Here is a 72,089-nt window from a genome sequence, read left to right on the forward strand (position 1 = left end):
GGACAAAACGGCCGTCCTTATCCAGGACTACGGAATCCTTAATATCTACGGGAAGTTCTTGATGGACTGGATGTCAATAGTCGACGATCTACTGAAGGGCCTCAAGAAACGGAAGATGAAGAATAAGGGGGGACAGCGTAAGAAGTCAAGGGGGAGAAAAATGGTCTCCTCGTCTCAGGAAAAGCAGAGTGGCCGCCAGGGTGCAGAGAGAGGGGTCGACGAGAACGGCGAGGCGACCCCGAGGGCGTCTTCTGGCGAGGTCCAGGGTAGAGTGAGGGGTGGGAGCGGCAGGAATAATAACCTTCCCAGGAGAAAGAATAGGAGGCTGAAAGCGGCGAGGGCTGCTACGTCTGAGGTGAGGGAGGGTCAGTAGGTGAGCGAAGGGGGAGGGTTGCAAAGAACTCACGAAGACTGCGAATTAAGTGATGGAAGACGACAGAGATATGATGAACCCCAGTTGACTTATTTAATTGAATGTTATGGTGATAGAGGGATAAGAATGGTATCTATTATAACATGGACTCTTCTCCCAAGGAGAAAGGATATATAGATATAAATACAAATATAGGGCATTAGAACAGGGCTTTTAAGGCTGAAATAGATGCGGTATACGGGAAGATGTTAACTGTATCGAGAAACCTCCAAAAACAAATGAGACTTAAGGGTAGGTTCAAGGGTTCGATGCTGATTATTCCCAAAGTTCCTTTTTTCGATGTATAATTATATCGGAAACGATTACTGAAAATCTGAGGAACTAACTAGAAATGCTGTCGAGTCGATACTTTCAGAGGCTGTACAAAGTTACGAGATGAGTGTACAACACGAGCTATCAACGTAGGGGTCCTGGATTCTATGTAAAAAATTCCAGAATTCCATTTGTTTGTATGTGAAAATATTTTCCGTCCTGTTGAGGATTTTACATGGCTTAGGGAATCTAAAAATTTGGGAAAACTACATCTGTTACCCACATAGTTATAAAAAATCAAAAACTAGAAAATATTCAACACAGACGCGATAAATGTTGCAAATATTTTCGTTGAGCGTCACGGAAAATCTCAGACGTGAAAAGTTATAATCCTGAATACTCGTTATCTACACCAAATTTTGTACTGTAGCCTTAGAAGGCTTTCTTTGTAACATTGGTACTTTCAAAAAAACGTTGAACTATTTATGTTAAATTCAAACGACTAACTAGTGCTTGGCACTTATTTTAGCGTTAAATATCAATATGTGGGTACATACCTTTAGAAATTTCTAGTAATAGTTAGCGAATGGAACGGAAATAAATAATGAATTTAATCAAAGTTAACAACTAGATTGGACCCAAATCATTAGGAAATTTATATATCCAATTTTAGTTGCCCACAGCTCCCCGCTTAGCCGTTAATCGACAATTAAGACAGCATATATACCGAGAGGTTCGACAGTATTTTATACTTAAATGTTAATCTTGACAATTTATAAAAAAACGTTTGCGGAATGCAAGCATCATTTCACTAGTTATTGAAATGATAAGTGGGATAAAGTTCCTCATCCAAAAAGTGTTCCTGTGTTTTGTGTGTGATGATTGTTGACATTTTGCTCACCTCATCAGTTCCTTCGCCACTTCGTTTTAGAAATGGCTCTTCCTCATTCCTCATGTAATCTATTTAAACGTTATAGGATAATATTGTTGTGATTTTTTTTATTTTAGGCTGAATTATTTAATATTTATATATTTATTGGTATTTAATTGACTCTTAAGATTCTATGAGAATCGTGCTCTATTGTATGTGATATTAGAGACATTACTATATTCCAATGCTATTAGGTGCTCTATGTTTACACTTGAAGAAAATCTAATTAATGTTTGTATGAATTGAGGGCATGGAAAAAAAACTTTAAGTCATAAGCCTTAGGCTGGTTGATGGACGGGGAGAAAAAAAATCCTCTTGTATTAATGTATGCCCTATTGAGTGCTAAAATCAAGGCATGGTGTTATTTCCTTTCTCCATGCCACCACCCATATGAATATGGTGAACAGAAAACACTGAATTAGTGGAGGTGAGAGTATTAGATTTGGTTTTTTTCTAAGCAACAAAGTGTTCACACTCCAGTTTCACCTAAGGGCATAATGTTATATGAGTAAAAAGATCTGATTTGCATTTATTTTGATCATTTTTAAAACTATATACAAATGTCTGCAGATTTTTTTATGATTCATGATGTTAAAATATATAGTGCTATAAGTCCACACAACATATGTGACCTTAATGGGTATTTATGCCATGTAAAACATGTACCGCTGTCACATTCTGTGGATAATGTATTAGGAAAATGATCATGTCACAGTCAGGCAAATCCTCTAACATCATATTTTAAAAATATTCGTTCCTCATATTATTTATTTATACATGTATTTTTATACAAAATGTTTATTTTTTCAAAAACCAATTTTACAACCTGTTGACAATATGTAACCATACTTGATCCATGTTAGCCATATGTAACATGGTGTATAGTTAATTCATTCATTTTGATTGTAAAATAATATTATTTTCCAATTCCTCAAATGTGCCTTCAAATGACAAAAAATTACCTATGCTTTTCAATTCTCAACTAATTCTAAAATGATGGCTCTTGGAAAATTAAAATCATATGTAATATGTGTCTACTTGGTTCTTCAAAAGTGTACAACACTTCACTTATAAATATCAACTTCCAGTATTCAAAATAAACATGTCAATGCTCCAACATAGCTGTGCATTTATTCTTTGAAACTGTTCCCAAAAATACCCAAATTATTCATGATAAAACACATAAGAGTGCATAACAATCTGAAAGAGGGGGATTTATTATTCTACTCATTCATTGATCAAGTGTAATGAGTGCAAGAATAAATAATGTTTGCTGTGCTTATCTAAATAATTGAGCTATTTTAATTTCATGGAATTCAGTAGCCATAAAATTTATCGAATAATAGAAATGAGAACTATCAACAGAAGATTGTTAAGGTAACAGGTCATGGGCTACCTAGGCTAAGATCAGTTTAAGTAAATGGAGGTTGCGGGGAATATATGACGCTATTGAAGTAATGAGAATAATCAACACTAATAGAAGAGAATATAGAATTTAACCACCATGTCCTTGCATACATAATGAATTTCACAAAGACATTCAGTGGAGCAGAGCAAACGAAGCTGATGAAAGTTTCTATTGCAGAAGATAGGAATAGCCTAAAGGGACAGGAGGCTTAATGGAAACCTGTGTATGACACAGATGTTGCAAGAATGGGTAGCTGGGGATGAATTGGATAGGTAGACAAAGGCAGGAGTATCATGCTGGATTGTCATTCACTCAATGTGCTTTCCAACTGAGAAAATGTTATGAATGGCATGGATGGGCTTACAATGGGAATGAAGGTAGGTGGGGAGATGATTTTCCCATGTTTGAAGATAATCGAACATTAGTGAGACACTCAAGGGAATGCAGTTAATTGCTGAGGGAATTACATGACCCGTGGGAGAAATATGGGAAGAAGATTGATAACAAGAAAACCATAGTGATGAGCTTCTCAAGAAGAAGGAAAGTCAAGCAAATTACTTGGAAGGAAAGAACCAGTGTACATTCTTGTAACATTTCACATATGTGAAATTATTTTGAGGAAAACTTGTAGAGTAGTAGATACTTGAGGTTACTAGGTATAATTTAAAGGAGGAAGAAAAAATAGATGGATTAGACTTTAATCAAAAGATATGGCCATCATTCAAGCAGGCCTTATTTTTTTCTGATATATGAAGCAAGAATAATTTACTTGAGCCTCTGAGTAAATGACCGAAAAAATACCATTTGATTGATATCATCAACACCCCATTAAATCATTATTATTACTTTTTATTTGCCCAGAGATCATAATACAAAAATACCAGGTGGGTGGTGTATGTACATGGTATAAAAGAGGCACGTCAAAGAGGAGTAAAGATAAAGGCTCAATTAAAATTTGCTTTAAATGGTGTTCACAATTGCATGATATTTTGCACCAACCCATGAACATTGACTGTAACATGCACATAAAACATCAATTTAGAAAAATCATTGATCATTAATAGGAACTAGACTATGACCATTGCTATTAAACCAAGGATGGTCAGGAATATTTTTGAGATGTTCATCAACTGAGTATAACATATTATGCAGTAGATATATTTTTAATTTATGCCTGAATGCAGCAGTTCCCTTAGTACCCTTATACTTTTGGGTAGTTTATTATATAATCTGATGCCCATTTCTTTGAGTCCTCATTACAATGCTTTAGTTCTTATGTTCCCATAATGGATGTGGTGTCTTCCTCTGGTGTAATGATGATGATAGTCAGAGTTAAGAGAATAGTTGCCATTGCTATTTTTTATATATGTACAGAATTAAAAACATAATGTAGATTCGCAGGAGTGGTATCAAATTTAATTCATGGAAAATAGGCTTTGATAGAGCATTGTGAGGCTTCCCAGGTATTATTCTAACAGCTTTCTTTTGCATTTTAAAGATGGTTAGAGAAATAGCAGCTGATCCCCATGATATTATCCTATAGGTTATATTTGAATATATTTCCCCATGGCATAAATTGAGTAGTACAGTTTTACTTGTAGTTTCATACAGGTGTCTAAATAAGTTGCAAGTTGGACTGAGCTTGTGTTGAAGGGCTTTTACATGAGTATCCCAAGAAATATTTGCTCATAGAGAAATACCTAGAAATTTGCATTCTGTCGAATGCTCAATTGATTGGTCATTGATTTTTACCAGCAGATCATCTGTCACATTCTTATTGCGTGTCAGTTATGCTATTTTACTTTTATTTACATTTAAGTCTAGAAGGTTGTCTGTACACCACTTGTTTATTGCAAGTGTGACAGACTTTGACTTTTCCACAAGGCTGGGATATGTTTGGTTTGATAATATTACATTAGTGTCGTCAGCATACAACAATGGTATTATTCCATCATTATTCTGTAAGCAGTTAGGTAGGTCATTGATGTATATCGGAAAAAGGAGTGGCCCAAGGGTTGAGTCTTGTGGAATGCCTTTGTTAACTTGCTATGCTTCATAAGAATATTTTGACCCATCAACTGATAACACTACTTTCTGAGTGTGATTATGAATATAGGACTTCATCCAATTTAGAGGAATTCCTCTAATTCCTATTCTATTGAGTTTAATTAGTAGTCTATTGTGGTTTACATCATCAAAAACCTTTGACAAGTCAAAAAACATTCCAAGAATTTTGCATTTAGAATCTAATGATTTGAGTATGCTGTCGATTGCCTGACATATGGCAGTTGTGGTAGACCTTTCAGATATAAATCCATGCTGAGAATTTAAAAGTAGGAAGTTTTTTCGAGATAAGATGCTCTTTGCATATACATGGCTTTTTCGAATATTTTAGCAAATGTATTTTGGACGGCTATTGGTCCGTAGTTGTTCAAATCATTAACACAGCCATGGTTTTTACAAATGGGCACTACTTTTGATTCTTTTAATTGGGATGGGAAAATCCTTTGCATTAAAGATTCATTAATTAAAAATAAAAGGGGCGCTTTTATGGCTTCAAAACAATGATGAACAACTTTACCAGGAATGCCATCAGGGCCAGTACTAGATTTGTTTCTGGTTGTGGAGGCAATGGTTTTTAAATTGGTTTCAGAACAGGATTTGGCAAACATTGGTGATTGTGCATTTGCACAAAGCACATTAGCTTGAGTAGTTGGGCAAGGAGCTGATACGTAGCATTTGTTAAATTTATTAGCTAGGGATGAGTAGCTTATGATGCTGTTACTTCCAGAGTTACTAAGTTTTGGGAGAGCGAGATGTGGATTTTTCTTCTTTCTACAATCATTAATTATTTCCCATCTTTGGACTATTATTTCCAGTTTTGGACTTAACATTGGAATTAGGTAACTTATTATCATTATACGTTCTTTTAGCGGTAGAAATCAGCTTATGGCAGCGCTTTATAAATTCATTACGGAGTAACCTTTATTCATGATTACTAAAACTTGTACTGGAGATAGCATGTTTTTTAAGGACAGTTGAGTAGTAATGGATCTCATCTGTTAGCCATGGCTTACATTTTGTTCTGTGAAATATTTTCTGATGTATTATCGGAAAACACCATACATCAATGTGTATGAAAACTGGATGAAAGTAATTGAAGCCTACTGACTTGGAGTCATAGACATTGCTCCAGTTTTGGGACTGTGGAAGGAGCAGAAGATGCTGCATATTTCCATGTGTAAAAGACCACCAGAAGATACCATGTTAATAATATATATAAGATATAGCATAATTAAAATAAACAATTAAAAGTATTCTTATCAGGACAGTATTCTCACACAGATTATTTACACACCTCCATTATACTTATACATTCTTTTTTAACATTATGAGCATAAAAGTCATAAGGACTTTCGAAAACCACATTATAAACTCTGAAGTTCTCTGCTTTTTGAAGCACATAATATAGGTGCTTAGAAAAATGACTGCAGATTTTTCACATCTAAAGGAATTCACATCAGTTCATATTAGATCGCATTCCCTGTGAAACAAGGCTGTGGGGTTCTTGCATGGTATATTTTTTTACTGGGAAATACAAATAATGTGGGTTTGATAATAATGGTTAGGTCCAGCTAGAGTGAGTAGGTATATTAGATTAGTCATCCAATTGTGTTATTCTATAAATATGATATTATTTAGGCAATTACATTGCCTTAATGGTTATTACACAGACTTCCATCAACAAATTCATGGTTAACACCCCAGCATTGGTAGATATATCAATGTTTTTCAATCCCTAATTGAGCATCTTGCAGGGTATCTGGATGGTGCAGTGGCTAATGTACTGGATTCCCACCCTGAGGGCCTAAGTTTGTCGTCAAAAGTTGTTCATGCATGCCTTTTGTGAGGCAACTCCAAACCATCGATGGCAATGAAATCTGGCAACCATGAGACTGATCAATGGGGTAGTCATTGTGCCTAAGTTCTGGGAAGACAAAGCCTAGATAGTAGATAAAAAACACAATGCAAAAAATGGAGAGAGAAAATACAGATTGTTGGGACTATGTGAGATGAGATGAAAGATGGCGGGAATTTTTGGGAGTAATAGTTAAAGAGTAGGAGGAAGACAGAGTCATAATTGGGTAGTGATAGCACTGAACAAAAACAAGGACTAAGGTTAACAAACATTGAGTAGCTGAATGACAAGATGCTGTAAGTTGAGACAGGAGCAGGTTCAACAAACTTGGGTTCATATTCACATATGCATGCTGAAGAGTTTAAGAAGAGAGAACAGAATCAACAAGAAGAAATAATTGCAGGTGTCCCTGGAAAAAAACACTTGAAGGTGACAGGAGATTTAAACGTGATGTTGGGTGACGGGAGCAACATGAGTGAGGTAAAGTTAAGGTACAGAAATAAGGAATGGCCACAGGGAAAGAGCAATTAATTTTTGCAGAAGAAATGGCTTCATCATAACTAATTAAACTAGGTCATCATAACTGGTTAAACAACACAAAAGGCATAGGTACATGTGGAAAATGTCGGAAGCTGGAAGACTCAACAGATTATATAATGGCAAGACAGATTTATTAAGTGTCTTCAAGTTGCAAAATTTCCTAAGAGCAGAGTTGAGGAGTGTTAAATTTAAGAACTTAAAAAAAGGAAACATTACAAAAAATGAAATGTAGAAGCATCAACTAGGGAAAAAGGAAGGATTACTAGAAAGCAGTTGATAAAAGCCTAAATGAGGACAAGGGTAAGGGTAGAGTAATTAAAGGCTCAAACCCATTCAAAGTTAAAATCGAATTTCCAAAGGGAGAATCAAATATAATGGTAAATAGGGAAACATTAAGAAACAAAGGATTATAGGAGAGATGATGTTGAAGATAGAGGAGAAATAGCAGCAATTGAACATGAATATAAAATTGTGAAGAAGAAAGTAAAAAGAGTTGACTGATAAACTTAAGTGAGAAACTGATACGGAAAAAGAAATTTGGTAAAAAGATGTGTGAGGATATGAAAGGTTTAAAAGGTCACAGTGGAATGGGTTCACTGTATTGGAAGTTGAAAGAAGGGAGATAATAAAATCTCTACGCAATACCAAAGATCAACAGGAAAAGTATTAATTGAAACAGAAGATACTGAGGCAGGAGAAAAAGAATACCATGAGGAACTATGAGGTTAAGATATTAGGACACTAAGTTAACACTGAAAGGGTATATATGTCGATCAGGAAAGATTATCACCAGGTGAACTTGAGTTTGAGATAGAAGAGGTATTGAGGAAATGAAAACAAACGTGACAGTAGGGATGGATAGTATCCCTGTAGAACAGCTCAAGGGTTTACTTCAAATGGCTCAAAAGTTGATGTGATAATAGGTTTGATTTCAAATGCAGTGAATGCAGCTGTGGTGCTTTGCGCATGACTACGAATGCCTGTGGCATTGTATGTACGGTATTTTGTCAAAACATCTTGTTCCTTTAAAAGCCCCCAGAATTTCCGGGTTTAAGAGGGTGCCTCGGTAGCTTAACTGGCTAAAGTACTTGGCCAAACATCGAGGGATCCGGGTTTGAATCCCGGTCAAAAGGTAGCTTGAATCTGGGAAGCCACCATTACAATAATGAGGTAACAGATAGAAATAAATATCAAATACATATAACCAGAATGTATTTGTTTGTTTAATTGGTTTTACAAGGCATTTGGTAGAGTATATTGGGCACAACTAATTGCAGACAGAAGAACTAACAGACTGGAGGGATAGATGATTTATCTTAAACTTATGCATCTCTTTCATGCATTGCAAATCTAGATTCATCTTGAATTCTAAATTATATTTTAATTCTCAAATACAAATATGCATCCCTGTATAATTTGCACCCATATGTAAATGTTTTTTTTATGATTGTGAAACTACTCTATGTTTTTGCCTTTCTTTTTGTGAAAGAGTTATTGCTGTCAATAAATATTTAAATATCTCATAGCGTAGAAATGTAGGTAATGGATGGAGAATCAAGATGGGTGGTGACAGGCAAGTAGGCAAGACAGGGTCATCTATTACCAACCAACAAGGCTTTTTCTATGCGTATAAGGAAGAAATACTAAGAGAGGCTTGAGAAGGACTGGAGGTAGGAATGAAAGTAGGGGGAGAACTGATCAAGTTAGCTACCCGGTCAAACAAATCATTGCAATCACAGCTAAGAGTATGTATCAAAAATTCACTGTGGTGAGTAATGGCTGATAATATATCATAAGAAAATAAAGATAATGAGATCCTGCAGAAATTCAAAGGCTTAGACATAAACTAGGGAGGAGGGCATAAACTAGAATAGTTCATATTTTTAGTCTTTTGGAACTACAAAAGAGTCAGGAAATTAAATAATGACAAGAATATCACGTAAAGATGTGAGAAAGAAATTAGAGAAAAATTTTATATGCAACAGCTGCATAACTTCAGTGTCTTTAAGGTAAGGTAATGGACATAGAATGGAGGCTTTCATGAAGTGGATGTCAATAAAAATGGAAAAAATTACATATATCAAAAGGTAAATGAAATTCTGATTTTTTCAAAAAGAATAGAAACAAATTTTTCATGGCACAGAGTGAATACTGCATTTCTGCATCAAAAGAGACCAACAGCTCAAAGAATACCATTTATCATTTGAAAAAAAGTTTACTTTAATCAACTTCCTTGGCAATAAAAAATAATTTGAGAAGAGTCAAAGAATGAATTTGTAGAAAATAAAAATTTGCAATCCCATAGCAGTTGACTCACAATATGCTTTTTGAAGTACCAGATTCCTTATGATGAAGTCACATACAAATGTGTGAATGGATCCCTCTGAGGACTTTGAACCTCATGCTGTTTGCCAATATTTGTCCAATGCAATGTTAACATTAGAAAATAACTTTGGCTGTGAGAATTCTTATGACCAAATACTATAGTTCTAAATGATACCAAAATGAAGTGTTATAAATGAAGGATTCTAAGTTCATATTCTATGTGATGCCTGTATACAATACCATCAAAATACCAAGCAGTGCATTTATAGGTGCCAGAACTTTATAGGAAACTTCAAGCAGAAAAGGTCTGGTTATAGGTCTGTTTAGTTCAATGTAGAACAAAGGTAATGCAAATGAAGGACAAAAGACGGAGCATTTGTCCAAAATAGAGCACATATAATTATACACATGCCTGCATACACAGACACACTCATAGTTGTGTATACTCATGTGTGTAATGTATGTATCTGATAAAGAAAATATTGACTTTATGAATGTCCATTTCAAATTTTTCAGCCAGCTAAATATGGTTATTACAGGCCATTACACCTGAATATGCAACTAAGTTTATTTCTTGTGAAATGCATTTGTATTACGAATGTAGTATGTAGGTACATATTCTCTGCTGCCTGGGTATGAGTAAGCAAGTTTATAAGTCATAATATGAATATGATATGTATTCACAGTTTAGAAATTACCAACAAAAATCGGAATCCCAGCAAAACATACATAGTTACTTAAATATAAGGCAGGTCTAGGAAATATCAGATGTCCGATAGTCCTAAGTGCAGGGAAAGGAATTGGTCCTTCAACTCTGAATGCATGAATTCCACTCTCCAAGGGTTTGACATGACATTTACCTTCACCTATTAAAATCCATTTTTGTGTTGACTATCATGCAATGTCAATTATTGATTTTATTAGATTATGAAGAAAGAATGGCAAGAAGCAGCCAGTTCAATATAAGGCATGGATACTTGTATTTGAAGAAATTTGTTTACAATACCTATTTATTATAACACCTACATACAGGTTGTAATTATGAGCTACACACTAAAAAAAGAGGCCATCTGAATTCTATGGTAGAGATTAAAATTGAGAATGCCAGCATGTTTTAAAATACACAGAAAAAAATCAGTCAATCAGACAGCCAAAATCAGTATTTATAATGTTGATTATGTACAGCTAAAGCAATAAGGATATGCTAATCACGACTGTGGAGTTAAAAAAAATCAGATCAAAGTGGGAGTTCAACTTTTTTGGCTAATTTTATCCCAGGATTCTAACTCTTCTGTTGTCTTGCACTTGATGCAATCGGACGGTTAGACAGAATATCCATACAAAACCCACGAACCTTTACAAAATCATTCCTTTATATATACAAAAATATTTTGTTCAAATATTAAACCTTTCTTAGCTTTTGAGCTTTCTTGTGGAAACCTTTACATGACTCGATTGTCATACTAATACATAACAGTTCCAAGGAGTTTCTCAACAACCTAATTGTTAGGCAAAAAGAAATGGCATTGAATGCATTCAAAATATGTATAACAAAAACGATGTTTGTCATACACTTTGGGTTTGCAGAAAACTGGTATTACTTTTTTGAGAGCAAATGACAAGTTAAAGATGTTATTCTAGGAAGTTGTTCATTATTCTAGGAAGCTAGAATTATTTAAAAATTCTACATTCATGAAAACCCAAAAAAATTTCGTCTAAGTAATTTTGTGTATTCTTTTTCTTTGCTGAACAATTTGATGTCTTTAGTTAGGCAATCAATTGATCACAGATTTTGGATGGACAACCAAAACCATTGCATAGAGTTGTGTTCTTCTACAGCAGAACATAAAAACATTCCTTGAAAATTACACAATCACTCTTTTGCTCCATCTACAACCGAGATATTTATCTAAGATATCATACAAAAGGCCTATGTTTCATTTCATCTTCACTGCTGAACAATCTTCTTCTCTTTCCAGCATTTCTAGGTTTTTGTGTAATTTCTGAATGATGGTGAAAATGTGCCCAAACAAGCTGATAGGCAGGCAGGTGGGAAGGTATTACATGAAAATAACATAGATATAAGGAAGTCAGTCTTCTCATTCCACAAACCACAGAGGTCTCTTCCCAACTTCTTTAACGTATGTACACTGAGACAATCAACAAACTGTGTACCTAAATGGTAATCCTAAATTTCATTGATATAATAATTTTCCATGCACAACACATGTAGTAAATTGCTTCCAGTAAAACTGTTCACTTTAAGTGACTTTTCATCTTGGCACTCAATCTATACAGACAAATCCATGACCACTAGGTGATTCTAGGACCCAATGCTTTTAATTAGCTACTACTTAATTTTTGCCAACTGCTTAAACAAACTACCTAACTTAACTGCTCACAAAAGATTTTTTATTGACAAAACCTATGTATGCAAATCTAGCAAAGAGTAGTTGTGCACAGATTTTATACATTAAAACTTTTGATAAGAAGGTCAAATTGTTTCTCCTCAATCTAAAAGAATTCCAATTAGTATCCACTTATTTGACCATAGTGTGATTGTATGGCTTTTAGGGATCAAACAAAAATACATATACTATGAAAATATAATTACAGACCTTTTCCCAACCAACATATGTTATGTTCTCGTACATAAACTGGGAATGATCTTGAATACATTATTTTATTATTTCATCAAAAATATCATTCTCATAGATGAAAGCTATAGGATAATTTAACATTTAGCTTTCACATTTCCCCTCATTTGGAATGAATTTACATTTTAATAAATACACTGTAGTTTTCAAGGGAGGAATATTTCCTAACAAATATTTGACTATCATAATAATAATTTATAACATTTCAAAAAATGGTGCAACCATAATAATGTTGTCAATATAAATATTACTTAATATACAATACAAGTTCTTAAATGTGATGAAGACTGCCACAAAAGAATTCATCCAATGAGTAAAGTGGGTGAGCAAGTAACCAGGTATGTACCCTATTCTTGAAACTCTGGATACCATCCAATTTCAACTGAGTAGGCAGATAGTGATATAGTTCCACATAAGATCACATTATGAAATGTGTTGTAAGTTGATGACAATCTATAATAAGTAGTCTTTATATTTACTTTACCCCTTGTAGTGTAGTTATGGATGTGAGATCTTAATTGGTAAGTTTCTAGATTGACTTGAACATGAATCAGAGCCTTAAAGATGTATAAATAAAATACCTAATAATAAAAGACTTACAGGAATCATGTGGTGGTATACTAGTGAGAGAGTGAATAGCTTTCTTTTGTTGTGCCAAAATTTGTTTAACATGTGGGGAATGACCCCATACCTCAACACTATAATTCAGATGACATTGAAAGAAGGCATGGTAAAGTGTTAAATGATACTCATTTCAAATGAGAAAGTCCAGCTTTCTTAACATATAAAACAGCTTTACTCAGTTTATTACAGATCTCACTGATGTAGGTCTTCCAGTTAAATTTTGTTTCAATATAAGCTCCTTGTATTTTAGTAGTTTCAATTTCAGTTATTTTTTATTTAAGACTGCAGATAATATGCTGTTTTTTTAGTACTTTAATGTAAATGATTAATATCAAACCATTCCTTTGCCTGTAATTGGGTAGCACTAGACCGTACCTTTGCATCTTCTAGATGTCAACATTTTTGTACAAAAGTGGTGTCATCAGCATACAGAACAGATTTATTTTCATATTACAGGGCAAACCATTAATCATGATGATGAAAAGTACTGGGCCAAGCAAAGAGCCCCGTGGGACACTAAATTTTACTTTAAGAGCTGCAGATCGACAGCCATCAAGTTCAACCAATCTGTGGCGATCATCCAAATATGAATTCATTAGTTTCAGTATAACACCCTTAACACCATAATGTTCTAGCTTTGTTAGTAATATTGAACGATTAACACAGTCAGAAGCCTTACTAAGATCACATAGTGTCACAGATACTGATTCCTTCTCTTCAAATGCATTAATGATATGGTCTATGGTCTCTACAGCCATAATTGTAGATTTCCCAGATCGAAAGCCTAACTGTGAATTGGAAAACAAATTATTTGACTAACAAAATCACATACTTGATCTTTCAGTATAGCTTCAAAAATGTTACCAAAAACAGGGACTATGGCTATGGAGTGGTTGTTAGTTAAATCATCTTTATCACCTTTCTTATAGACAGGCATTATTTTAGACTACTTTGGAGCTGTTGAAAAATCTCCCATCTCAAAACATAAGTTGAATACATTGCTAATGAACACAATAATGTCCTTGATTAGGGAAATAGATGGACCATAAATATCCTTAGTTGGAATTTTCAAATTTTTTTACAGTCAATATAAAATCAAATGGAGTAACAAAATCCATTTCAAATTTAAATTACTTGAAGGAAGATTTTTTAGCACATTGCCCATTGGCAGCATCAGGTTTTTGAGAGAACGAATTGTCTTCAACAGCTTTTAAGAAAAAATTATTTTACAGTGTCTGGGGTAAAAGGAAGATTTTCATTTGCATTACCATGACCAACATCTTGATTGATTACTCTCCATGCTGCCTTTTGTTTATTTTTGCATTGAATATGAAATACATATAAGCTCAATTTTTTGCACACCTAATTGAGTAATATTAATATCTTTTGTAGTTCAAGTAAGCCTCTTTGTCATGCCTCACTAAGTAAATCATTTCTTAGAGCTAATAATTCCTCAGTATACCAAAGATTATTTTCAGTTTTAGCGGGAATACAGTTTAGTATTTTTTTAGGAAAGCAATATTTAAAAATGTCTGAGAAATTACCTAAAAAACTCGAAAAACAAAGTTGCTCAACAGAGTCTGTGTAAATACCATGCCAATTGATACAAGATACAATTGGAAACCCTTCAAACCGTCTATTTGTAATGGGTCTATTGATTATGGTTTTACCTCCATTTCAGAATATCTTTGGAGTTATTGGAGTATTAAAAGTGAAGCTTAAACATTAATGGTCAGATAGGAGATAGCACTAATGCTATTTAATTCAGGACCACAATTGGTAATTTTCCTGTCAAGAAAGGAAGATTTTTATTCCCATAATGACGAGGATTTTTCAATCATATGACGAGGGTTAAAGAAGGACATTTTCTAATGAATGTTATGTTATTCAGGAAAAAATGTTCCTGTGTACTATAAATGCTACCAAGGATATTAAGGTCACAAGATGGTAAATATAAGGCATGGTATCACATTTTTAAGACAACAAATACAATGATATTTATTAAACAACACAAATGACAACAAAACACTCAAACATACATAACAATAAAAAGGAATTAAGAGATAGGATATTCCAAACATCACCATTTATAAGAAACAACGGTACTGTAGCTATTTACCAATTCGACAGCCACAGACAATCACCAAAATACACCAAATACTAAAAACAAATTGATACCTATTGCAATATTTTGAAATTATGGAATGTACTTCAATTTCAATATAATTAATATCGTAGAACAATCGTTCTATAACAACATTAAGCTGCCACTTAGAAGTGGAAAACTTTAATAGGTAGAATGTAACCCTAGTCTTTTAATTATTTTTTTAAGCCCACAGCCAAACTTTTGTGGCCATCAGCTACCAAACTAATTTTCATCCAACTTTTCTTATTTATTAAAACTATTTTCAGAAAATTACTTTCACTTCAAATGAATGTCAAAAGTGTAGGCTTCCTCAACATGATGTACTGGGTAGTCATATCTTTATATTTCTTCATTATTATTTTTTCTCTTTGATACTTTAAAATAGCTAAAAAGGTTTTGAAGTCTTGAGAGACTGGAGGAAGTATTTAAAATAATCTACATCTTTCCTTTTTTAACTACGATAGCACTATGATAAATATTTCAAGGGTAGTTAAACTCAAAACTGAAAGAGAAAGCACTTAATAAACATACCCTTAACTTTTATTTTTGAAATTTAGATCACAAGCCTTCTTTAATATTCATGCAACTATAGCTACACAAAGTCATACATCCTCATCAATACTTAACAGTCTCATAAAAATTAGAGACAAAGAGATGAAGATCACTGAGAATGGAAGACAACCTTTGGAATGTAAATAATAAGTTCAAAGATCTCCTTAACAAAATGTTTGGCTACACATCACAGATGAAATTTTTAAATATTCAAATCACCCATTCAAACACCATTAATGTATTTGCACCAAAAATCCTCAAATACAAACAGTTATATTAATTCATATATCTTATTTCACCACAGGTACACATTTTGCACAGCAACTTCTCTATCACCCAAGAATATGCTTACCAAATAAGGACTTAAGATTAATAACAATAACAAATAAATAACAAACTTAAGTTTTAATGTTTTGTGCAGTCCTCTCCATTCAATTACAAAATAAAAATACTTCCCTGGCAATCACAGCATAATTAAGACAAATAATGCCTATAGTTTACATTATATTTCTATATGTGAAGAAAGTTAAGTATTAAAAATATATCTTCAGATACTTAAACCATACAATAAATAAGACTAGAAAATGACAACACGAAATGTATTGTCCCATTGTAGCATAAGCATGCTAGAGAAGGAGAGCTTCATCGCATGCAAACTGACTGAATTTCAAGATGTGGCATTGCCACAATCCCTGTCATCCCAACTCATTTGTGGACATAGTCCCCGGGCACAATATCGATTGCTTCCTTCCATATCCTGTCGCCCATTTTCCCCATCCTTCCTGGTAAGAATCAGCTCAAGAGGAGCTTTAGGGCGAGTGATAGGAAGACTTTTCATTTTGATTGGTGAAGATGAGCCACTAGAGGAAGAGTTAGACAAAGAAAAGCCCAGAATTCCTGGGCTACTTCCAACTATGTCCCAGTCGAATTTTGCCATAAATGCATCAGCAATCACCTGAAACATCAAATTAGATTATATGAAAATATTTACATAAGTATAAAAACTAGGAACAAAATTTATTTTTTTAATCAGCATCACTTCTAACACACAAACTCCTAAAAAAAGCCTTCCATCACATTTCCAACTCTTAAGTAATTCTGCAGGGATTCCCAAAGCCTTATTTGAATTCATTTCCCTTAAAGAATTTTCTATCTGGATCTAATCTATCATAATGAGCATCATACTCACTTTCTGTACATAGCTTATTGGCCTCTATCCCTTATTTTTACTATTGCCCTCTATCTATACAATATAATTCCATTATGCATGCTTTACATCTTGTCAGAATCTCTTTTGCTTCAATTAATATTTTTCCCTCTACATCTCTACTGGTGTAAATAGATTATCCTTTTTTAAATCCTGATTATCCCTTTGCCTTTCTTTACAGTGATCCTAGTATATCCTTTTCCTGTTAACTCCATACTTGCACTAGTCTTCCCAGAATATTTCTTTGGTCTTATTAGGTTCTTCCTTTAGATAATTATTATTTAGCTCCTTGTAGTTTCATCTCCCTAATTCTGTGCTTCTGTCATTTCCTTCACTCATTCATCTTCCTCATCATATCCTCTGTTATCAATTGCCTTGTAATCCTTTTTTTATAATTCATTCCTATTGTTACATTTGCTTCTTTTTTTCATAAAAATTATTGTAAATGTATTGTATTACCTTGCTGTAGTTTATCAAATGATACTCTTATGCACCTAAGAGTAAATGAAAATTCATAATATGTATTCAAGGTTAAGATCATGCATTTATGTTTAATATATTCGATATTATTTTACATTGACAGCTGACCGAACAAAAAGAGGTTGTGTGTTCATGATGGAGGTTTTTGCAAAAAAAGGAATATCAGAAGTTTAATGCCTTCACAATGAATGTATTTTCAATACCAAAATTCTAAATAGAATGGAAAATGTCAAAATAAAGTGTGTCTGCAAGTCACAGAAACAAATAATGGTTTTGGATTTCATTTGACGCATATTTTGATAAATCTATATGAAAAAATACATAATATTCTATACTTTTTAGGTCACAGTATGCCCTTAGCTTTGAACTGTGCAATAGTTTGTATCAATCACGATTGAAATAATAAGGTTTTACTGTATCTTGTTAAAAAAATCAAAAGTCAAGATTACATTGTTATTACCTAGAAATGAAAAATCGTGCATACAAACCATTAAGATGTCCAGAATCATATTTTTCCCAAGGCATCCCCTGGACCCTCCACCAAAGGTAAACATCCTATCTTCATCTCCAGCATTACTGAAATAGCATGAAATGTAGGTTTAAGTTAAAGAATGTACGATTCACCTATGAATAAAAAGGAAAGGAAATAAAGGTAGAGGCAGGGATAACAGACTATCAGAAATGAACATGAAATTTCAACCTTGAGAAGGAATTTTGCTTTTCAGCTTTCACTCAGTAGAAGAAATGTCAAAAGAGACAACATTGGCAAGATATGATTCATATTTGAGCATTGCAGAAGAAGTTTAACCTCAAGGCCCAAACTTTCATCTTTACTTCCCATTACAACTAAACTAAAATTTGCTTATGAAGCTGATTTTAAGAAAAGCAAGAGGGTAGCTGTGTTTTCATCTGAAATACCCAATGCCCTCAATGAGATGCACTTGCATTGACCTAACACAAGAAAGGCTAACTTTCAGACTCATAATGAACATCGCCAAACTCCACCTCTTTCCTCAGTTTTGTTTCACAACATTGACCGTAGTAAAAATTAACCCATTGACAGAATCATTACAACTGATAATTTATATCCTGCTTTATATTTATTTATATATTCAAAAATTTAAAAACTATTGAATTGACTCCCATTGATGTTTTCATTATTATTCCATTTTAATAGATGACATTTTCATATTGATTTTGAATTAGTTCAAATAGAGTATTCAGTTATTTATAAAGAATTATAGTACTATGATAATTATTGTATAATTCAATGTTATTTAATGAGATTTAATCTTGTTGCAACTATACTTATATAATTTCTGGTGAGAATTTCATGATCACCATTTAAACTGTGCAATATTTATGTTTTTTAAGAGTATTTTCTTTATGTAGTATAGTTTGAATGATTGACTTAAGAATGAACAAAGACCTCAATATGAAGTATTATTCTATATTCTATTTCGAAATTTCGAAAACCAACTTGCTTTATCCACTTGAAAACTGATGTTTTCTTCAGAGAATTATCACCGTAAACAACAGTCAACATTTCAGTAATTTCTTGATAACTCTTACAGTCACTTCACCAAAAAACTTTATGTTGATTATTTGCTTCGTGATTTTGTCAATTTCCATTTTCAGCAAACAGTAAAAAAAAGGACAAGAGAAACTAACATAACTGGCATTAAACGCAGAGCTCGACGATCCGCCAAGCACATACGGCTCGTTGGGTGTGAGGCCACTAGCGCCGCTAGTGGGCGGGGCTATTGTCCTCATCATGGCCGCCAAATTGCACCAGTTCGTGCAATTATAGCAAAGACCAGATACAGTATTGAGGGGGCTGGGGAAGGGGAGACATTAGAGGAAAAGAGGGAGAGAGTACTATTTAAAGGGAGAATATCCCTGAAGACATTTTTGTTAAATCTATCCACACAGGAAAAAGATTGAAGGAAAACAAAGGTTGTGTTATTTCAAAGGTACAGTGCAAAGTTTAAAAAAAAATAACTTATCATTGGAGAACCAAAATAATAATATTCTGCATTCATAATCATTGCTACCAATACTAAATTCATATGCATGTAATACAAACCAAGTAGTCCATCTTAAAGGGTCAAATTCATCAGGACGGGGAAAGAGATCAGGTTCCCGATGAGCAGGAGCACAAACATAGAGTACCGTCCGGCCTTTCTCAATGAGATACCCTCCCAGAGTGGTGTCCTTGTTAGCTACGCGGTATCCACCAACAAAGGGAGGCCACAGTCGACAAACTTCCATCATGATGTGATAAAGTGAGAATGATGTAATTTCCTGTCCATCAACACTTCTTTCTGCCACATAAGCCTTGAGACAAAGAAATGTACATTTAGCATTCCTCTCTTGGAATTGAGGTCTAAATATTCATGCAATATTTATTAAACAGTGAAAAAATTAGAAATTAATTATTCAGCTAGACAATCCAGCACTGAATCAATAGTTATCCTTAAAAAAAATACAATACACCTATTGCTTTGCCTAGATTCAAATGATTAAAGAGTTTACCCTAATTACAAATTAAGAAAACTATAGGAGAACCCCTATACAACAACCACCAACTGTATAAAACACCACTATATTAGCTTGACTGTCCTCAAATCCTTTTATTTTACAGATTCATGTTAAATTTACCTTTTGAAATACTAATTTTACCATTATAACCACTGGATACACTACACTTTTGATATCACAATATCAAAATTTTAGCAAGAAAATGATATTTTAACTATGTCATAATAATTGTGTCATCAACCAGAAAAAATATGATAGTTACATGAAATTACAAAATTTGGTGATTCTCCACATATATATAGAGGAAGCTGAGTATGGGCAGGACTGGATGTGGAAACTAAAGTAGGTAGTGAACTGATCATGTCAGGTTAGTGAATGAGTAGGTTTAAGTTAGCCAGTCAATCAATGGATTGTAGTCATTGCTGAGAACACAGAACCTGTATGATAGGTATGGGATGAATATCAATTATAAGAAAACAAAAGTAAGAAGATCTCAAGAAAAAGGATGGTAAAGCATTCAAGTAGAAGGAAATAAATTAGAAAGTTAGATGAAGGAGTACATATATCAAAAGAAGAATCAAAGACAAAGAGGTTTTCACCCAGGTGGGGAAATTGATGACCAAAAACTACTCCCAGGAGGCATTACCTGTCTAGCAGGAAAACAGAATTAATATCCTTCTTTATAAAACTTTTCAAGTGAAATAGCCAGACAAAATCCATTTATTCATTTTGAAGACAAACCATAGCCAAGTATTTATATATTTGCCCCAACTTAAAAGTTTTAATAGCGGACATCCTTTCTTTGATTTCCCCGGAGAATGTTACCTCATTAGCCAAGGAGATGCATTATTCCCTCACAAAAATATGAACAGATAGGCTCTGCTGCATTAGTGGAGAGTTGGTTGAGTCGATGGATTTATTTTCAGAAGTTGTCGGCTTGTTGACTCATAATTGTTTTATCTGTCTGTCTGAAAAAACCATGGCCATACATACAAGTTGTGCACAATGCAGCAATTTCAGGATGTAAAAATCATTCACCTCGACCGGGATTTCAACCCGGATCCCTTGATGTCCGGTCGAATTGTTGAGCCAGTGAAGCTACCGAGCCCGTCCTCTTAACTCTTCAAAATTTTTGGGGCTCTAAAGGAACATGATGTGACATAATACTATACATACAATGTCACATGCGACCATAGTCATGCACAATGTGCCACGTACGCAAGGTTAATGTCAACTTTAAATAGTAGGGGTGTTTTACCTTTGAAAAAACTCCAAGAAACTGCAGGAGTTACTGCAACGGAGTCATCGGCAAAATGTGATGCACAAATACAATGCAACAATTTCAGAGAGTAAAAATCATTCACCTAGACCAGGAATCGAACCTAGATCCCTTGATGAGTGCTTTAGCCAGTTAAGCTATCGAGTCGTCAAACACTCTGGACAACTCATTCAGATGACATTGACAACCTTCTGGTGGCAGATCAGCTGATACATTATCAGATATTTTCAAGAAAATATCAGTCCTAGATGCCAATAACTGGATTATTCTGGCTTTCAAAGAAGTAAAATTATCAATTTTGAAATCAGACTTTACCCAAGGCCAGATTCATGCAAATACAGGAATTGGTAAATTGTAAGAAAAACAATTCCGATGCCCCCTCAAATTGATATGTTTACTCCTATCTCTGCACTTATATTAAAGTGAAATTTACCATTCCAGAATCATTAGAAAAACTTAATTTCAGAAGATGATGGGGAGTAAAGCAGGTCAAAAAAGAACACTTTGACACTTTGGAAGATGAACTTTCTGCTCACAATGAATGTGAAATACATAGTGCTTGGAAATGCAGATGGTAATCAGAATGATATAGATAGGGAATTAGCCAAATTGGAGGTATTGGATGTAAATCAACATTGAAATATATGACAGCAGCATGACACAAACCAGGGAAATTCTAAATTCACTGTACACTCTGTGTATGATTGAGTAGAATTTTTTCCTCCTGTTCCTGATGATGGAAAAAATCACCAAATGAAGCAGAAGCAGTGTCCTATTTCAAGATTGGTAAAATTCTATTATCGCCCTCTCCAGCCTAAATGGCCTAAAATTTGCTGCTTTATTTAATAGAAGTTTGTTGTCTCAGGCGTAACTTTATGGAATTTGCATAACATATTGAAATGTAATGAAATAATTGACTTTGTAATTCCACACACACACACAAAAGTGTGTGGAATTACAAAGTCAATTATTTCATTACATTTCAATATAATAGAAGTTGCATTGTGTTTTCCATGCTTTATAATTATATATAGATAACAGACTGTAATCCCTTCATTAATTGTGCATGCAGTCCACAGGCAAACCCATTATCTAATAATCCATTAACCATGATTTCTAATTCCTGCCTATCATCTGTTACGTGCATGTATGAATTAATATGGTTCTCTTCACATAGAATGTTTGTCTCATCCATTGGGTAAACATAAACAGGAATGATAATGACCTCAGTCATTGATGCACTTAATCATTAAATTACTACAACCAAATAAGCAGGAATTTGATAACTAACAGGATACCTTAGGATCATCTTTAACATTATTTTCTTTCGCTGGTGAGTGTTTGAAGAAGAAAAGAAAAGATTATGATATTATGGATAAGCAGAACAATTGGCATTACATTTAAAAATAATGTTTTATGGCTTGGCAAAGACGAATTATGATGATAGTGACATAAAATTCACAGTGAAGTTACCAGAACAGACATTCCAAATCATTGGTTTTGTCAACTGAGGTAAATATATACTGAAATCATGTGAAGCAGTGAAAGAATATATACCTTGTATAAAATACGTGAAGATATTGAGATAGCAAAAAATGAAATAAGAGGGTGCAGGAAAGGCCTGGAGGAAAAAATACCAAAGACAAGTGGGCAAAGATCATCAAAGAAAATAACTGAAGACAGAAACAGAGGCCAATGAAAATTAATGGGGTGAGCACAAATTAAATTTAACAGTATTTAACACTATAAGCACCATAGCAGATGCATATCCTATGAGAATTTAGGAGAATAAACATTGACAGTTAAAATTTTATGACATCAATTTTTTTTCATGATTCTCAAAAGTCATAGAAAATTTACGGTTTTAATGATTCAACAGTTAATTGGCCACCCCAATTTCATGATTTTATGTAATTCCTGATCAGCAAAATTATACTACCTAAATATGCTTTCATGAAAAACTGAACTTCCCACCTCCCCAAAAAAGAAAAAAAATTGTTTTAAATGTTACTGTATCAGAAGAAATTCAGGAGTCTTCAACACAGATCTCAAAATAAAATCAAAATTACCTGACCTCACTTTATGGAAGCGATGAAATAATTATATTGGATACCAACCTTGGAATTCCTAAGGAGTTCTCATGAAGTACAATCATTCTATATGATATTAAAACCCCGAACATTTTGAATTCATATCCATCTAGTGCACATTTGAAACATGGTTTTCTAAAAAAAAATGTTTAAAAAATAATATTCAAAACAAATTAAATGAGTGGAAGCAATTCACTTTGAAGAAGCCTTTTTTAAATAAAAAAATAAGCTGAAATTAGCATGCAATTTTTCAAATACATTCCAAATATAAATTATTTATCAGTAATTACACACAATAGTTTCATGCATTTCTGTTTTTCCTTGATGTATTGCAAATGTTCCTGCATCAAGACCTTCAAAACTAAATTCTAATTAAGTTTCTTTCCATTTAACACACTACAATTTGCTAATAGTGTGGTTTTCCCCCATTACAGGTGTATCTCCCAATCTCTTTATTGTTAGAGAACTTAATTAATCAATTATCCTGAATTATCTGGATCCTTTCTTTCACATTAAGAGATTGAATTAAATCTAAAGTTACAAAATAAACGATAAGAAACTAGTACATAGAATCAAATTACCTCAATCCAAAAGGGTGATGAAGCCAGGAATGATGACAAAATGGATGCAACTGCTTTAGGGATCAAAGCTGATATAAAAAGAAGAAGATGACTCTGCACAAACTCCACATCATCACAATGGTTTCGCAGCTCTTCCACAAATGCTGAAAATATTAAATCTCATTTAAACATCTAGTGTTGAATATTCTATCATTATTGAATATCTATTTTAAGTAAATTACACATCATATTCTTGACTGTAAATGGAAGAGTTGTGATTCCTGTTTGATTATTGACAGATTTCTTAGAGCAATTTTAAGTGAATTGAAGTGACAACCATGGCTCCATTTCTTAAAGCTACAAAGCATTTTAAAATCTAGTGTAAATGTGGATCTAAAAAACTGTAAATGAAATATCAAACATTATAAACCAGCTATACCATGAAAAGGGGACATGAAAGTCTAGTGGGTAGAGCATTGGACTACTGAGCAGACTGATGTCTGCATTCTATTCCCTGGGACATCTCTGAGTATCTTCAGTTTAAATCCAAGCTGTGTGTGATTTTTTGGGCAACAGAACTTTCTGGGAAACCATAGGAAGTACAGGTAAAGGATCTAGCCCCTGTACCCTGATTCGTAAATTTCATGCACCATTAGAATTATTGTCATACTAGGTGAGTTCTACCCTCCCCTTTTATATATTGTATATTAAATTTTACTCAAGAATCATCAGGTAAGCCATTGAGATTATTAAGAGGATAGAATAAATCAAGTGTGATGATGGCTCTAACTTCTCCATACTTGGATCAGGTGACCAAAATCTTGAATAAACAGTGAAAACAGATGTTCAATTTTTAAATGCTTATTGCTGCTTGGTCATTATAAATTGTGAATCAATGTCCACAATTAAATGCTTACCATTCTAGCATGAGGTACTCCAAGGTTTGCAAAGATGAAATTGCTACATTGGTGCTAGTAGAATTTTTTTTCACATAACAGAAATACTTCCTTTTATTCTATTATAATTCACTGCCAAATAATGCAATAAAAGACTTTATTCAGGTCTACCACACTTAGCTGAATCATGACTTTAGCCAAAAATCTAATGCTGATATTTTTTCAAAAATTGAATAGGATGCTATTTACTTGGGAAAATTCCCTTCTAGGGCACCTATATCCCCTTAACTGTAAATAACTTCATATTAAGAGGCAATATACACAGCCATAATACACGGTCAAGAAATATGCGAGACATTACCCAAAGCAGATTGTCCAAAACCATCAACCAATCGCATAACCTTGCTATAAAATTCTATAACAAAATTCCCCATACTGCAGGACTGCCTAGCTATAATAGGTTCAAAAATATAATTGAGGATTGATTGATTTCAAACCCCTTGTATTCTTTGAGTGAATATTTTGCACTGGACTTCTCAAGAGTAAAATTATAATACATGTGTACCTCATCACAATGGTAATGAATTTATGTATTTATGTTTTTCTTTTGACGACATCTATAGTGGCAAGTGCTGCTCTTTGATGAATAAAGATTATTATTATTACATATTTAAATGTTAAGTTTAAATGAGTTCCTGGACTTTACGCACAGGTACAGTTTATCTACTCGAATATTAGAACAAGGGTTTTATGAGAAAATTGTACTGTGAAACACTAAATGCAAACACTAACCTTTGTACAAAAGACATCATAAATATGTCACTAAAGACAAGTCTTTACATGAACAAAGGTATGATGGATCAGACATAAACCACCCATCAACTTTTAAGTTTTGTCACATGCATACATCATATGATTTGGGAAAGGAATTCTCTTCACTATGCACTCAAACATATCAAATAAATGCGTGAAAAATACCAGCATGGAATTTGTTTCTTCTATTATTTTATATATATATATATATATATATATATATATATATATATATATATATAGTACAATACATAGTAACACACAATATAGAAACACAAAAAAAGAACACTCACACGTATTTTCTTGATATTTCGACGGAAACAATCCGTCTTCCTCTGAAGATATAGAAGTAATGAATAAATATAATGTAATATATATATATACATACATATATACGTCATAGATTTTATGTTAAAATTTACTTATTCCTTTTTATTCATCCATAAGTTTCTTTAACATTTGAGAGCTAGCAGTCAAGATGAATGGTTGTATTAGCAGTATACCTAAAATATTGTGTTATGCAATGTTGAGCAACTGCCTTATGTGAGGCCTTTTGTTGAGTGAGGTCAAGGTCTTTCCTCCAATTACTGCAATGAGAAGGCAAGAGGGATGGTAGCAATCCTACTTGCCAGTCAGTCTTCAATGAATAGCTACCTGAGGATTCCAGAAGACCTGGAGCTATGTCAAGTGTCAGATGAATATCAGATGACACTCCTACCAGGACAAGTGTAACTGTAGGTGCACCAATTCGTGACTCTATGAGAACTGTCCTCAAAGATTTAATGAAAGACTTATATGCAATGTGTGAGCATATGACCTACCAGGCACAATATGATTGCTCCTATATAGCAAAGTTCAAGGGGTCATCAGGACCCACAAGCCCTTCCAACACATCAAGGTTTTAGTCCATGGGGAGAGGATGGATATATATTGATAGAGGATATATATATATATGTATATATATATATATATTTATTTATTTATAAAAGAGGATATATATATATATATATATATATATATATATATATATATATATATATATATATATATATATATATATATATATATATATATATATATATATATATATATATATATATATATATATATATATATAAGGGAAAAGCAGCAGCAGCAGGACAGAAGACACAGGAGAAGAAGACCAAAAAATTGGAGAATGTAAAGCAAGAGATGGAAAGGGGAAATATAGACATTTTAGGTCTATGCGAGGTGAGATGGAAGGATAGCGGGAATTACTGGAGTGATAATTATAGAATAATATACAGTGGCGGGGACGAGAGCCAACGAGGGGTTACCATAGTATTAAACGAAGAGGTAGGAAGAAGCATAGTCAAAATAGAGCAGGTAACAGATAGATTATTACTAGTAGAGATAAAAGCAGAACTGACGAACTTGGTGATTATTCAGGTATACATGCCACCGAGCAACCATACAGAGGAAGAGATCGATAGGATATACAAACAGTTAGATGACATAATCGAGTGTGGTAAAGCTGGAAAACATTTGATTGTGATGGGGGATTGGAATGCGATGGTAGGCGAAGGAAGAGATGGTGATGAGGTGGGGGACTACGGTTTAGGCATGAGGAATGACTGCGGGGAGAAAGCAGTTAAGTTGTGTAGGAGACAGGGGTTAGTCATCACCAACACTTGGTTTAGACACCACAAAAGACGCAGGTATACATGGAAAATGCAAGGTGACTCAGAAAGGTATCAGCTAGATTATATCCAGGTTAGACACAGGTTTAGAAACAGTGTGAAACAGTCTCCTTTTCCTTCCCTTTCCTCATTTGCCTAACATTCTCCCCTCAATTACAGTCTTCAACATCCCACTGCCGGTCAATACCCTCTTCATCCACTTTTCCTGCCTCCATGGGATTTCTCCCAACAAATTCCTCTCTTCGCGCGCCATACCAAGTACTTCCTCATTTGTTTTCTTCTCGGTCCATTTCACCTTCTCCATTCTTCTCCACACCCACATTTCCAAAGCCTCCAGTCTATGTCTACCCTCCTGCTTCAATGGCCATATTTCCCCGCTGTACATAGCTACGCTCCATATCAAAGTTTTTAAAAGTCTTTTCTTAACATCCTTCCTCAATGTCCCTCTCATCAACTTCCTCCTACTTGTGAAAGCCTCTTATATATATATATGTGTGTGTGTGTGTGTATGTATATATATATATGTGTATATGTACATATATATATATATATATATATATATATATATATATATATATATATATATGTGTGTGTGTGTATGTATATATATATATATATATATATATATATATATATATATATATATATATATATATATATACACACACAAACACACACACATAGAATTCACTGACAAAAAGAATACAAACCCCAATCCTTATTTCTTTGATCATGCATCACAGCAACCACTCCTATAATAATGTTATATCATATCCAACCATCATACCATACTGCATATCCAACCATTTTCATTAGCCATTCCTAAATTGTGTTCCTACTACATATATGTATCATTTTTTCTCATTAATTTGTTTTTTTTTACATGATTTTGAATAATTTCTGACTTCTAATTGATATTCCAATTTTTCCAACTGAATGGCTACATTGTTAATTAATAATTGTTTCCTTGTTCTTAGCGTTTGATCATTTTCATTCACTTCATCATTTAACTGCATATATGTATACATGAAAGTCCACCTAATATTTTTGTCATATATAATCAACTTTGGCTACACCAGGGCTGCCAGTTCCATAGATTTCAAAATTTTATGATGAAAAAATCCAATTTTTCATAGCTTTCAAATATTTTTTACAAAATAAAATAGGAATGTCGAATTTTATTTCATCTAATTCATTTAAATAAAAAATGGATTAATTTCCTAAATGATGCATAGATTCCTAAAAGACCTTTGAGGTACCTAAGAGACATAGGGATTTACTTCAGAAACTTCCTGAATTGGCCTGAAGTGGCCAAGATAAAAAAAAATTCAAATTACTAATTTATTTGAGAAAAATTATGCAGTACATACCATATTGCCTAACAGCTGCAACAGTCTAATCATGGCTTAAACTAATTATGGGAATTCTTTCCTGTTTCTCCCTTTGATGAAGCTTCCAGATCCCTTTCCTGACACTTTCAACCAACATTTCATCTTCCGTTCTATGAAATCCACCATTAAAAACGTGTACCCAATATCTACCACATTTTCCAAATTTGCCATGTTGATTTCCCAGTCTCCTAGTTGTTTCAGACTTTGAAAGAGATCCCTAACATATGCATCACATCTGCAATATAGTAAAAGATCAATCATATGAAACTCCAAACATCAGACGACCTAATCTATGAACAAATAACAAAAAGGGACAAAATAGGTTGCCTGTTGTGTAGGTAACAGCCAATATTGTCTTCTTTTCCCACCAATTGTAATCAATATGCTTGATATATGTCTAGTATATATTCAATTTCAATACACTATATTCTGACTAAAGGAAATTATATGCTAATAATCCATTAGTCAGCTTTGTTTCGAAACTCGAAGTCATAACTTTGTTTCGCAAAGGAAACGGTCTCAAAAGTCTTATCACGGGAGTGAACTTCCGGCAGTTACTGACGTGTTCACTCTTCTCATTCTAGATTTGCAAGTTGGTTCGCGAATTTTCTGAGAGGCCAGTGTGTTATATAGAATATATATACACATATATATATATATATATATATATATATATATATATATATATATATATATGTATATATATATATATATATATATATATATATATATGTATATCGTGGGTCGCGGTAGTCCAGGGGGTAGAGCGTTGGGCTGCTGACCAGAGGGTCGCAGGTTCGATTCCTGGGCAAGTCTCTGGGTACCTATAGCTCCACCCAAGCTACGTGATTTTTTGGGCACCATATCTTACTAGAGAAACCATAACCGGCATAGGGAAAGGAACTGGCTCCCCTACCCAGATGTGTGAATTGTGCACGCCGTTGGGCTTAGTACTGGGTGACTACCAACTCTACCATCACCTACCAAACCGACCATGGGGTTGATTACTGTCTTTATGGTTTTATATATACAGTGAATATATATTGAATGCATGCCTATTCATTGAACAGTGAATTAGTGCAGCAAATGTAGAAAATTTCAAAAGTATAATTTATGCTTTATTTTATGAAGATGGAGTTTGTATTTCCTTGCCATTTTACGCAGAGTGCAGATTTCTCAGGTTGTTCACAAGATCAGACTTGCTTTAATGATCTAAATTGCTTTACTATCTGGCTAACTAACAATCTCAGTTTCTTAAGATCAATGGACAAAGTAGAAATCTAAACATGTGAATATGAAAAAGCTTATCCCATTAAGACCCCAACAAAACACAACTTTTAAGCGAAAAATCCACAGCGTAAGTAATTTGAGGATTTCATGATTTACTGGAATACTAGTAATATAATTTATAATACCTAATGATGGCAGCCCTGGTATAAATATTTAATGTGTTTAATTGATATTTACTTGCCTATGTTTCTCTCATGCTAAAAAATAATACTTTTTGTCTTTTATTAAGTCACATATAATGTTACCAATAATTTTATTAATTATGACTGGATATTAGAGTTAATACAAAAATTAAATATTTTGATGGCAGCATATTTACTGAATAAATTATTATTCATATTGCAGCAATATTGGTTTCAAATTCATGTTTCCTATCTCATGCTTATAAAGTGAGGCTGAGATAAACATGGTAGTGTATGTGCAATTGACAGGAGTTAATGTTTCTAGATATAAAACTTTGAACCAAGGGGTAATAAATCAAAAGGACCACTATTAACTTGCCCACTCTCTATATACCTGCATTTTGAGCATCCATCTTCTCAGAAATAATGGTTAATAATTGTTCCTTTGCATCCATAGCACGGCGATAGGCAGAGCTCAACACAAGGGGAACTTTCACATTTATCGGGACGGAAATGAGACCTTGAATGTAGAAAGAAAGTCATTTTTATTACCTCTCTCAAGTTTGCCTTCTTTTCATAGTGAAAAATGATCAAGTTTAATATATTATGCTATCATAGTATATCTTACCATGCCAGTGAGTAGTAGAAAGAGCCAAAATGTCCTCTGCAAGTTTAGATGAAATTTCAGGGTCAATATCAAGAAAAATTCTAAGAGTTAGATTCATCCCTAGTTGCTTAAATTCTTTGTACATATCAATGGGTTGTCCTGTAGGCAAGGTATTTGACCAGTGGTGGAAAACGGATAGTGCCTTTTCCTGAAAAGAGTTAGAATAATCAATGAAACTACAATTTATTTCTGCCATCAATAATCTACACAGAAAATTGTAGAAATCCCTTTGTAGTATTCTGCAAATAAAATATGCAGGTTGGCATAGTTTACTAACCACTCTCCATTAGAAAAAATAAACATTAAGTTAAATATGCATTACTGGAGTAATAATCATTAATTTCCAAAAAGCTCAAGTAGATATTCATTCATGCAAGCAAAACCTTCATTCCAATAAAGCCACAACAATCAGAATTTTTTTTCATGTTATAATTATATCATTAGCCTAGTCTTCATTAGACATTAAAAAATAAACTCAAGAGCAGGTTGGAATGCTGCATCTATTAGAGTGCTAATGCAAGACCGATTGTCCACTTACTTTCTCCTATTCACCTGAATATTATAGGCATTCTATGCATTCATTTTGATATCTGACTATACTGGAGGATAGATGCATACACCCCTTAGTGCAGGCAGAAGTGTGGACTATGACCACGTGCATCAGTAATAATGATATCAGTAGTATTCTACAGTAAAACCAAACAGCAATTTCAGTAATCAATAAAAATTTAATGTTGTCATTGCAACACTTTCTCTATACTTGAAGTAATTCTTTTTTAAAGACATAACTTTTATAAAATAATACTTAACTACTCATAAATATGAACAAATGTTTTGGATAAAAGAAAAATCCTTTATTCAAAAATTCTACTTTGTTGAATAAATGAATTTTAAAATGTGTTTCCTTTGCATGAAACATCTGTGATTGCCAGTAAATCAATATTATTGAACTTTCATTTATGATAAATAATTTTGTACAAATAAAAAGCCACAATATTATTTTACTAATCAAGAAAACAGAAATACATTGACCCATGATAAGTAAATTTGGATTCAAAAGGATTTTCCCTTATACCAACAATTTTACTTTAAAGAATTCCTTTCACTGAGTTTCCTCTTTTATCAATTTGTCTGGGAAAACAAAATATTGAAATAAATGTACTTTAATGATGTTAAATGGTATGAATATTTATTAAATGTATGTTAAAAGGTAGCATGGAAGCCCAGAGGTTAAAGCATTTGGCTAATGAATAGAGTCTCAAGTTTAAATCAGGAGAGACGACTTAACACACCCAGCTTCACCCTAATTATGCAAATTTCTGGACTCTATATACTGCTGGAAAACCACAGGCAGCACTGAGATAGGAACTCACCCCCAACCCTGAAGTGTGTATTTCATATGCTGCATAGGTCTTGTTATGAGGATGTTCCCTCAACAATTAAAATAACTTTTGGGCTGAGTAGGGAATATAGAATATAAGTAGGGTGGTGTATTAGTATTAATAAATCAATATTTTTGTTTCCATGTATTTCATTTCTTAATTTTGGAACCCATGGAACAGTGACTGAGACCTCATTTTTATTTGTGAGGCAATTATTCTATATTAAGGCTATTTATCTCAGATAATCATTTAGTTTTCTTAACCATGGCCTTCTTTTGTCATGCTTTGAAATGTTTATTTTACCTCATTTGTTTAAATCTATTCAATACTCTGAAAGCAATCACTTTGACTGGTGAAGTAGTATCACAAATATCACCAATGATTGTAGTCAGTGAGAATGTCTTGAAACTCTTGCATAATAAAGAATCTTTATTTATTTTTATCAATATTGAAAGCTACAGCTTAGAGTTTCACTCAGTTCATCTACCTAACTCACTATTTATATAAGCCTATAGGTATGAATTAATCACCTGATCACAGTCATATTATTAGTACACTATTCATTATGATTAAGGCATGTAAAAGTGTTGTAAAATTGACCAGAGGCCAAAGAATTATAGGTGTTATAGAAGTTATATAGGCACCAAATTTTACAAGAAAAATGGCACAGTATGAATAATGGTAGAACATAAGAAAATAATCAGTACAAAGACCAATTAAGCAAAATCAAAGATAATGTGGATTCAGCACCTTCTGCTATGAGGTAAACACGAGATGATTGACCTTTCAGCTAATGAAGACTTTTCATCAGTGAAAGTATTAAAATGAAAAACTATAACTTTGTGAACATAACAGTTTCAGGTTTAACTTTGTGGAATTCCTTCATTAAGAGGGTAAAAAGAAACTTTACACTTCCACAGTAAAATATTTATTGTGGAAAAGTAAAGTTTCTTTTTACCCTCATTAGAACTTTGTGATTCCACAGATTCATTTAGATATGACGTGGGCATTGATGCTCAATGTCATCTCCAGGCAATGACTCTGATTGACATCCATCTTTACATGTTTCACTGAGGTAAGAGTGGGAGCAGTGACACAATGGAGGCATTAGCCCATCTCCAAACAATGCCTCCACACACCCTCCCTCCCCTATCTCAATTTAATACATACAGATGGGTATCTTCAAGAGTTGTTCCCTGAAGATGACATTGAATATTGACACCCACGTCATATCTAAATGAAATGCAGTCGAATCGCAAGGTTATAGTTTTTCTTTCTAATATGAATAAATTTCATAAAGTTATGCCTGAAACCATTAATTAATTATACCAGTGAGAGTGAGCTTCACCATATCGCATGGAGATGGAAGTGCATAGGGAATTTCTTAATGATACATGATGGGATGTTTCCTCGGAGGAGTTAGATGCTTTTTTAGGGGTTATCGAATTATACAGTGCCATGGGAGGTGGGTCATTAGAGCTAGCAGAAGTTGAATGGAAAAGGTAAGGAGCATCAATAATTGTTGACATGTACATCTAAATAATACCCTGCAAGCAACCGCAAGGGTGTGTGCTGGGGGCAATGCCTCAAGATAAATTTACCGAAATTATTTGGTTTAACCTCCCAGAAAGTAGATCAGATTGGATGAAAAAGGACAAATGTACACATATATCTATCATTTTCAATAAACTTACTGATAGTTATTAATCTTGTTGGACCAGAGACACATCTCACAATTGACAAGCCACTTTATCTCACTGGGCAAATATCTCTGCCCATTCACACCCTCAATATAAAATGAACAAGACAGGAAAATGATGTAATTATCTGGATTACAGTAGATATTCATTCGACACATCTCTAGGAAGCTCTCCTATATTTTTTTAGGGATGGATCAACACTACCAGCCTCATTTGCACCAGAGGATGTACTCATGTCACTGTTGAAAACACTTAATGGGCAAACAGTTTTAGTAGTGTTTAGCACCACGAGGGCCATCAAATCTGAGTTGCATGTCTTAGAAATCTATGGATAGCACATCAAAATTGATTCCTTGAATTATTTTTAATGGCACAAAGAAATAATTCACATCAAAACCTGTAAAAATTTGGAAAGGGAAAAAAATTCAAATGTCCAACAGAATAAATATTGATTTTATCTCATTCCATGCTATGAAGCATTATCAAATCAACACAAGAAGCCATTAAATATATCCCAGAGCAATAATGGAATTTAAAAAATGTTCATAAAAGAATAAGGAGTGTACTCAGTCAAAGCTTCCACAGAGTGTAGTGATTGAAGATTGAAATCTTCCAGGATTTCTTCCCCATGGGTTCATTTTCTAGGACGACAGTTTAGAAGTTGTTGAAGTCAGGGTTTTCAGGTCAGAGGTGACTTGCACTTCTGACCTGAAGATGCAAAGGGCTGGTAAAAGTGTCATCCTAGAAAATGGACCCATGCGCAAGTAATCCTGGAAGATTTGGATCTTTGATAGGGAGTTTATAAAGAAGACTGTGAGAAGGCCATCATGATGAGTGTAAGTGCTATTCAACCCAGAATGGCTTATCAGATTCTATAACTCAGAGGAATGAGGCTCAATTCTGATATGGACAACCTAAATTGAGGGGCCTGTGTCGTGAACTCTTCATATTTTCAAAATAAAATTCACCACCAAAAGTCTATTTGGAGCAAATCAAATGGATTTGAATGAAAACCAAAAATACTTTTGAGTACATTCATTTACATTTTGAAGCTGAATATTTATGTACTATATCTTCTTCATTGCCTATTTTTCAATAAGCAATGCAACCAAATGGAGCAGCAATTCTGTTTTCCAGTAATTGTTTCCCTTGATCCTGACTCAAAGTGATTTGGAAAGATAGATATGCCAGTATTTTTGTAGATGATGTCCTCTGCTACACTTAGGTCTATGTATGCCAAAGGTGGTGTCCTTTTAAACCAAAGGATGGGTCCAAAAAATCATAACATGAATCATTTAAAATTAATAAAATGGAAAGTACCTTAAAAGTGCACCAGGAAATTTGGAAGTTGGTCATCAAAAAAAGGTTCCCATAATGAGTGGAAGTCTTCAAGTTAGATGCACATAATGTTAGGTTGTAACTTCAGGGATACTTACGTAGAGATGAATCAATCTCCATAACATTTCAATGCCAATTTAGTCATTATTAAATAGTAATTTCAAATTGCAGCATGCTAGTAATATTTTGTGGCAAACTTTGATTACCTACATGATATCAGTGGCAGATAAAATTAACCCAACCAATGGACATGGAATTCTAGGGCCATAGGAACCATAAATCATGCAATCATTCATTGTCCCGAACAATTTCCATCACTGCTGTGAGGTTTCTTGCCCTTCACTGAAATATTTGGTGTTCCTGGATTATATAGATCTGTGCAATATCCAGCCTATCTGGGCACGCATTTCCTTATGCTCTCACTCTGCTGATTTTTGCAAGCCCAATAATGAAGCTGGAAAACTTCCTAAATACCAGCAAGATACATACATATTGTAACCCCTCTCAAAAGGCCCCCTGTTGAATTGCACCCTGGGTATTTTTGAAGGATCACTGCCCCCCGGGTCCCATTTGTGTCCCCCTCTGTTACTCCTGGAACATGAAGGTTCTCATACATGTCAAGGGGAAAATAATCTTGAACACGCAGTAAATTTTTAACATAGACTGCTGAACATGTATTAATAATGCTTCCCAATCCTTTAGACAAGAAATAACTTGCCCAATAAAAAATATGAGGTATGTGGTAATAAAGGGGTTAATAAAAAGGTTGATCAAGAAGCACCTTAATTTTTCTTTTAATTCCGGTTTGTTAATTGGTATCTTCATATCCCCCAGTAACTTCAGGAGGCATAAGCATTTCACTTTTATTTAATACCTCTGGTGTACAAAAATAAGGAAATATTTGATGCCGGGGATGGGATGGTGAGATTTCTAATGAACTGGCTTCCCACCTCAAAGGCCTCGGTTCGAATTTTGGAGGTGGCAAGATTTTTCCGAGGCATCTCAACCCATATTGGAAGTGCTTTGTTGAGAACAATTTAAGTGAGAGTGCCATCTGTCGGATGGAATGTCAAACTCTGGACCCCTTGGTACCTACTGTATAGTGTAGGTCAATACCAATGCCAGGGGATTGGGATGGTGCGGTTGCTAAGGTACTGGCTGCCCACTGAGAGGGCCTGGATACGAATCCTGAGATGGTATATATTTTTCAGTGGTACCCCAACCCCTTCTTGAGGTGCTTTGTGGAGAACTGAATGAGTTTGCAGTCCATCCAATGTGACATTCAACTTTTAACCAATTAGTGCCTTTTGTTAAGAGTAGGCTAATGCCAACACCTGGTTTCTCTCCAACCTTCCTCCTTTCCCATTCATCCCTAATGGTGAAAATGACCTTATCTGTTGGCCGTTTCCCCTAAAACTGCTACTACAACGAATGTCAGGTTTCTCTTCTCCCTTTCTCCATTCCCTGAACATCCTACCCCTACAAAATTACTCACCTATCCCTAATATTCGAATGACTTTAGCCGTCCATCGCCTCCCCTAATAACTAACGTCATATATAATGCCTATGGTGCACAAGAAGGATGACATAACATTTTCCCTAATTTTTGCATAAAATGTGCAGACTGAAAAAGATATTCAAAATCTAGTGTAACTGGCATGCATGAACATTATTACATAAAACTCTCTGGCGAATTATATTGGCTAATTAAAAGATGTCTATCTCTTAGGAGCAACATTAATTGCCAAGAAGGATAGATGTCATGGACGAAATGCAATGAAATTTGTTGAACCAGTGTTGACTGATCTGTCAATTATATGGCATGCCACCTATCTTGAAGAGTTGCCATAATTAATGATAGTGAGCTTACTTGGAAAATACCGAATGAAGTGTAGGAAACATTTTGAAGCATTTCAAATCAAAATACGTATATTGATTACAAATTTGATATCATGCACATGTTCAACAAATATCAATTAAAAAAGACCTTAACTGTTTTACTACCAGATAGGAATTTAAAGCCATAAAATATAATCCACGTAAATGTATTACAAGAATGCATAAGATTCAGTATTACCTTATAGTTTAGAATACAGTCAGGGTGTAACAATGGCTTCAAAATATTCCTGAACCTTTGAGCATCCTCTCCATCTACTAGCAGAACGTTGTCTCCAAAGAGCTGAAGGCATTGTTCTCTGAGTCCTCTGTCAAAATGATCTTCTTTTTCTAAAAAAATGGGAAGGAAGTTTACACACGTTTTATCAATTTTGAAAATAACTAAATACTTTATATGTATTCGACAATTTCATTAGCACTAAATTTTTAAAATACACATTAAAAATGCTTAAATTAATAGAAAGAAGGAAAATATATTCAGGCGGAAAAAGATAAAAAAATTAAGGAACGCATTTAATCATTTAAATTAATAGTAGCTTTTTGCAAATCGTAAGGTTTCCAATCCTAAAATAACTTGAGACTAAGCGCGTTATTTTCATTATTTATAAGCACTTGTCCTTTGAACAAATCACGGCTATCTGAAAGCTGTTAAATTATGACGGAGTTTCAATGCCATTCAAACTACTCACCATACAATAATTCCCTAATTGCGCTGTTGGATGCGACGATAACCGTTGGCTTAAGGAGAAGTCTTGTCATAAAAATGGGAGATTTGTATTGAGAGGAGAGTCTTTCCACGAAATCCAAGGGGCATTTCCCAAAATCGAGGCTCTTATCTCCGAGAATGACATGTCCCGTAGAGCCAGGCACTTTGCTCATCGTCCACACAGCCCGAACCACCTACTCTCCGCAATTTACACCGGTATGGTTTCTAACACGATCACCTTTGGGAAAAGAGAAAAAAAACGTATGTAGTACCCTAGTCGATTAATTAACCATATGATTTGAATACTTTTGGCTTTTCACGATATATTCCGGACTGGCATACATTTAACCTGCTATTTTCAGATCAATTTTAAAATAACTTTGTCTCTATCACGTTCATAATGCCCTGCGACGATCTCCCGCAGTCTGCTCGAGTCTGCTGCTAAGACCTTAGTAGTTAGAACTTTGGCCGTACGGCAGCACTACCTGCGGTAGGAGGAAGCCCATCCAAATCAATGCTTCGTAAGCTACTTTTGAGTATCAACATTTTATTCGCCGAAGTCAAACACCTAGGTCATCAATTACCCTACGACAAAACAATTTAATTTATATTTCTGTGGAGGAGCAGGATACAGCAGATGAAAACCATATAAAAATATTTAAATTTTCATACTTCACGCGAATGATTAAATAAAATGTAACAAGAGCATTTTGCAATCCTTTTTTCGATGATTTCACTCGAAGTTTAACGGAGTCCAGAAAATATTGCAATGATTTCACAATATATTTTTGAATTTCTTAAAAATCAGAGTTCATCATGGATATTTGCACCAACCGACACCGACAGGCACCGACAGAGTTGAGAAATTTGGCGGATCGATAACGAGTCGGTGACGGTGTGTGCTTCCGTGCCAGCCTTGGACCATCATGATGATTACAACAGCTGACCAGAGGCGTTATAGCTGGGTATAAGGGGAGGAACTCTGATTAATGCTTAAAAGTTTTAGGCATCAAATTTTACCAATGGTATATTCACCCAGTGAAGTGAATCGCAAGAAGAGTGCATTTACAGAAATTATATCTAAGGCATCAATATGAACCTTGTTTCCCGGGATAAACTTCAGTCATGGACGACGAAAAATTAATTCTTCTGGTGCATCAAAACGAAGAGTATTGTTTAATGTGCTACATAAAAAGTATAGCGACAATACACAAAAAGACAAAACACGGAAATGCATTGGAGAAGAATTACAACAGCCAGGTACGTTGAAAAATTCCTTCCATTAAAACTTATTTTACGCATTTAAATTTTGAAATCTATTTCCCAGTCGCTTTTTAGTCCCGAGCCACCTCATGATATGGAAAAACTCTATGGAGATATTATACCCAGCAATACGATGCACGAAACAATGTCGGTATCTGTCTCATGTAAAAGTGAAAGCTAGTTGATATTTTTCAAAGATAAGATAACACACAAACAAAAAAAGGTTTTTCTCATTTTAGTTCAAGTTCTTTTACTAACTTAATATGGTTAATTAATATTCCTGATACCGAGGGGAAAATACTACGCTCTCACGATCCGTATTGCCTTTAAATGAACGAGCAAGAACGAGGATTTTGTGAACTCAATTTCCTAGAGACATTTCCTTGAAAAATGATGAAACCATTGGCGAAAAAAATGGTACGATCAAATCGCCCCCTGATATCATGTCACCGATCATGAGTTTGCCTATCGTCCTAATTGTTGCGTGCAACGAGAATTTTTCACTGACGTTTTGCTTTCATTGTTTGTTACCTCGAACAACAAGGAACAATATAGAAATGGCCGCCTCCGCAGTTAATTTATGGAAAAAATTGTTATTAAATAAATCGGTACCGGTTTTTTAATTTCTACATGCCAACTATGTGTGACTGAGAAATTCATGATTGCGTAAAGAGTTGGGTTACTTTTCGATGCATTTCGAACTCAATTTTGGGAAAAAATTCGTTTGTAAACTCGAAAGCATCATCATATATATGAAACTTAATTTTTTTACATATGATTCAACGCCATTCAATGTTAAACCAGAGATACCTTCGCTAATCAATCATTCTTGCTTGTATAAATAATTTTATTCCATTTATATAAAAACATTAACATTTTTCCAAATCTTTGATAACAGTTGAGAGAGGATATTTTTAAGGGGAAAACTCACTTTCCCTATTCTCTGCGGTTACAACTTCGAGGAAGCGATAGTTATGAAGGTTAAAATCTTTCCTCCCAATTTCACCGCACCGCACCGTGTCCCATGTTGGAATGATATAACATCATTTGATAGGTCTCGCACTACGGATCACTCATATTTCCTCTTAGCTGCTGAATCCATTTTCGCGTGCATTCATTCTGGGAGGATGAATTATTCTCGTCTCTCGTGCAAAACTCTCTTAAAAACTTCTAAAATTGATAACACGTGGTATTTTTAATTTTTCATTTCGTAAATTGCTTTGTTTGTTCGGCACACGGAACGAGGAAGCTCTAAAAAAACGTTTTTTTTTAACATTATCATGTAATTATCTGATGACTCTTTCAACAGCGGGGAACACGATATAGATGGTACACTGATTTTACGGAGTTGAATGCTGCTGCCTAAGCAAGCACTCTCGTGAAATGGAAGGAAGAAATGCGAATGGAAGGAAGGTAGGCATTTCATTCAGGGCTCTCGAACACCCTTCTTCACTTTTCCAAACAAAATTTAAAAAAAATGACCAGTAAATATTTCATTTCGTCAAACGGAGATAGTAAATTTCTCATTCTTAGGCTGCATGCAGTTCAAAGCCCTAGGTGTTTACAGGTTTTCCTAGACCTAGGAGGGTGAACCTGACCAGGCTAGGGCCAGGGAACTGTAGCAGATTAAATGGTAAGATATAGTAGAGGAAGATGCGGATGAAATGCTGTAATGAAATATTTCTAATTATTCTGACCTTATGCATTTCCTTCAAAAAATATCTCTAAATTTTATCTATGTCTGAAAACTTAAATTGGCGCTTTGATGGGTAGATAACATTGCAACTATCATAGCTCTCCTTCGATCAAATTACATAATCAACCACACAATTAGCTCAAGGGCTGGGTTGATAGGATAGTTGAAATCACCCCTAACTAAAACCAAAGGCGTGTGATATTCACACATTAGGGTAGGGGAGCCAGTTCTTTTCCACAAACCGCTTCCGATTTCTTGGGGCAATCTTATTCCCAAAAAAATCACAAGGCATGATTAAATTGAGGTTGCCCAGGGTTACCAGAATTTAAACCCGGGTCTTCCGTGAAAGTAGCCAAGCACCCTACTCGCTAGACTACCCCGACCTTGGGCACATGATATCAAATCAAAATACGAAACTCTTAACGTAATTTTTTAAATACCGGGCATGGTAATCCATAAATCTTGCAATCCACGCGCAAGAAATAAATGGTTTCATTTGTTTTGAGAGAGTTCTTAGTTTTATTAATTTGCATGTTTGAGACAAAACAGCATTAAGACTAGATGAGCCCCATATTTTAATTGATATATAATTAAAACCGTAGGAGCCCAAAATTCAACTTTACCACTTTCTGCTTAAGTTCCAAATGGAAAGATGAACGGAATAAGCGTATGCATTGGCTTCAGCAATGGCACTATGAAAGAGACAGTGCATTGCATTACTTATGTTTGTATTTCGGCTTTTTTATCTGTGGTCCACAGGGCCGAGAGTGATATAATGCATAAGAGTTATTTTTCAATATATTTAGCACTCTCTATATTTAAATACATTTCATTGTATTCTGTTCTCCAATATCTACTCCAATACTCCCAAGATTTCCCTTCCCTTACTCTTGATTTTGTTTAAAAAATTCCTCTTTCCAACAAAGATTGGTGAGATATCTGTTTCCTCCTTTCACTTTTGATTGGAGCACCCAAACCACCGCCTATCATCTTAAATGCTTGCCCCAAAAAGCTTGAGCATGATCGCCTCTTCATCTATTGTTGTTTGAGTTCCACCGAGCGGTTACATCGTCATGTTAACTCTCCTTTCTGTTCCTCTGCCCCCTCCTTTCTCTCGATACATATTATATCACTACCAACTAAAAATAATGATTTGATACGCCATAGTAAGAACTGCAATTTAGTCATCTGTGTTCCTTGAAATTCATTCGCTGTGTTTCTGGGTTATTTTCTGAGACGGTGGAACATGGTATGAAACAAAATATTACATATTCATGTGTCATGGGAAATAAACAATGAAGTTTCTCATTTCTCACTTAGGAAACCTTTTTGGCCTATATCTCCCGCTGCCTCCAAATTGGAAAGTTTAGATGTACCCTGTATTTATGCGCAGTTATTAAAAGCCACTGCTGTTATTCACCTGTTACATTTATTTTGGAAATATTTTCATTTAATACCGGAGGGCTTATGGGTAAGTTCTCTTACCACATCCTACAACTGAGTATGGAACCCGTGGACATCAAAAAATGAAATTATATTTTCATAGTAAACGAATCGTCTGTTCCTACGGAAAAGGTTAAAAACCCGAAAAATAGCCCCTAACAGATTCTCATCTTCTCTACTGTGTTCTTAAACGTTACCTCTGCCTCCGCTATTTATCAACTTGATCAGGAGTCTCATAGGTTATCTTCATGCCAAATATCAGCAGTGATGCATTCCCAATAGGAACACACTATTCCGTTACTACATAAAAATGTCAAAACATTAGCACGTCTCTTGCAGCGGATATTCTAGAATTACTATTATATTATAATTATTCTAGTCTGTGAGGTGTCTCTTCTATTCTGTGGCTTATTAAACGACGAATATTTCCTATAAGAAGTGACGAATATTTTAAACTAGACCATCCACAGAAATTTAATGCCAGCAGAAAAAAATATTACCTTGCACAATTAATTCCCAACTAGAAAACATGGGACTAATGACGTTCACAGACTAATTTCATCACAGATTTCAAGGAAAATCTAATTTTATATTTATAGTATTCCGTCTCAGTTTATTGAACTGTCTCTCCTTCGGACGCGTCAAAAAAAATGTCGGCTGAAAAATGGCTTTTCTAGTAGCTCATTCGAACCAAGCGCGAATTCGGACCACCGGTGCGGAGCGGATGGTGGGTGGAGGGGGTGGGGACAGCACTTGGAAACTATGAGCGATGGAACAAGAGGGTGTGAAACGCAGAAAAAAGACTCTTCTCCCAAAACTGAATCCGTCTCGAAGTGCTGAGAGCATGCCCGACGCACTGTGCATTTTCACGCTGAGGAGGGGGCTTATGGTGGAAGGTGACTTCTTTCGTGAGACATCGTGACTTACAATGTACCTGTTCCCAGCCAAAGCTCACGTATAGATCCGAAGAAACCGCGAGCCATTTATTTAGCTCAGTCTCCCATTGGGAGGGAACGTTGATGAACGATAATGGAATACACACTTAAATTAAACCGTTTAGATATTGAGTTTGATAATGAACTCCTTAGCAGTCAATTTTCATTTAGCAAAAAACAAAAGAATTCTAAATCAATGCAACGATTTCAGAGTGCATAAATCATTCACATTGACCGGGATTCGAACCCGGATCCCTCAATGTCCGGTCGAGTGCTTTAGCCAGTTAAGCTATTGGGGAGTCCTCTTAAACTCTGAAATTTTTTAAGAGGACGCCTCGATAGATTAACTGGCTAAAGCACTCGATTGGACATTGAGGGATCAGGATTCGAATCCCGGTCAAGGCGAATGATTTTTACACTCTGGAATTGTTACATTTAAATGCACATTAGCGGATGACTCCGTTTTAAGGTACTGTTGCGGCATCTCCCGCAGTTTCTTTGGAAGAATTCTAAATGATTTTTCCTAAGAGAATATTTTTCGAAGAGTTAATGCAGTAAACGTGAGTGATGTCAAATGAAAGATTTCATTACAATGCCTTTTCGAAAGCACTTAATTTCTTTCCTATTCTAATATATTCTAATTTCCTTCCCGGCGTCAATTTCAACGCACACACGTTTCATGCCGCATTGCGAGAATTGATTTTTCTCCCTTATTTGAATATTAATTACTGACGAAGTGTCAGAATATGAATTTATTTCAAGCTTACAGTAAAATTATCTTTTTTCTTTAGGAGCCACTTGCAAAGCCAGATGGTTCAACTTGAGAGACCAATGCAGACGAGCAATGAAGAATAAACGAATAAAGAGTGGGCTCGCCTCGGAGAGCAAGAAAAAGTGGAAGTACGAAGATGAAATACTTTTCCTACTTCCGTTTCTGCAAGAAAGGGACGCTGTACCATTCTTACCTCAAGCGGAAGAGAGTAGCAATGTGCAAAGGACGAGGCGGGGGAATTACAGGGGTCAAATGAAATGGAAGAGCGACAAGACAATCAACGAGAGAAAGTACTTCAAGATTCCTCCTTGAAGGATCTGAATTGCGAGGTACCTCAACCAGACGCCTACGGTGGAAGTAACATGCCTAAAAGTAGAAACTCACTAATAGAAGATTCTATCTCAGCGTTGCTGATGACTCATCTCATAAATAAGAGGAAGCCAGCATGCAAACCTGATGAAATCGACAATTTCTTTCTGAGTGTAGCATCAACAGTTAAGAAATTTACCCCGAAGAGACAAAACATGATTAAAGCAAAAATATTTACGATGGTATCCGAAATTGAAATGGAACAATTGAGTGAAGGATAATCACGAGGGGGACCATTTACTAGATTGGAATACTTCCAATTAATTTAATTTTCTGCAGTCTCGAGCACAGTCATCATTATATCAACAGAAGAGCTCCTTAGAAAAGCATTGTAAAAGCCAATATTCATATTACAGGGACGGTAAAAAATGCAGTAACTTATGATTTCTGTTTATTAATTTTTTTTGGAATAACCATCATTTGTGCAACTTAATGCTAGATCCATGCATCCTTTTATTCAATTTTAATTATGAGGCAGTCGTCGAAAAAGTACCAGTACGATGTTTTACTCTCATTTTCAAAGTTTTTCCAGTGAGGCCTTCACTTACCATACTGATTTTTACGGATATCATACTTATTTCACATATTGTTTCATTATTATTATTCATATTGGAATACGTGACAATTCTTGTAGTTTAATTTTTTATATTGCCGTATTAATTTGGCAAGGTGAGTCAGATTCTGATAATTAATGTGTTAATGATGAAATAAACACAAGTTTCTACCAATTCCATTTAAATAGGATAAAATATTTCCTGAATTGGGGTTGATAATTTCGGTTTGACTCTAGTTTCGACGAAAACACTTGTTTTGTACCTTGAATAATTGAGATTCCGAGAAAAATGATATCCATCCTATTTTTCCCCACATTTTTGTGGGAGAAGTGACGGGTGTTCAAGAGGGGACATACTATATTCCATCCGCTTGTTGCAGTAACAGATCAAAAACTTTTTAAAATTTTCTTAATCAAAGACTAAATACTGGCAATAATTGTCTTCCACCAAACTTCTTCAGGAGTAGTAAAAGGGAAATATAGAGAGCCTTGTATAACGGACGTTTAAACCAAGAGAGTTTCGGTACTTTTCGACTGTAGCTGTCGATGTCGAAATGAATGATTTCTGAAAACACAATTGATGGGAAACGACACGATGCATACTATATGGGCTGAAGGTTCCATTAATGTAAAAATATTTTACATGCATGCACTGTTGAACCGACTCATCGAGAAATCAAGAAACACTAATCAAATAAACAAACACCCACTGCACGTGGTGATTGGACAGCGAGCGGGGCGCGGATGGAATGAAAATCCCAATGGTACAAGGTAGGTATAAATGACGAGCAAGTAAATTCTCTCCAGATAGTGAAGATAGTAAAATCGTCGTTCAACACGGGAGACGCCTCCCCGGATGTCTACGGGGGCACCGATAAGATCGATTGGGGTATAAATCTGAGAACTTTTACGTCTTACGGCATAACGATCGCTTGTAAAAACCGTAACACAAATTGTTCCACCACGCCGTGTTCCACCGTTCCCTTCTTGATGGACGCGGGAGAAGCCAAAGGCGGAGGGGGATGAGAATGATTTCGCCGGTGTGATGGCAAGGGTGTGCGGAAGGGGACATGAGATGAGAAAGAGAAGAGCCGGAGAGAAAGTTGGGGAGGAAGCAAGCGATGGAGACGATGGGATGGGAGCATGCCTCACTCTCATTCAATGGTAATTTTTATTCTATGCCAGATGCTGCGGAGAAAGCGAGCCTTACCGAGGAGGAGCGCGTAAGCGAAGAAAGCGAATGTTATTTATTGGGGGTAGAGCAACCATCGATTTGTTAAATTGACGCCCTTATAACTTTTATGAGCCATCGAAGAAAATAGAGAAATGTGTCGCAATAAAACGGCTAGGGGAAACGACTTCCCTTAACTTGCTACGTTGGGACACCATACGTTGAACTCCTCTGACTGCTTTCAGTATCGAATATTTCAAATTTTAATCTACAGTTGAAAAAAAACGAAAATGGAAGCATGTAGTGCAATTCTTAGGCCAGAGAAGTGAAGAGTTTTCGATGCTTGAATGCCGTAAAAAGTTTATTCACAGTATTTCATGGAACAAAAATGACCGAATTATTCACCTTCCAAAATGCTCTTGCAATAAAAAAAACAAATCCTCAACTAGTTTCATACGACTCAACACGAGCTGATGCATTCATATCACGTACTTCTATAATTATCGACAGCCATTTTGTCAGTGATTTCTAAAATTACTACCATTCCATCACTATACTTTTTGGTTGAATTTAAGAGTCACATAAGTCTACCATTACGAATAGGTACGAAATTAATGCCAAAATTTAATTCAAGAGCATTAAATAAAACAGGGAGAAAGTCATAAGTCATAGTCAAAATACTTTCGACCATATTTATACAAATGTCAGCCGAAATTGGTGACCAAACGTACCTACGTACAGATGCAATGGTATTATTTACGCCGAAGTAAATATTTAAGTACCTCTCATTAAGCATTTGATTTACATTGGGGTCAACGCTAGAACATAATTCGGAGCATAAAAACTTGACAACCTTCATTCCATGGGTTGTCATTCATTTTGAAGTTGATTAGCTATGGAAACGGAAACACAAGTAATCTCGATGTCCCCGATAGGAAGGATGCCATTATTTCCACGGTATTTATTTAGCCAATGGAAGTTTGCTATTGTTTTAACTTAGATATTACTAAATTTGTCATAAAAACGCAATATCTCGGGTGGTAAAATAAATTCGCATTTTATCCACGCAAACAATAAGTATTTTGATACCAATTTTCTAAATATCATGCGGCAAAAATTGAGAGATACTTAGATACGTCTCTCACTTCCTGCTAACGCTTATTGCAGAGCGAGCGAAACGCTGATCCGCAAAATGGTCCACCAAAATCGGCATACATCTCATCATCATTGAACTTCGGCACAAGTCTGTGACCAGCAATTTAAAAAAATGCTCAGACAAGGGTTGCAAATGCCAAGATAATGAGGGAATCCAAAGTTGTAAAAGATATATAAAGGACATTATCATTTATTTCGAATAAAAAATGGAATCAATTAATTAATTATTCACACCAAGAGTCTTAAAATAACAAAAGAAATACAATTAAAGTATAACACTTTGGAGAACGCGTCGATGTAACTCTTCCTGAAAATGAGCATGGTAGAACGACAGATTCATGCAAAGCAGGCAAGAGCTCAGATAAAACGCGGAGGAATAATAAACACACTCTCGGATTGGATTGAGCAAAGAAAGACGCGGTGCCGAACATTGCCAATAAAATGATAATTGCAAAAGCACACCCCCTATGCAATTTCAAACGTGATAAACGTATTTCAAACTGAGGCAAGTTTGAGGTGCGAACATTAATACAATACTGACATATGCGAGTATATAAAACAAATCAGGAAAGAATATCAGCAGTGTAAAGAAAAAGCTGTTAATGCTTTTCCAATATTATTATTCAGAAAAATAAATAAAAATTGAGCCAAAGAATCATGCTCCCGTTATGCGATTACAGCGAAGTTTATCCACGAAAAGCAATTCAGGAATATTTGAATAAAATTAATATCGATATTCTAGAATCAAGATGGACATAAAAAATGCGAAAATGGATATTAAAATGAAGGGAAAATCCAACAGAAATGTGATTGACGAATACTGAAGGTAGAAGACCCTACTCAATGAGTTGAAAAGCTAGAGACGGAGTTAATTCACTTTTCTTTGAGGCTGAACTGGAACGTATTTAATTTACAGAACTCTGTTATATAAATGATTTAATTCATAACAGAGTCAAATGTATCGTAGAGACGCAAAAAAATGTAATGCCAAAGATATCAGACAGTAGAGTGATGATAAATAAAAAGTTATCGTGGCTAAGAAATGGCGATTTCACATAAGGAAGTACAGCGTGAATAATTTGGTGTGGAAAGTGGCACTGAATTGATCAAAAGCGTGAATAAATGGAAAAGCAGAGAGTAGAAGAATACCTTGACAACCAAAGAATAATGCTGAAGATCTATTATGTATAATCGAAAGGGTGAAGTGAAAAATGAAATGTTCAGGAAAGGATAAATAATTTTTAAAAGTAATTGATGATATGGTGATAAATAATAATCGAGTATCATACGAAAATAAAGAAACGCATCAAAATTCTGCGCGAGTCAGGATAAATTCGAGATGGAAATAGAAAGGAAACATAATGATAAAAGGGAATAGAGCAAAAGAACGAAAATCTTGCCGAAGGGGTGCAGTTCAGTGAGGAAACAAGGAATAAAAATACGAGGGTAGGGTGAAAAGTAATGCACACATGCTTGTAGACCGCAGACAAAAAAAACCCTCTCAACCATAGGGTACCATAACCGGCACAGTGTATAAAGGAACTGGCCCCCCTACCCTGATGTGTGAATTTCACACGCCGTCGGGCTTAGCACTGGGTGAACTCTACCATCACCTGCCAAAACGACCGTCGGGTTAATTACTGAGTTTATGGCTTAACTTACTATATTTAAATTCATGGAAGCACAATATTCTACACTAATTATCGTGAAAAGCACCGCGAAAAACCAATATGCACTATGTAAAGTGTCCAAAGTATTTCCCTTGACATCTCAATATTCTAAAATTTATATTTTATTAATATTCCAAAGTGATGTAAATAACACATTAGAGTTTCGGACCAGTGATATCATCAGTTGAACTTGAATTGTACATTTGGATGTTTTCAAGGAACCAAGCTCCAATAAATATGTCAGACCTTTTAAGATGCAAAAAGTTCTTAACGACATTTTATTAGGGTAAACTTGAGGTTTTAAATAAATACAAGAATTTGATCTCTATTTCTTACAACTCCTGATTTCCTTGGCCAGATAAAGTAAATAGGAGATATAATTACACCATCCAATTCCAAAGAAACTGCAGGAGATGCCGCAACAGTAACTTTTAACGGAGTCATCCGCTAATGTGCATTTCAATGCAACAATTTCAGAGTGTAAAAATCATTCGCCTTGACTGGGATTCGAACCCAGATCCCTCAATATCCGGTCGAGTGCTTTAGCCACTTAAGCTACCGAGGCGTCCTCTTAACCTCTGAAATTTTGGGGCTTTTAAAGGAACAAGATGTTGTGACGAAATACCGTACATACAATGTCACAGGCATTCGTAGTCGTGCGCGAGGCGCCACAGTCCACGAGGTTAAAGCCAACTTTAAACACTTATGGTGTTTTCACTTTGACAAATTCCAAAGAAACTGCGGGAGATGCCGCAACAGTAACTTTTAACGGAGTCATCCGATAATGTGCATTTTAAGAGGACGCCTCGATAGCTTAAGTGGCTAAAGCACTCGACCGGATATTGAGGGATCTGGGTTCGAATCCCAGTCAAGGCGAATGATTTTTACACCATCCAATATTTGCAGTATTAGCAACAAAATTGATTTTCAATTTGAACACGTTATTAAATGTTTCATTCATCATAAATTTCAACGTTTAATTTACAATCACGGACGAGGTTTTAATGCAATATCACATAGATTGGTCGTATGCTTCAATCTCCGGCAACGCTGGCGCGAATTCAGCAACACAAGAACCAAAAAAAAATGTTTGCATTAATATGAACGTCTGCTAGTGTGGTCAAGCCGTGAGGATTTGGATTCACTCATCAGTCACCTCAGCAAGGACTCAGTATTACGTAAATGCTAAAAATCACGAGTAAAAGTGTAAAGCATTCGACGGGGACCAAAACTAGATATGAATTGAATCGAGAGATCGAATTGTGGATCATCTCCGCAACAAATTGTGAGCATCTCGAATTAATAAATCCCGACGGATTTCCCAATGGGATTTATGTAAAGCTCACCTTTAATAGGACTTTAACTGGAGTTCATTCCGGGGCCGTGACGAAACCTTGTCATTGGAGAAAGAGACTATTCCTTGGGGACACAAACATTCAAAATACACGGCAGGAGAGCGAAAGGCTGTCGCATGCCGAAGGATTATGCGTTTATCTATCTCTCCCTGATCAATTTGAAACTCTACGGAAGCGCTTGGCCGCAACCGGTGGAACAACGAACGGCTTCGAAGGATTTATCGTCAAATCAAATGAAAAACGTGATAGAAAACGAAGGAACACCTCAATATGGCGTGACACATTCATTCGCAGTAAAAGTTGTTAATTCAATGATTAATCCTAAAACCTTTTCCGGGTAGTAGGATCGCTAATTTAAAAAATCTGCTGTCACCATCGATAAATCTTCCTTCCAGAAGAATATCATTAACAGTTCCGCTTTTAATAGATTTTTAATTTCAGGGTATGACTCTCGCTCGAGAAAGATAGGAAAAGGACATAAGAATATGCATGTAATTGGAGTCAAATCGAAACTAACATGTCGAATGCGGAATATTAGGCAATTGAGGGATCTTACGCGGGGCGACCATTCCTTTCCAGGAAAAGCTCTTTTGAGGAGAGAGTCTTCCCAGATACGCAGGCATCTATCGAAAAGGGATTTGTCGCTCTCGCGAGAACTCGCTTGGGATGCGGAACTAAGACTGCTGCAGCTACGTGAAATCATCCGAGATGAATCGAGTGGGGGTTAAGGGGTCCTCCTCCGTCGCCAAAACCCATCGGGGACTGTCGAAGGGCACCATGCGAGAGTTAAGCACACGTACAGATTAAAAAGGTCGCCTAGTGCTCCCAGACTCGAGGGCACCCTCAGCAAAAATCGCCACATGCGTGCGAACGTCTGAGTCGTGACCTTCACGCGCCGAGGCGGCGTGCGTGGCGGCGTTGGGTCGTTGACGATGATGTTATCACGAGTATAGTCCTCCAACAGCGAACACTCACGTGCACGTAGGTCGCCAGAGTTTTGCGAACGATCCTGTTTTGTTCTGTTTAGCAAGATGAAGGTGCCGTAAAAGTTTTGCCTCTCCGTGAGTGTGCGTACGACTCGCAGGAATTCACTCTGTGAGGAAGATGGTGCCGTATGGTAAGAATATACTATTAGAAGAGTAAGAGACATTGACTCACACGCGTTATAACTTGGGTTAATTAGTCTTTCCATTAAGGATCTCCTGTTTTCACATAATTTTTTCCCAAAGCCCGATGATATACGTATCAATTTTCGTGCACTCAAGATGAAATTGATATTTTTGGTCTGTCTTGGAGGGGAAGATAACCGGGACTTAGAGGCATCAAAACGATCTTGGACCCACCCCGAATAAACGAAAGGTACTCTTCGTACGTCAGTACTTCTTAGTCAAGTACTGGCGCAGAGAAATAACTGCTAATAAATGGAATCCACACAATGTCAAATAATTATTAAAATAGGCAATCCGCGAAAGCTTTCAGTTCCTTTTGGGAAGTCGAAATAAATGTGCGAAACAATGGTGGAATTTGGGACCCACAATTCACATTTAATTCGGATTGTTTGATATGGATACTTGATAAAAATATCAAAGTAATCGGGATGTGCGTCGAATAAATAGAATGATGTCTAAAACATATTTGTTGCCGATATTTCGACCTATTTGTAATAAAGTATTGAGGAGAGGGTAAGGTGAAAATCACAAAAATGAGTAAATTTCTCTCAACTACGTATCGTCATGTAAATGCAATGTGTGACGAGATGAAACGACAACGCCTCCCGATGTAGAACTCAAAGTGGACCTTCAAAGCTCAAAGCCGTGGGCGTATTTAGCAATAATGTTGAAGGGTGATAGAGGGGCGAATGTTGGGCAAGAAAAGTAAAAGTAAGAAAATAATAGGCATGCTGAAACATGGTTTATTTGAATACGGGTATTAGAGAAGTTATTTAGAGCCGTGTCAGTCGGGGCTTTGAACTGTAGCAGTGGCTGTGTAGGGGATCAATGTAAAGTGGTCGGGTGGCTCGATAAACCTCAACTGGTTGGGTAGTGAATCAATAAACCTAACTCGACCGGTATTCTACCCGGTAACAAAACAAACAGCCCCCATCTTTTGCATTCCCGCAGAATCAAATCGGTACCACATCCCTGCCCAAGAGTTCGCCTCTTGGGCAGGGATGACCCCGGTGACAAAAAACTCTTCCGCCGCACTCCGCCCCTCCCAAGCCCACCGTCTAGCCCCTCTCACCTGACAACCGAACTCCTTCCTCGGTTCCTCATTCACCTGTTGCATCACCCCCACCAGTCAACGGTAGCCATAGATATGTGAAAAAAGAAAATCAACTGAAAAAGACAAAAATTCCCCCCTAAAGAGGTGGCTGGAACGAATCGTCCTGCCTTTCCTTTAGGTTTTCATAAATGCAAAAGAATACGAACAGAGACGCTAAGAAATTAATTCTGCAACGACGAAAGTTACCTGCCAAAGTGTGTACCTGAAGTAAAAGGTTAAGTGTGAAATAGGCATTTGCAAAAGAGGAATTCTGCACGGTAATATGATCTAGATGTAGCTCGAAGCCATTCAATACTACTTTCCGCAAGTTCTAAGCGAGCCAGTTGTGGCACAGTTTTTTGTTTAGCAAGTAAGTTATTATGATTACATATAAACAACCCAAACGGTAAGGATGGACAAGCCAGTAAACTACAGGAATTTCCCAGCCATCAACTAAGAAGCAGGTGAAAGAAATTTGCTGCAAGTACGGGGGAGAAGGAATTATCTTACTGGATGTAAATTATTATAATATCGTATTATATACTATATTACCTCATTTTCGAAATGGAAATGTATCCGTCGACCCAGTTAGTCAAGTGGATTGCGCCATCGTCGGCTAACTCAAGAATCATAGATTCGCACCCTGCCGCGGACCATGAACATTGCAGTCCTGCAATGGTTTTCCTGCATCTAAAACTACGTGGCGGAAAACGTAAACCATATAGCAGTAAGTTACTTAAACTCATTTACTACAGGTAATAGTTAGTAAGATTTAAGTTCTCGATGCTACAGATTTCCCCGATCGAATTTCAATGTTCACAGGTGTACTTTATATTTTTGTACTCCATCATGCAAGTTGTTTTGTGTGTTCAAGTGAACTGTATGACCAACAACGAACGACTCGAATCAGTCAAATGTAACACAGTGAAAAAAATGTGTGCGCTAATCATGTAAATGTGTTTAAATGTACCGCAGCATATCTCCTAAAGCATTATCTTAATGCGGACGACTTATGAAGCACGAAATGGCAAAATGAGTCAATGAGAAACAGAGGCTGCAAAAAATGTTCAAACTCTCTTATTATTACACCTTTTTAAATGTTTTCCCGAGTCTATCATGGAGCAGATAAAAAAGAAACAAAGATAACTAGATGGCTGCGTAGATTTTCGCGGCGGTGGCTTGAAGAATTCTGCATGTCCGGGTTTTCACCGCGTTGTTGTTTGAAGCCGACAACAGTTTCGCCGAAGTTTCATCCGGCGTCTTCGACCTGAAGACGCCGGATGAAACTTCGGCGAAACTGTTGTCGGCTTCAAACAACAACGCGGTGAAAACCCGGACATGCAGAATTCTTAAAGATAACTAGAGTCAACAACCAAGATAGAAAACTATGTTTTTCCCTCTTAAGGTAAGAATGCGATGGTTTTTATGGTCAGTTCGCAATAAACTGGCCGCCACTCGTTGTCAGATAACGAGAGAGGCAACCTTTAATCTTCCTCACGAGGAGTACAGTACGCTAACAACTGGTGGGGGTGAAAGGAGTGCAAATTGAGGGGAAAGTAGGGGAGAATAAAACACGAGTGGGTTCGCTCGTTTACTTCCTCTTTCTACCCTTCAACGCCTAGCACTTCATAAATTGGACTCTTACCAAATTTGCTCAATGTGCATGATGCGTGGCATTAACTAACCCCCCTTAAACATTCCCCTTCCTCCGCTTCTTTCCCTTGCCAAAATTTGGTCAGTTAAATTTCGTCGCGGAAGCAGGCTCAGTTGACTGCTCATCAGAAAGAAAGCCATGCATGGTCCTCAAAGCAACGGATAGTTTCGTAATTATGAGCCCTATTAAATTGTGAAGATTCAGTAAATCAAATGAATAAGATGGAACTGAAGGATCCTTTGATTCAAATGATTCTCGTCCTCCTCTCTTGCTTCAGATAAATACGCAAGTGGCACCAAATTACGTGGATCTTATGCCGATGGTTAATCCCTTTATGAAATATCATATCGATTGGGAAATATTCTTTTAATACTCCCACGCAAATTTGAGAATCATTTTTTTTTCAGAGCTTGGCACTGGGGTCATTAAATATATCATTCGTAATCCCAGGCGAGCATGGCACTATTCAGTGCAACGGTACGCTGTTCTTAAGCCGCTTCCCCAAGGAATTGTACTTCCAGGTTGAAATCCTGGGTGATACCTTTGGAAAGTCTCTTCTAAAATCCGAGCGGAGAGATTTTCTGGTACTCAGAACTTCAGCGGAAACCGAGGGTGGTTCGAGAGAAGGAATTATTCCCCCAACCTGGATGTGTGAACTTCAAACGCCATAGGGCTTCCCTGGAGTGAGCTCTAACCCTTACTTATAATCACCACTAACCTTCGGGTTGATTGATGTAGAATTGAGTATGCCACAGCCATTAAATTGCCTTCACTTTTATTTTTAGGGATCCGCGCCTAAACAATACCCCACAAGCCGACCCAAGGCCATGTGGCGGGGGATCGTGGCAGTTGCAACCGTTAGTCTAAGGTCATAAAATCTACCTTCCTAAATCCTGCTACGTTTGTCCATAAAGATATGAAATTTTCAAATAAAGACTTTCACGAGCGTGCTCATAACGAAGCGGAGAGTTCTTCTGCGACCAATTTTCCGTCTGGTATTTCTACTTCACACATTGCCTTATTTTTCAGAAAGCTTTCTATCTGGAAACGCTCAATTGTCTCTAAAGGTTTAGGATTTTTCAAAATTAATGAGCCCAAAAGTTGTAGTACATTTAAAATAATGAGAGGCTTTATATATAATTACTTGAGCTTCTTTTTTCGAGGGATGGCAATGCCGCTGTATCAGCAGTTCTCCTCTCTGGGGTTAACTGAGGCTACAGGGTTCGTCCGGAAAATAAGTGTACTGAGCTCAGGAAAAAAAAATTATTACTCTTTTACATATCTTAAGCTAATATTCCTCAAAATAGGACCCTTGTGAGTCGATACACTTGTTCCAGCGGAGTTCCCATTCCTGGAACACTCCCGCGAAGGCATCATCGGGAACCTCTCGAAGACACGTCGTCACGGCCTCTTTGACGGCGTCCAAAGTCCCGTATCGCGTTCCTTTCAAACTCCTCTTTATCTTCGGGAACAGAAAGAAGTCCGGTGGTGCCAAGTCCGGGCTGTAGGGCGGGTGCGGCAGCGTTGCCACGCCGTGCTTGGCCAAGAAGTCCGACACGACAAGCGCGGTGTGAGACGGCGCATTGTCGTGATGCAGCCGCCAGATGTTTTTGATCGCTGGCCGGACGCGGGCGACTCGTTTTCGAAGCCTGTCGAGCACTTGGACGTAAAATGCAGCATTTACAGTTTGTCGTTCAGGTACAAATTCGTAGTGGACGACTCCCCTTTTGTCAAAAAAGACAATGAGCATCGCCTTGATCCGAGATTTGCTCATGCGAGCTTTCTTTTGACGGGGTGATGATGGGGTGTGCCACTCCGCACTTTGTCTCTTCGACTCCGGGTCGTACTCAAAGATCCACGTCTCTTCACCCGAAACAACGTTCTCTAAAAAATGTGGATCATTTTTGCAGTGATCCGCAAGTTGTGTCGCGATTTCCAAACGATTGAGTCTTTGATCATCACTGAGCACTTTCGGCACCAACTTTGCACAAATTTTTCGCCTCTGTAATTGCTCCCTAATAATCTCGTGCACTATTGTTTTTGGCACATTACACTGCTCTGCTATCATCTGAACACTAAGACGACGATCAGAGTTCAGTACATCGCGAACTTTTCGCACATTTTCGTCGGTGAGTGTCGTTGATGGGCGTCCAGGCCGTGGTTCGTCGTCGACCTCTTCTCTGCCCTCCACGAACATCTTGTGCCACCGAAAGATCATGTTTCTGGACATGGCAGACTCCCCGTAAGCCTGGTTAATCATACCGACAGTTTCGGTAGACGATTTCCCAAGCTTTACCGCAAATTTGATGGAATAACGCTGCTCCAAAAACTTCGGCATCGCGTTCCGTGACGTGGGTCGAGCGTGGAGGTTCGCGTTAACAGAGCTCCTCACTACACCACAGCTCAGAGCCGACTGCCTTTTTCAGCGTCGCTTGCCAACATACCCCCCTCCAATCGCAGCCCGTCAGAGCGGTGCTGGGCGCGCCTGGAGCGGCGGGAAAAAATCAGTACACTTATTTTCCGGACGAACCCTGTAAGATTTTTATTCGAAATTAATCATATAAATGTTTATGAAATTCACTAAATAATCGAGTAATGAGTTAACGAGTAATTCGCATCTTTCAATAAAGTGAGGGAAGCGGCAAAATTGCAAATGATTGCTTATTTTTGCAAAAAGACGTGAGTTTTCTCCTTTTATTTTACATTATATGACATTTATCAGATGTGATTTTACAGTGAAGTTTTTCAGAAAATAAATAAAAAACTTTTATTTTTCATATTGCAGTAATTGATCATTATTTTGATATTTTATTCCAATGAATAAAACTTTGAACACAACTATTTATATATATATATAGTAACACCTCTCTCCCAATCCCTAAACATGCTTCCCATCATAATACCCCTTTCAACCAGTGTTACAATGTTTCCGTCCTATCGTCCCTTCCCACATCCGATAACCCTATAGAATTAAAAACTCTTGAAATGGCATTCATTTACATCTGCATGGCCTATCAGCATCCGGGCCTCAATGTCGTTCACTGATGGGAGTGGCCTAAAATTGTTACTTTGTGGAAGCAAAGCATATCGGGGGGGTGGACACTGTGTTTTTCCGAATGAGTTTTGGTGTACGTGGCCTTTGTTTTGACTTGCGAGGTCTTGATCAATACTTTGTAGGTTGAAACCTCGGTCTCGTATGTTGCAATAGTTGCGGTGAGCATGTTGTTCTATTTTCCCATTTTGTGTCAATTCCACCCCCTCCCTCTCCCTTTCCTCTCCCCAACCATTCCTCTCACCCCTCCTTCGCCTCCCGTTCTCCCCTTCCCCTGGCCTCCTTCCCTTTCTCTCGCACCCCTCACCTCAACAATTCCAGCAGCCATTACTTCTATATCTTCAGATGAAGACGGATTGTTTCCGTCGAAATATCAAGAAAATACGTGTGAGTGTTCATCTTTTTTTTTGTGTTCCTATATTGTGTGTTACTGTGTATTGTACTATTCGGCACTTCCATGTTACCTCTACGAAAGCATATATATATATATATATATATATATATATATATATATATATATAGAATATTCTTTCATTATAAAGCATTACGCATGACCGCTATTTAAGTATACAACAAATTTGAACGCCGAGTTGATTAACAATAACTTTTCTGTTTTTTGCGATATTTTTATGTTTCTAATCTTGAAGAGCTACATTAACAATCTTCCTAGATTGTTGATTTCTTCCTAAAATAATAATATATGCCATTTAAACATATCGTTCTATAAATTTAAATCACCATGGACGTAAATTAAAATGAAATAATGTCCCGATGCACTGGAATAATACTCATCACATACAATACACTACTTTCCGATCTTCTCCTTCCTATCCTCATTATATTCTACAACTTTTTGTCGTAATCGTTGTGGCCAGGTTTATTTAAAGTGCCCATAATTTCGTCATTATTCTGTTCAGAAGAGAACTAATGTTTCCAGGTATGTTGCAAATGTAATGTATCAAGGAAAGAAGGAATAAAAAAATATTTTTTTTTTCAATTGCATCGATCAGAGCTTGTAAAAACCACCAAGAAATTTCAAAGAGTGATGGATATGACTTTCTCCGGAAGGCCGAAAATCCGAGGTGTAACCATGATGGTTGCTTCAGAGAAATACTTCCGAGAAATCGAATTGTGGCGGCTCATTGTGGAGCCATCCAGATCTGACCACTCCAAAAGTCTTTTATACTTCCATCCCTCCCCCCGCAACGTTAGACCAAGCACGACAAATCTCAGACACGAATAACCTCATCGAAGACAGGAACCGCAACACTGGCTGAGGTGTTCTTCTGAATGGAAACGGTAAATTAAAATTCAATCGGCGGAGATTCAGTATACGTTGAGCAGCTGCACTACAGAACCGGTATTACGACGAAAGTCGACTATTCCATAGAATATCAACATAACTTCAACAATAAATTTTGAGGTGTGATAAATTTGCATAGGTTCTTTTTAAAATGCCAAAAATGGAAACAAGATGAAGACTTACCAAACTGAGGCTAGAAATACGTGGTCTGTGCAATAAATGCGCAAACTGGTGCAATATGGCGGCCATGACGCGGACTATAACCCCGCCCACTAGCGGCGCTAGTTGCCCAATCACCCATCAGTACTTGGCGGATCATCGAGCTGTGCGTATGGTGCCAGTTATGTTATTTTCTGTTGTCGTAGTTAGTAATGTTTCATCTATTATTATATGAATGCAGTTAACACAATTTTAAAATGCTACCGAAAGCAAGATGGTTTATCACTTTGGGAACCAATTTTCAGCATCATATTAGTGTCAGAAATTATAGAGGAAATTATATGTAAGATATGGAACATCGAATTCTACACTAATTGAATTCAAAGAAATCTCGACGGATTCCCTGCAAATGCAAAATTCTAAAACGTTCGTCAGCATACTTATTTGCCAAACTAGAGAATTTAACCTTGGATTTGCCCTTTAGGTGACCTCATACGCAGTGTATAAAACGCCGAGGGTACGGCACAACACGCCTGCTTTTGTTCGTCGTCGTTTCCCCTCGAAGGCTTTTGCGTACGTAGTTGCCCGCAGCCGAGGCATGCGACCGAAACCGCCTCCCTCCGCGCGCTCACTTTCTCTCCATCGATTTTCTCCTAAATTTACTCCAACGCTTTTTATTAAACTGTTTCAGCGCCTCACACCAGAGGTCCACGCCCTATATTTATTCCAGGTTAATCCTCCTACAACTTACTTAATGTTGAATTATGTTTCATTGTTCTTACAATAAAGTCAAAAGTTAATTACTACTAATGGTGCAATGATTTAATTTATAAGTGCTAAGAAATATTCCATGGAGGGTCATTTATCATGAGAATTCACTCTCTTCTGACATTTAAATGATTTAGGGCTACAACTATAAGAGCGAGGGGGGGGGGCGAAGGTTTGAGACCACGTCGTTCTCCAGAGACAAGTGCTCTTCCTCGATCAAAAGACTGTTGATGGCGCAAAATATCTGGATTTCTGACTGATATTCCAATTACAGGGAAAATAGCCATGGAGATCGATAAATCATCATAGGATCCGTCACCGACGCCAAAATAACTACTTAGCCCCGCTAATTACTCGTGTAATACACTTAGTGTACCCATTTTCCCTTAGCTGCGCTTAAATTGAATGGATGTTCATGAATATGTATGGTGCATAAATTCGATAGTTAGTTACTGTGATCCTGGATTCAGAGAAAATGAGAATCAGAAGTGAAGGCAAATTCCTTTTGGGAACATTTTATATCCCGGCGCACTCCTCGACGAGTTTAAAATTCTCGTGGAATAGGCGGCGGTGTCCACGGGCACCGAGTCCCTCGATGCTTGCAAGTATTAGGCATTGCATTGCAATTGATTGCAAGTAGTAACCTAGAAACGCTGGGCTTAGGAACCTCTAGAATCTAGAAGAAAAGTAAGCAGACTTTGTGGACTGTTCCGAATTTTGAAGGGGGAGAAAGCTTGGGCAGATCTTAGGAAAGAGGCGGGGAACCCAAATTTTATAGGCAGAAATGATCACAAATTTAAGGTAAAATGCCGGGCACAGAGAACAAAAAAAAAATTTTCTTTTCTAAATAGAACAATTGTTGAGTGGAACACCTTACCTGCAAAAATATTCGAGCCCTTTCCTAACAGAGTGTATACTTTTTAAGAATAGATGTAAGGCATATATGTAATAATTTGATTGATGTGTGGTGTATTGTATTATATGTAATAGCTTAATTTTTTTTTAATTTATCTTTTTTTTTCTTGCTGATTAATGGTTGTAAATGGGATGGGGATTCACTTGTTTTGTTAAAGAGATTTGTGTTTTGAAGTCTAGTTTTATGTATTATCTTTTGCAATTATTTGGGACTTGAGTGCCACCTGACAATGTCTATTAGCACATGTGTATTTTTAATAATAATAATAAGAAGGCAGGTCTGAAGATATGTAAGAATATGATTATGTTTTCATTTATTCGTGGCTATGTTGGCCCTTAAGCACATTTTTTAGTCTGCCGTTCAGGAAAAACGAGAGAAGATCAGGGATCGAGATGGTGCGGGGGCTAACGTACTGGCTTCCCACCGTGAGGGCGCGGGTTCAAATCCCGGCGGTGTTGAATATTTTTCAGAGGTATCTCGATCCCTACTTGAGGTGCTTTGTGGAGGGCACTTTGAGTGAGTACGCCGTCCGTCGGATGGGACGTTAAACTGCGGACCCCTTGGCGCCTTTCGTAAAGAGTAGGCTAATGCCGACGCCGGGTTTCTCTCCACCCTTCATCCTTTCCTGTCCATCTCCTATGGCGCAAATGACCTTAGCTGTCGGTCGCCTCCCCTCAAAACTACTACTACGAGAGAAGATCAGCTAAAACAGAATGGTGGCGGACACTTGCTGGATGTACATGGGTAATGAGTGGGGAGTATGTAGTCGGAGGGAGTTTAATTTTATTGACACTCTTATCTGACCAGTGAAAGCATTAGGTGGTCGGTGTGGGTTATTCACCTGAATTATGAATAATTATTTCAATGGGATCATTAATAATTACACGTGAAAACTCTATCCAACTACATAGTACTATTTAAAAAGAGACCGAAGAAGCAACGTTAACCACAATAAAGTCTACGTGTAATGACGCTAATATTCAAGAAAAAGAGAAAAGAGAGTATTAATGGTGCCAAATATTAACTATAATTTCATATAGAGGTAATTCCAAAATAATTCTTAGCTTATAGAAAAGAATACTTGCTAATCAGAAAGAAAGAAAGTCATGTAAAGAACATTTTAGGGAGCTTATATTAAGACCATCCCTTCAATATGTATTCGCAACACCACTCGGAATGAAAGAGTTCATGAAAATCTTACAAAAAAATGGAGGGCTTACAAAAATATAATATTGCGAGGAATAAGGAATTATTTCTCTGCATGAATCATCACAGATTTCAATTTATAGAAAAATGCCTTGAGACCGCAATTAAAATGTTATATTTAAAACAGACTTTCATCTACAATAAGTTGCTCGTGTTGTCACTGTAATAATATTTTTAATGCATCGAAAACTTTTCCAATACATACAGGTGCATTATTAAGGTAAGGTGCATTATTCTGTAGATGATTAGTGCAAGTGAAATATGAAACTAAATGAAATGCATTGAACCCCATCTAATTTTACGAAGTCCACACAATTTAAATATGACCTTGGGCAAATGAATTCTTATCATTATTAAATAATATCAGAGTAAAATATAATAACGCCCATGCCATGCGACAATACGGAGCATAAATATTCGCGGTAGTTTCCAAACGCCTCACACAACGCCTCTTTGATCCAAACCCTACATTTACCGAAGGATGCATGCTAAAGCCTTTCTCCGTGTTGATAGCCCAGGAGTGCGGCAGGAAAAAAATTATACCGATGCAGAAAATAACGTGGGGGTGGCAAATTGATCCCCGCCGGTTGGCCGTGGGTCGTTGGGCCCCTCTCATCAGCTGCCTCCACGCTCGGAGGCGATCCATCATCCATCCCATCGCCTTGCCGGGTCCCGCACCCCGCTCGCTGCGTCCACGTCAATTCCGGTGGGTGTCAAAGACGGAGCGCATGGCTTTCTCCAATTCGAATCGGAATTCTCGCGCCCGAGGAACGAAAGAAAAATGCGGAGACGAAGAAGTATTCATTCGGGGAAATCACCGCGGCGAAAAATGAATCCTAAGGTTAATGCTCGCTTTCAAATCAGCCCGATTGAATTTTAAAATTAAAACCATATCACAATTCAACCAATGACGATACGTATTACTGTGACAAGTCGGTTGAGGCATTCTATAGGTTTAAAGACATACACCTGAGAAATAGTATTAGTGAAAATCGCATTGTTTAATGTTGGGGAACGCGACTGTAATGTTATTCATTGCATGCAAGATAGATAAAATACATTGAGGAACTTGAGAAGTAGAGCTGGAATAAACGTGTCATATTCCTAATAAAATACAACAGGTTCACAGCTTCTCACTGTTCTTCACAAGTCCTGCAGACGATACTAGTATGTGAGGACTGTAAATTCGACTAACAAATCTTTTACAAGCCGAAGAAAAGGTCGTCAGTGGGTGTCGGGGAAGCGAAGACGTTATCACATGATCAGATGAATCCTTCTCACGCATAGGAAAACGAGATATAATTCCAAATGAGAGCAGAGACTCAAGTTTCTCAGGGCAACGGGATCCATGCGATTCGCGAAGCAATGGGAAGAAAATTAGCCATATTTAATGTCTGTAAGCAAAAAAACAGGGAAAAAGGAATAGACTTATTCACATAACAGTCAATGGATTCCATCATGCATAAATATATTACGTCTCAGAGTAAACAAGAATGGTTTTTCGTAAACTGAGAGTATCGTCATCTGATAACAAATATCGATAAGCGTAAAAGCACTATACAATCCCATCATCATCAGGTGATGATGATACCCAGCATCGAAACCATGGTCATAAAACAAATTATTCTGTGAAAATGCAGTGTGTTTTATACCCAGACTAAGGAGCTCAGCTAATAATAAGCCCAACGGAATTCAAAATTCAGACATCCGGGTAAAGGGTCCAGCTTATTTGACTGTGCAACCTGTAGTTTCACGGGAAGATTTGGTACCCTATAAGTCACACAGCTTGGGGAAAGTTGAAGGTTTAGCAACGTCATTAGGAGTCGAACCCGGGCTCCCAGTATCTCTACCCACTGCACTACCACATACAATCTTGAACTACCACAAAAAATACCTTAGTAAAACACATGCATTTGAAAGTCCATGCGTTGAAGCCAAATTTTTAATTTAAAAAGTAGTTATAGTGTTTTTTTATAATTTAATTAAATTTTTTTATAATAATTCAATATGAAAGTCGTTTTGAATTATTTTGCAGAGCTGAGTTAGAAGTTCAGCGCAAATTGCGAGCATAGGAGGTTTTAATTTTTCGCCAAGGCGATTTTTCACCCTAGTGTTCTAGAATCTATTTTCTTTAATGACATTGAAAAATAAATTAAATAATAAATATGAATAATAATAATATGAATATAATATATAAATAATATGAATAGCATCAGTTCAAATCTTACCCGGTGCCCAAACCATGTATATCTATAAAAATATAAGGCGCGAGAAAAATATGTGTAATATTTTCATGAATACAAAACAACCGTATTGGCGAGAGAAGCACAAGAAAATCGGAATAGTTCACCACTCTCCTGCAAACGATTCTTAATCTACCGAGAAAATATCGGTTTTCAAGGAATTTACGAAATTTTTATGGGTTTTGTTTTTGTTGGATGAATTCAGGTTGATTAAAGTAAGGGCACGTGGGAATAAACGTCGCTTACTTGGAAGAAAACAGTCCATTCTTAGTAATTACTATGGTTTAGAAAAACACTCCGCATGATGAACCACTCACGGCTTGAAAATTAAATAAAATACACACGTGTTCGCGCTGTAATGAAACGCTATCTCCACAATGGCGATACTATTCGGCCTTAGAGACGACAAATGCATAATTCAATGCACGCGCACCTGTTTCACCGGCTCTAAAGTTAATTAATCAAAGTGCTTTCCCTAATCGTTCTCAATCCTAAAATCTTATATTTTAACGACCAGCAATTATACACATTAAATAAAGACAAATAGCCTCCCTCAGTGCATGCGGTAAGTCACAACACGTCCTTCATTGAGCGCATTCAATCACTTCTGGTATCAGGCGTCTTTGGGTACCTACCTTGCATGCACTTGTCTTTTGGATAGCTTGGCCTGTGAATGCCATCTCGAATGCACTCGACATTACTTAATGTGTCCAAGATTAGCATTGTAATGGAATGTGGATTCTGTAGCCAGGTGGCATATGCCGCAAACCACTCCTCCGCACGATACGCATTCCTCATCCTAATTAATCCATATTATTCAGACACTCCTTAACATTTGCCAAGTTCTACTCCAATCGCGTTCAGGATTCTAAGATTTTATCTCTTATAAATGCACGTCTTTAGTGTGTTCAATAACTGCTACGTGGAAGCAAATACCAAAAAAACACATTTCTTCCCACTCACAGGGACACAGACAGGTGAGAATAAAAACAGATACCAATCACTTACGTCAGTTCCGTCGGCACTGCAACATAAATTCTAATGTCAAACACATTCCAAAAATACTTGATTAAAAAGATTCAGAATTGGTTAAGTAATAAATGCACGTATATTATGTCGTACATAACCTGGAGCGCTACTTGTCTATTTCCCGACTCAATGGGTACGGGTTCAGCTTCTGGAATGGATGTTGGGTAAATCAGACGGCTTGGAGATATCGCGGAGAAGGTTAGGGCAGATCAAAAGAGCTCCCTTTATCGGGAACCCGGTGCCACACGAATCACCAAATCTGTATGGGAGAAAAAGAGCAAATATTTAAAATTCAGTCAAAATATCCATCTTTCAACGTCCAACCTTTATTTTCTTATTGAAATGAAGTTATTTACTATGTAATTCCATTTCATTTCAATATGTTATGGAAATTCCATAAAGTTACGCCGGAGACAACAAATTTTATTTTTTCTTGGTCCCCAAAGTCCAAACCAGTAGTAGGTCGAGTACTTGTCCACAGTTCGATGCCGGGTGTCGCCTCTTGACACCTGGGGCTTTACCCAAGCTGTGTGGTTTTTCGGTACTGTATCTTCCTGGGAATCCGCGATCGTTGAAACGGAAATAAATAGCACCCCCAACCCGAGCCTGAGGTGTGAATTTATCTACATCTACATAATACCCCGCAAGCCGCCGCAAGGGCGTGTGGCGGGGGGTGTTCGGTCACCATCCTTAAAAAGGAACAATACCACATGCAAAATCAACGACATGGAAAACTACACCCACAGCGGCGCACACACTCATGCAAAAATCCCTTCATCCAACACTCATGCAAACACATATACCATAAACCAACAAACAATGCACCCCAGGATGCAGCACGAAAGCAATCCTAAAACACGAAACCCAAGACATAACAAGCAAGAATGTGAAACACCACTACCACATGAACATGTAACACAAAACGCTCTCCTCCCCGAGGAGACAGTGAAAGACAGGGAATGCGACCCAACGTTGCAGGTAGCGGGTGGGTCCCCCGCCGAATTAATAACACTATACATAGAGTATTAGGGGAACTCTGCCCTCACCTATCAAACCATTCATCTGGTTTATTATTGTTGTATTTCCTTCTTTGTCTCATTCGATGAAACAAAAGGATTGAATGCAGACTTGAGGGAATCATGCAAAATTCTGCAATCAATGAAATGTTGAGTATATTTTGATTGGAAGCCATTTAATAATGTCAGCAATTGGAAAGAGTTTTCTGAAGCACATTTTGTCAATGTTCCTTTGATTCCAAGGGAATTCCCATTTTACCCAGGAGGAATGCGAGATTTTTCATCAGAGTTGCGGTTGTATTGTGCTCATTCTGTTATACCCAGACGGTTTTCCTTATGGATACGAACTTTGAGAAAGGGCGATTGATTGTAAAATGTCTCATTCAGAGATGCGTGAGAGGTATTTGGTAACATCCGGCAGTCCATCGTCTCATTCATTTCCTCCGCCTTCATGCCCGTAGTGAGTCCATCCCGAAACCCCTTTCTTTCTCGCCATCGCTCCACAAGTCGGCCCTTCCCTCACATCACTTCCCCATATCAATGATGGTTTAACACTCCAAACACTAACCAAATACGGAAGGAAGTATGTACAATGAAAAGCGTAGCTCGTGCTGGATTCAAGTTAGATATGAGAAGGAATAATACGAATGTATTGAGAGATTTTAAACTTTTAATGGGCAGCATGAGGAAGACTTGGATTGGAATTATTATAATAATCAAATTAATTAATGAATGTTAAATAAATAAAGGATATATTTGCAGGCATGATTTGAAAATTTTAACAATGGCAGCTATTGTCAAAGAATTATCCCTTAGTTGAAGAAAAGTGATCCATTAATAAAGGAATAAGTTGGAAATCGCGTTGCCGTCTCCCGATCTTAGCTTGATGAGAGAAAAACCAATTACTGGGGAACCCAAAGTAAAATGTCATGTCTCTTCACTTGGAAATCGTGAATCGAAGTATGCTACGTGTTTTACAAACTGCTGGTACTAAAACAAATTGGTCGATGAAATAGCGGTTGGTGATGAGATCATGTTTGGTCAATTATTTCCTTATAATGTGACGTATCATCTCAAATTGGAAAACTGAGTAATCTGATGACTTCATCAGAAGCAATCAATCATTTGAATCAATCCAACTGCATCTTAACCATCCATTAGCAAAATATATCTCTCTCTCTCTCTTTTCTCCCACTACAATGACTTTCTCCGCTATTATTTCGTTCATCATCGAAACTTATTAGATAAAGCTTTATTTATATAATTCGCGCTAATTCCCAAAAAAATGAGATTAACAACGTTCTCCATACAAGTTTTCGTAAATGAGATGTCTACGCTGTCGGAAGCATGAGCTAAAGTAAAATACGCAAGCGTCATTACAAGCGGTAGATACTTCACTGTAAAGGAAATAATTTTTTTTCTATAATAGACTTCGATTCAAATATAGACATATTTCTTACGCAACGCAAGCTTAAACGTATTGGAATTTCAATTCATAAAGGTTTAAACGACCCTGCGGATCTGATCGAAGAGGCAAACGAAAGTTATGCCTGATTCACTTTCCTCTATACTTTTCTTATCATATATATCATTTTCAATCCAATTTACTTGAAACATAACAGCATAGATGCACTATATCCCCCCGCTACCAGCGGAGTCTACCATTCAATTTCCTCTCCAAAAGGTCATACAGGTATAACTTTCAACGCGAAAGTGAAAATGCCCACGATGAAGTTTATACTTTGAACTCCTGCAAATGGTTGCTTTTACTGAAGCTTCAGAATAATATATTTACTTCTGAATTTCATTTTCCAAACGCAGAAGGAAATTGTTTGCTGCTCAGCGCAACCAAATGTTAGCTAAATAAAGCTAAATTGGAACTCTGAACAGTTAAAAATTAACTTTACTGTTACAGTAGGTGACACGTAGAACTAATTTCAGGACCATTACCTACTTAGTATGATAATGTTGAACGTGAATGAGTAAAAGATTTTACAAATGATATGGCGGATGTATTGAGGTATCGATTCATACCACTCCAAGAATTTACCGAGACAATGGAACCCAATCTACTGAGGCAATGCAAGTAGCGATCTCCAAATTATGATTCCCACTGTCTGTTTACTATGAATGTGGGGCGGTCCTTCGGGGTTCATTAGTTTTTATCATCGTTATATTCAATTGGTAAAGCATTTCCTCATTGTATCCCAATTGTTTCCATTTCCTGTTCCTCCTCCCAGTAATTTTCACTCCCCGGTGACTCCCCCATACTAATATATATCCCAAGAGTTCAAAGACGCTAGAGTTATTGGACGCTTTCACCGTAAATTACCCACTACATTACTCCTACACTTGTGACATCGAAAATTGCAACGTCGCGTTGCGATCACTTCATCTGTAGTTAGTTAGTTAGTTAATCCGCACCACATCTCGGCAATTTTTCAATAATTGATTGGAATCCTGAACCCACAATTGCATTTTCAAATTGAAGTGTACGTGCGGCGCCTAATTAAGGAGGATGGGGCGCCAAGCTGCACACTCACCGTTTACCTTGATGAGCAATAGGGTTTTTTACTGGTGGTCACGTTTCACTTGAGTAGTTACAGATAGAGGGTACAAATTACGCGATGTCTATTGCTCTCGGTCATCCTCACACCCAACTGGGACAACTTCAATGCATGCATGAATGATACCATTTCAGTACAGCGGGGAAAGTTGTAGTTTTTTTGCTTTATTTTACAATTCCAATGATCGAAAGATCGTGTGTAACGCGCTGGATAAACACTATCGTGTCTCCTTTCCCTCCTTTCTTGCATTCAGCCGTGCTTTCTCTTCTCACGCATGCGTCCCCTCAACCGCTAAAATGATCATTTTCTCCAAGTCATCTACTTCCCATGAGGTTGTAGTTATTTTGTTTTGTGATAATGAGAAGTCAGAATCCTAGTGGAAATGAGGAAGACCCTCTTTGAGCTCGCGAGAACGGTGACCGAATTCATTAAAATGTCCGAAACGCAAAAGCGCACGGCTCTCACGAGAGAGACTGCTCATTTCCGAATCTTAACGCCCTATCACGCAGGCATGCTGTGACGAATTTCAGAGAAGCCAACGACGTCTAGCACTCAAGTCCGTCGCCAATGCCTAGGGCTAACCTCCAGGAGCCCTCGAGAGGAATGACTTAGCGTCATACACCACCAGACTGCAAAATGGTTTCGAATGAATAAAATTTTAGAATTCTTCACAGCATAACAAAGATGCATTTTTAGCCAAAATGATGCCCACGACAAAAGCACAGTAAAAATGAATTAAGGGTTAATATAGGTACAGTTAAGGCGTGTAGCACGAAAACTGACACTCGATAAAATATTCGATCGGAGAAAAAATCGAACAGTCAAAGATCATTCTTAAGTTCCCTTTGTTATGTAAATCAACTGTTATGCACTATATTTTTCTAAGCACATCATCACCTTTTCACTAAATAAGTCAAATTATAATCCATTTCTCATGTAAAAAAATTATTTCAACAGATACTAATAACCCTTTAACATACACAGCGTTTCAATGCAACAATTTCAGAGTGTAAAAATAGTTCACCTTGATCGGGATTCTAACCCGGATCCCTCGATGTCCGGCCGAGTGCTTTAGCCAGTTTAGCTATCGCTCTTAAACTCTGAAATTTTGGAAAAAAAATCCCGGTCAAGGCGAATGATTTTTACACTCTGAAATCGTTGCATTGAAATACATATTAGCGGATGACTCCGTTAAAAGTTACTTTTGCGGCATCTTACGCAGTTTCTTGGAACACACAGCGTTATTTATAAATGTCAAACAATCCCTCTCGACAGTTTAAAATTGAACAAAATTTTTAGCTTTATTCAATTTTATCCGTTCCTATTCTTATAAATTATTCTTAAAAACTTAAAAAAAATATTTTGAAATGAAATACAGACAGAAGCATTATTGAAATTTCAAAAATAGGAGAGACACACGTAGATTAAAATTGCCGTAAATTTGTGAAATCCAATGGGAAATGAAAGTATTTCAATGAATGTTCAATGGCTGACAAGGCACCTGAGTTTTCATTCGAATCCCTCCCGGGCGCCCTTCTTACTCTCCAGAAGCAACGAATTGTTGTCATACATGGGTTAACAAAAAAATAATCCGATAACAAATACTTTTGAAATCAATCTTTGCTTAAGTGAATTAAATAATTGATTATTCAGAGAATCATATTTAGTATACCCACAATCACATCCAAGACATACTATGCCATCACAGAAACAGAGAAAATACATCTTCTTTAGAAGATCTTCCGCATAAATTGCATATAGTTTCAAATTTACGTTGCTGAGACATAAAACACTTTATTCTGTCATTACCGCTAATTTATAGGGCATAAATTACATTAATGAATTAATAATTACATTTATAAAAACGTAAACAGTTCCAAGGCGGACAATTGATATTAAATTGCCTAAAAACCTGAATTTTGACTTATTTTTTACCTTTCAATCCAACGGTATTTCCATTCATTTGACACATCATTAGTTATTATTCCATAATACTGGTCTTTAAATGAGTACTAGCACATAATTTGGAGAAAGTTATGTGGCGATGCATCATTTTTAGAGGGAATTCGAGTCTCTGGTTTATATCATTCCATACAGCTGTGATACCATTTAATCCCATTCCGGAGGTAACAAATTACCTGAGAACATGAGTCCAGTTTTTAGAATAGATTTGTAAAAAAGTACTCTTGACTTGATGCTTTTTCTAAATTTCTCTATTCATAGTTCAAAATTTAGAAATAATTTTGATATTTTTCATAGATCAGCAAACGAAAACGTAAATCAATATGAATAAATGTGTATATACTCAAATTAAGACACAAGTTCTACTTTACCCATCGTATTATTGCCGTTGGCCATAATCAAAATATCAATGGCCGATCATTACCCATCGCAGACGAGGTTCAAGTTTGGAATCACCTTAAAAAAAACCATGAACACTGTAATCAACCCGAAGGTCGGTTTGGGAGCTGATGATGGTAGAGTTCACCCAGTAGTAAGCCCGACGGCGTGTGAAATTCACACATCAGGGTAGAGGGCCCAGTTCCTTTCCCTGTGCCGGTTAGAGTTTCCCAGGAAGACCTGGCACCCGAAAAATCACTTTAGCTTGGGTGGAACTACAGGTGCCCAGAGTGCCTTGCCCGGGAATCGAACCCGGGACCCTTCGGTCAATAGTCCAAAGCTCTACCCCCTGGACTACAGCGACCCACGTTAGGCAATAATAATTTTCAACAACATAAAATTTTAATACGACATCTATGGTATATGGAAACCTTGTCAGGACTGACAGATTTATGATCTGCCCTTTAATGGAAACCACACATAATTAAATGGCAATAATCACCATCAATACGTAGAATAGTTTTGTCTTAAATTTTAATTGACCGCTTTCTCATACAAATGCAGCGTTCTCTTGCTCTCAGATTCATTCTCCTCCGTCTCGAAAATCGCAGATGCATTCAATGTCACACCGGAAATGATATAAAAATCGGCCGTTTGCAACTGAGCGGGTTCTTACAACTAATTCAATCATTCATGCCTTCCCGTTGAGTCACTATCGAAGAGAATGGTGCAATTGTGTCTGCGTGTCATAGATAGAGATTCAAAGGGAAAGTCTACTAGCCCGTTTGATACGTGACATGAGTTTCCGATACTTTATGCCCTCGTCAGCAATAATTGTAGAGAACTCGTGGCAAATCGATAGAAAACTGCACAAAACGCGTCTTTATGTTGTCTCTCACGGTGGCGCACGTCCTTGTACCATACGGATTCAAAGCAAGTCCAAAGCTTCTTGAGACTGTGCGACCCATCAGATCCTGAGTATGGAAATATGGCTTAAGTGAGCGGGTCGTCTTCAAGTGGGATCCAAATTTACTCATCACATTGGTAAAATTTTTTGCCATTTTTCGGAGACCAGATCTTCCATGGAAACCATGAGTGGCACAGGGAAAGGATCTGGTCCCCCCCTACCCTGATGTGTGTCATCGTGTCTTGCCGCAAAGCGGCTTTTATTTCAGAGGATGCCTTTTATAGGCTTTTGCTCTGTGTCTAATCTAATGTCGTAATACTCTCATAGTAATATAAATGTTATTTTTATTTTCATTATTGTGCCTATGTTAAGGTTCTTGTCTTATTTAGAATGCTGTATGGTCTTTTTTGTTTGTCATCTGTTGGCCCCTTTTTAATTTTTGTGTACGTTAAAGCTTTGCT

The 72,089-nt window shown here is 36.5% G+C and overlaps 1 protein-coding gene across 1 annotated transcript; it reads right to left on the minus strand.

Moving 5' to 3' along the window:
• Positions 1-15,055: 15,055 nt before the first annotated feature.
• Positions 15,056-38,262, minus strand: LOC139694826 (putative cytochrome P450 120). Its single transcript, XM_071593344.1, has 9 exons — positions 38,167-38,262; positions 37,808-38,062; positions 37,300-37,448; positions 30,764-30,950; positions 30,530-30,655; positions 23,966-24,108; positions 19,561-19,811; positions 17,963-18,050; positions 15,056-16,742 (listed from the first exon to the last, which is right to left on the minus strand). The coding sequence occupies exons 2-9, from the start codon at positions 37,995-37,997 to the stop codon at positions 16,455-16,457; spliced, it is 1,422 nt and encodes a 473-aa protein (XP_071449445.1). The 5' UTR covers positions 37,998-38,062; positions 38,167-38,262; the 3' UTR covers positions 15,056-16,454.
• Positions 38,263-72,089: the final 33,827 nt, after the last annotated feature.

The sequence above is a fragment of the Hetaerina americana genome, unplaced genomic scaffold, assembly GCF_022747635.1.
Source record: "Hetaerina americana unplaced genomic scaffold, ioHetAmer1.1.p SCAF_56, whole genome shotgun sequence".
Lineage (NCBI taxonomy): Eukaryota > Metazoa > Arthropoda > Insecta > Odonata > Calopterygidae > Hetaerina > Hetaerina americana.

Excerpts from the sequence above, each read along its gene's own strand:
- LOC139694826 (XM_071593344.1), bottom strand. The coding sequence starts at position 37,997 with ATGAGCAAAGTGCCTGGCTCTACGGGACATGTCATTCTCGGAGATAAG. Across the intron at positions 30,951-37,299 it reads ACTGTATTCTAAACTATAAG|GAAAAGGCACTATCCGTTTT; the intron begins GTAATACTGAAT and ends AACTCTTTTCAG. Across the intron at positions 16,743-17,962 it reads TGATTCTGGACATCTTAATG|GTGATTGCTGATGCATTTAT; the intron begins GTTTGTATGCAC and ends TTGATGTTTCAG.